We start from the raw sequence: 70,498 nt of genomic DNA, 5'->3' as shown, positions 1-70,498 counted from the left end.
AAAATGCCCAGAGGCTCCCACCTTCCACAAACCTTAACAGGTCCAGTCTTTTTCCTGATCCACACAACAGTGTAAAGCCTGATCCAAAGACCTATCACTAGCTTCAGCAAAGCTCTATGTTGTTTTAAAGCAGCTCAGGCCTAGAAAAGCTTTTTGCCCTGTGCACATTTAATTCCTGCCTCTTATTGGTTTGACAGAATGCACAATTTATCCCTCAACTATTCCATTGATTAAGCCATTGGAAGGCTACAGCTACGAAGCAGTGTAGAACCCTGTATTTCATGGTGGATTCAGCTCCTGTTTTCATGGCAGAGAGATTCAATGAGTACAGAGACAACATGCACCAGTCCATTTTCCTTCCGTTTCATGGAATGAGAGTCAGCACTATGGAACAAAAGAACTAGTGCCCAGAGAACAGACTTTACATCCTAGGGTTACCCATTACTAATGATTTCTGGTTCTGTTGTTGTAGTCTCCAGTGCTAAGTGGTACTGAGGAAGGGGAAACCAGTTTAAGCTCCAGGTTTTTGAAGGATATTGCCAGAGGAACAACCGAAGCAGGCAGTATTTAAAATATGTGGGCAAGAGCTCTACAGCAAGCTGGCTCTGGAACCAACAGTTGCAGCGTGATAGTTTTGAAACATGTTAATTTTTCATCCACATACTTCAATGCACCATAGCAAGATGCCAAGTGTATACCAGGGTCAATCTAAATTATTATTGCCTTTTGGTACCACCCTTGAAAGCTTTTAGATCAAGTTTTCAGATATGCTGATTATCTGCATCCAGAAGAGTCCTGGCACTGACTGGAAAGCCTTTTTCTTCCTTTTCACCTTCACTGCTTTTCCATTTGGAGATGAGTTTTTTGACTGGACCACTTATACCTGCCTGTCAGCAGCACTACCCAAACGCACAGGATACCTGTTCTTTGCCAGGCGAGACATAGTCTGTCCCGATTAAGATCCACATCCAGCATGGCAGTCATCACCATTACCTCAGCAGAGGTCTAGCCTAGGATTCAGGGGACTGGGTCAGTTTTTACTTCTTTATACCTGTTGCATAAGATACCATACTCGATTCTTCCCGTTTTACAACACCGCAGAAGAGCACAGAGAGACAAAGCTGGGTATTCAGCTTTGCATTTATAGTTAGTTGTGCCTTGCCACCAGCATTGCACTGCTGCAGCTACCGCATGGCAGTTCGCATTAACAGGCAGGATATTCTCCGCATAAGAAAGCCCACTACCTCTGCAGGCCTCCAGTGACACCTGAAGGTAGGCTAAAACCAGCAGCACCCAGAGACTCCCCTGAATGTCAAAATGTTTCACTGACATTTTATACAACTTTGCCAAGGCTTTGAAAATGTGGCTTTACTGAAGTGTTTCACAATACTTCAAGGCTACTCACTCTACAAAGCAGAAACACATAGTTAATCTGTAGTAGGTAAGATGAGAAAAAGCACTGCTTTAATAAAACAAAGCTGCAGTGTACAGCCTGTATGCAATATGCCAGGGGATGCACCGAACAACACATACCATCCCAAACTCTGCACCAATTTCCTGCTGCAACACAGTCCATTAATAGTAACGTGGTTATGCATTTTGGTGCGTTTCACTTTGTTACAGGAGAACAAATACATTACGATGAAGGATGTTGTTTTTAAACTCTATCAATCAGTCTAATCTTAATGTGGCATTGAGATAAGGGCAGGGGGATATCTTTTCAACTTGGCTTTCCCATTCAGCTGTCAGATGCTCAGAGAAAACCTTTGAGTTTCCTCAGCTGTAGTCATGCAGTTCAGCTATTCCAGAGTGCAGCAGTCCTGGGCTGATCAGCGTTCTGACATGAAGTGCAACACAGTTCTGCTGCAGTATTATGCCATCAGATACTGCCTAGGCCACTATTTATATTAGAACATAAAGGTGGTTGGAAGATAGTGGTTTTGATTTTATTAGTTTCCAAAACTTCTTGGATAGAAGAAATAACCCTACTGCAGTGGTTAAACCTGTATCACTCAGTAAGAACTCACTATAAAGGTGGACACTAGCATCCACTGTTGCACTGTCCACTCAGAATTCTAAAACCCTAGGACTGAAGATGTGAAAGTCAAAGCAAGAGCTAAGATATTCCTAGACTGTGAAAACTCCATGTATTTGAAGGTTTCTTCTCACAGGTGTGCTATTTATATACTATTAATTTTTTGTTGTTTTTTTATCTAGGACAATATGTCCAACACTAATTAGTCAGGAAACTGATTACTAGCACAACAATATCCCTTATTAATTTCAGAAGTTCAGTGTGTCAGTCTTCATCAATCAACATTTACCTAAGATACAGTAACTATTAAACCCCAATCCAGTACATTTTGGGGAACTTCAGGTAGCTCAGTGACTACATGCCTGTCTTGTGTCCACCTTTTACATCACAAGCCAAGAAAAGTCATTTCTTACTTACCCAGCCCCAAAGAGTTTGGAGAAAGCCAGCATTGTTCAGCGGACAAAGTACCGCCACAGTATAGCTAAGCCTTCAAAGGCTTGCAGTTTCAACTCCCGAGCACTCCAGAAGCTGTCAGAGACAGACAGCAACACAACTTACCTGCCTTGTGCTTCTTTCTGAAGTAAATTAACCAATTATGATACAGACTCAAAACTGCTGAAGCTCTGAATCAGTTCGGATCACACTGAGAACAGCTCACATTAGAGAACGACCAAGGAAAGATGATTACTCTTAACACCAAGGGCAGAGAGGAGGCAATTGCTTCATCTGTGAACTGCCTTGGCTTATCTTGAGCAGACAGATTTTAGTCCATCTCCACGTATTATGTCTACAACAATGGGAATCAGTAGTTGCTTTATGATTTTTTTTCCTCAGATAGGATAGGTACAACTTACTCTTTTAGTTAACGCACTAAGAGGTCCTCAGGAGCCAAAAGTAATATCTTCAGCTACTGAAAGCTAAGCAAAGCTGCCTAGCTTCCTTTGTCCTCATGCACAAGAAGATGTTGTTTCCCTACATTACAATAAAGAAACAGCATGTTTAGACTGTAACTTCCATGTCCATCCTCATGTAGCCCAAGACTGAGCAGGGGACTGAAGGCAGCTTGTCCTAGTGCAGGAATTCCTGGGGAAGATGCCAGCTCTTCATCTTTAATCTGCTGATCAAGCTGATGAGAGCATCACTTTGTTAGAACTAACAGGAGAAAGTAGGCACAGCTTACTTGATTGATCAGTTCTGTTTTGATTCAGGTGAAGATTAGCTGTCCTCCTGCCCACCCCCCAACTCCTTGCCCCTTGTCACTGCTTTTGTGGAGTATTTGTGTTGCAGCTGCATCCCGGTTGCTGAGGGATGGCAGACTGCATCATTACTGCAGCAATGCTGCTGAAAGACTCATCTAGTCTTGGTGACAGAACTTTACAGTGGGGCATTAAGTCATGCTTTAGTCCCATGACTGGCTGGGGATAGCAGCAGAGAGGTAATTGAATTAGTTAGTAATGCCATTTGCTCAAGCTTCACAGCAAGTCAGCTGTGTTAAGACACTTCCCTGCCCCACTCAAGTTACACACCTGTGAGGCATTCACTGGACATGATTTCCACAGCTTAAAGCTACAGTTTAAAAAGAAAAGCCGACAAACAATAGAAACAGAAGCTCTTAAGAGGCAGCATTACTCTAGTACTTTCTCACCTTGGAGTGTCTCAGCTTCGCTTTGATGCTAAGCTCTTTGAGAGCCAAGCTATCCAGACAGAACACCAGAGCAGTTGGGTCTTGGGAACATCACCGGCCACCGCTGCAACACATCTCCTATGTAGATCAGCTTTTCAGCCTTTAAACATAGATCATCTGGATGCACCAAGACAGCATTGTTTAATACCAAACAGGCATAAGTATTTAAATCTAAACTTCTTAAATTGGGTTGGAGATTTCCCTCTGTCAGGCCCATTCAAAGCTCTAAGTGCACATGCTTAACCACAAACCAACTTCAAGCACAACTGCAGCTCCAGAACTCATTAAGTAGCTAAGTCATTGACTTGGCCCAGTAGCCATAACAAAGCCCCTTTTTCTTACTCTCTCCCACACCAGTTTAAGAACTACTGTTAAGATTTTTACAGTCTGGTTTTCCCCAAGCCACAAGACAGTCATTTTATTTTTTAAGAACCCCAGATGCTGTACAGCTGTTCTTTATTGCTTCACAGCAGAAGTTAACAGCCTTACTCAAAACCATGTGAACATGATAATCTAGAACATCAGAGCTTTCCTGGAAGCTTGGCCGCCCAGCACAGTGACTGACCAGCTCCACCAGCCTCTGCAGCAGCATGACCAAGCAAGGCTCCCAGCTCATGAAACAACACACAAGAACTGAGGAATGATAAAGCATCCACAGAAGTTACTCAGTCATTTACAGCCACATCTATAGATCATTGGCAGTAGATGCCTTTGCAGAGGCTAATATATTTGGCAGATACCAGGCAAGTTCCTTCTAAGATTACTTCATCAAAAGCTTGCTATGCTGAGGCACACCTTACCTCTTCAGAGCAGCGCAAACCCCATCCTGGCTCAGTTTCACCCCTCCAAGCTTTGAAACTAGTGTGTGAACGCAACACCAAAGGACCAAAAACTCCCGCTGCATCAAGCTCACATTTTATATTGTTTTTCCCACTCCTAATTGAAGAGCCACTTGCTATGGAACAGCTTTCAGTCACTATGCCAAAACACAGCCTTTGCCCAGGGTTTATAGGCTAGAGTCTCTCAACTGATAAGCTGCTCTCTTCAGCTTAATACTTCCTCCTCTGAAACACCATCTTTAAACACCACCCTGAACAGTTCTTTTTCCTACAGAGGTTTTATATGCCTGTAGAAGAGCTGGCTCCTTAATGCCCCTTCCCTTGCTAACTACCTTTTATTCCTTCATCAGCATCACATGTCTTATCTGTCACTCTGGACCTATTTCCCTTAAAGGAGCATGCAACTGAGTAAGTCTGAAAAGGCGCTGGCAAAACCACACTTCTTCTGACAAAAGCACATTCTGATCCAAACCATCATCCTGATAAAATCTTACTTGCCCCAAATTATGAGATGTTAGAGCTCCTTAATGAAACAGCTGAGATATTTTTAACATGGTCAAAAAACCTATTTTATCTTCTGACCTTCAGCTCAGAAATAGCGGCACCATTTTTTTCAGAGACTTCCGAAAAATGACTGCATAGAGCAAACCCCCCCTACAATTTCAGCCTCAATATTTAAAGTTTGGCATCATATAACTAGCTGAAAACATGGTCTCTCAACAGAAGATGTTAAACAACTGCCGCTGCTCCCAACTTCCAGCTCTATCTATAATAATAACAGGCTCAAGTGACCGGGCACTCAGCTGTTCGTCTCGTTCAATGTGCCAGAAATATGCAGCAGGGAGATTTGCACTTTAACGATTTCTGCTAAAGTAGATGGCAACCCCCCTTTTTCTTCAAGAACAGAAAACAGACTGTGAAAGGGGACTCCCATTTACCTCTTCTCACAGGTGCTATACCCAAACAGACCCAGATTAGCTTCTGCGAGCTAAGCAAGCTTTGTCATCAGGTCATTAATGGGTTAAATACATAGCTATGGGATATGGCACTGACTCCCCTAAGCTTCTCGCTAAATGTGCTGTGTAGTAATATCACACAGAGTGGTAAGGGGAGATCTCTGGGGCTGGATTATTTGTCCAGCTGTCTCTTTCAGATCAGTTATTTACCCCCTCACCAAGTTTAATTTGTTAAATTTCATCACTTGAGTTACATTTGTGATCCACCCTCTGTTGGGGTTCAGAAATAGAGCCACTGCTAGCAGCATTCAGCCTTTATCCAGTCCAAAGCTGCAGTAGCAACACGGTCGGAATCATCAGGCAATGTGTAATGCGAAGCAGGGTAGACTGCAGTCTCCCTCATCCCTGATTTGGACCCGTATCTTGCAGCCAGACCTAGGTGCTACCACTCCGTGTCACTCTGACACCTTTGCAATACCATGAAGGGTCTTTCTGAGGCCAGGCACGCACACTGATGGAATAACCTCCAGAACAGGTTGGTGAAGAAGGTTATGGCATCAAATAATTATACTGTAAACAGAATTCAAAGTTATATCACAAATATAATGCAAGGCTTGTCTAATATATAATGTCATTGCTAGATTTCCGACCTGAGCAGCAAGGTACCCCAATTCTGTTCTCAGTTCTGCCAATGTGACTCAGTTTCGCCATCTGTAAAGTAGTTGTGGTAAACTGCCTCTACTTGCGTAAAATAATTTGAGACCTTTGAGTGAAAAAGACAATAGGAATGGTGTTTAGTCTTGCCGTATAATGCGATGCCATTTATTATGGGGTGCAGTTACAGCTATTTAACTAAGTCTGCTTTACAACTCCTTGCTATTGCCATACAAGTCATGGTTTGCAAAACCACAGCATTTTCTGAAGTCTAGGATGGTATCTGTGAAGTCTGGCTGGCCAGGGCTCTTAACAAAGGAGTTTTTAATATTCATGTTAATTTTATGTGTCGCTGTATGGGGAGCTGGTGGAATCCATAATCAGAGCCCTGATGTAGCAGTGAGCCCCATGCTAGCGGAGCCCCTGACTACAGCCTGCTTAGATCTTAGAGCCCGCGACTGTAAAGATTTCCGTATATTAATGTCCTTAGTGGAGCCAGCTATGGAAATGATACCTATTACATTGCTCACCCCAGTGAATTTGAAGACAACAGCTGAGCTCCAGTGAAAGTTTTACATTGTACCAGGACATTTTATAAGAGCGCTCTGCTGCGGGCATTCTTGGGCGAAGGGGCAGAGGGGGCATTTGTAGAGCTTTGTTTCCCTTCTGTCTGCCTCTCGTGACTTTGCCCACCTTCCCAAAACTTGATGGGTCTAAAAGCACTGTCAAGCTGAACCGAAATGCGCTCCAGGAGGTTCACAAGGTACTTTCTTTGTTTAGAAAACATAGGACTGGAGTTGTGGACGCACATGTGTGGTCGGAAGGTAGTACGCTAGGGTCACAGTAATTCCAGGACACAAAGCAATGCCAGTTCTGTAGGCGAGTATGCTCAGACACACACATATAAATGTATAAAAATTAGACCAGCCAATGCAACGGGGGAGAATAGAGACTTTTGCTTTTGGTTACTGAAACTCCTGCCCCCCGTAAAGGTTTTGGTCTAACGGCGCATTACGAACCTCTGCAGCCCAAATGCGCTACAGAATGCACCGCGCGCCCATCCACATGGAGACGCCTGATTCCGGGTGTGGAAAGGGCGCAGTGGCCAGTGCTCAGCTGGGCTGGGCAAGGGTGTCCCCCCCGGGGCCCCCTCAGCCCTGCCGTTTTGGCCCCTTCCGACCGCCGCTGCCCGGCGAGAGCCGACGCCAACCGCAGACTCTCTCGGCGGTGGGAGGAGCGCCCCGGCGGGCGGGGCGCTGTGTCGGGCCCGCCCGCAGCCGCCGCCGCCGCCGCCGCCCCACTCGCGGGCCCGGGGTGGGAGGGAGGTGAGTGAGGGGCGGTGGCGGGGACGGGTCGGGGGGCGGAAGATGGAGGCGGCCATTTAGGCGGCTTCCCCCGCCGCGGCTGCGTGCGGCAGCCCGGAGAAGAGCCTTCTCCCGTGCGGTGCCTTGCCGTGCATCGCGCTGTCGTGCAGCGGCCTCCCGGAGGAAGGCTCCCCGGAGGGAGGGTCCCCGCCGCCCCGTCCCCCGGCAGGGCAGCGCCGAGCAGCCCGGGGCGGGCGGGCGGTGTTCTCCGCGGTGCGCGGGGACGCGCAGGGCAGAGGCGCTTGCCGGGAGCGGGGTGCGCGGCCGCTGCGGGGCCGGCGCGGCCCCGCTGGCTCGTGGCAAGGCGCGCTGCGCTGCCGCCCCGCTCCGCCGGAGCGCGCTTTCCCCGCCCGCCCCGCCGAGCCTCCCGGCGCGGCCTCTCGCCCCTCCCACGCGTGCCGCGGCCGCTGGCCTCTGTCCGCGGGGAGGGACGTGCCCCGAGCCCCGTGTGCGCCCCCCGCGCTCGGGAGCCGGGGGGACTGGCCAGCGGAGGAGCGTGGGGAAGGTGACGGTGAGAGCCGGTCTCTTCTGGCGGGGGCAGGCGGGGGCAGCAAGGTACGCGCACCTCGGAGAGCTCAGCGCTGGGGTTTGATGTCTGCGTGGCCGAGACGGTGCCTACGCGCTGTAGTCGTTTTCCTCACTGTAACCCTCTCCTGTTTTTCCAAGGCTTTGGAAACTGAGCTACTGTCCCCGTGCTGGGGCCAGAGCTTGCTTTCTTTTGGGCGAGAGACACTGTATCAGTGCTGCGTTGGATGGTCGAGAAGAAAAGCCAACCACTAGTTCATGCATCTCTCAGCTTGCTTTTAATATGAGTCTCCCCACTAAGCCTCCGACTTCTGCAAGAGCTGATGGTGGGCTCGTTCCTGCTCTAATGTTTGCATATGCAGGAGGCCAATATGTTTTTCCTGATTCTCAAAGAATCTCAGTAGTTGTTCCCTTCATGCGTTACATGTGCGTAGCCTTGCAGGAGCCCCAGGCCACGCTGCATTTGGGAATACATCTGAAGCGTTAGTTTTCAGTGGGGATGCAGCAGTAACAAAAAAGATCTTTTCCATTTTTTCAATACAGCAGGGGAACTTGCAAGACCTGAAATGAGCTCCTGCGAAACTGGAACTCCGGTGACTGTGCAGGGGAATGCACAGTCTTACACTTACTGCTGGGTGAAGCTCTTGCAGTGTTTTATATGGATTGGGCCCAGGAGTCTTTTCCTGAAGCCTGACTCAGTAACTTTGTTCTGCCTGTCTGGGGCATTTGGCAAGTTTTATTTTTTAATGTGAACAGTGGTGATAATCTGATACAAAAGCAGTAAACAAACATTCCTGGGTTTACTGTGCTTATTCTGGGCAGTGTAGCACAGAATTTTGCAATTGGGGGTGTTGTGAAACTGGTTTTCAGTTGGCTTAAAAATACATGTGACTCTGTAGCTGAATCTGCCAGGAAACTACTTGGCTAATTCACTCCTTTCCTTGGGTACGTGGAAAAGATGACCCACTGAAACAAACCCTTCCTGTTCCGTAGTAGGTACCTGCTCTTCAGCTGCGGTCTCTGTACAGCATCGCAGTAACTGCAGCCTGCCAAGGTGCAACGGGCAGGATGTCAAACGTCTCTAGGTTCCTGGAATAAAGGTTGCTCAAGCAAATGTAAATATTGCTTTATTGCACTGAGAAACTTTGTCATCTGCGTTATAACCCCACAGTGGGGGGAGGAAAAACAAACCTCTGCTTAAAATGGTAATTATTTATACTGCAGGCAAAATCTTAGGAGCCACACTTCTGTCACTCTGCAATTGCCAGCACTATTTGCTGGATTCCTTAAGTGGGTATGTGGAGCCTAAATAGCACAGCGGGAAGGGAAGGGAGGCAGTCACAACAGAAGGCTGGGGAGAGGTGATACGAGTTAGATTTACAAACTACAATATACCTTGTTGAAGCTCTCTGGAGAAGAGCAAATGATACCGGACCATCTCTTGAGGGAGCGACGTGCCCTGTAGGGAGCATGGAAGTTGTCTCTTTGCACAATGGCAGAGCAGAGCGGGCTGCAGTTGTGGTTGGCTCACTGATGCTCAGCTGCTGTGTGATTTCCGTGCAGGAAACGGGGAAGGAAAAGCCAAGGAGTCTCTATGCAAACTGACCGTTGAGAAGGAAGCCCGGGGGCACAGCAGCATCGCACAAGTGCTGTCCTGCTGCCTTAGGGGGGCTCACTAAAACTGCCCCCTTCTCACTGCATCGGGGTCTTGGGAAGCCGAGTGGGGGACTGCTCCAGGGAGGCTCTCTAGGGTCTCAGTTGGAGACCCTCAGCATGGATCTGAGCTCACATGCAAAGCAGAGGAGTTAGTCAGGAGGACGCTCTGGAGCCAGAGTTGCCACATATGCCTGTATTTTGCCGGCTCACAAACGGTTTAGCATAGCCAACATGTATGGGCTGAGAGCTGGGATGTGCTGGGATGCTGCTGGCACAGGCACATTCATTTTTTCTCTGCTGTAACTTGGTCTTTCCTTCCATTTACCAGAAAGGGAACAACCTGCCTTATCTTATTTGCTTGCTGGACACTCAGTCACAGGAGAAGAGAGAGCTGCACTCTGGAGGGGCTGTGAAGACGACAAGTTTCCAGCTACTTTTGCCACTGCAGTCTCTGTAAAGCTCCTGTATTATTCAGGTAAGTCTGCTGGGGAGAGAAACACAAGATTTATAAAGACCAGTTCAAGGTGCAGATAGGGAGAGCTATTGAGAAATTCCTTGTTTTGATTTAGTTACCTTCATCCTTTAGCTGACTTAGATCCTGTGCTGATTTAGTGATGGCACAGTGACTTTTCTGGGAGCTTTCCAGGGGGAGGACGAGTCAAGAGGTAGGACAACATCTGTGTTTCATCCCTCTGCCATTCAAGGGGAGCAAGGACCAGGCCTTTTGCTCCAGGATAGGAAAAACAATCCTGAGTTAAGTCTGGGCAGGTAAAAGCTAACAGCTTTTGGTCCTAGGGCATATGTACAGCTGTAACTGGAGCAATGGAGCCAGGGGTATGTTTTCTAGCTGGCTGTGAAGGTATAAATCTGATGAGACACTTTTCTGTCTTGTCTCTGCCTGCAAAAGGTTTAGATGATCATGTTCATTCTCATACCCAAGATCCATGTCTCAGTTGTATGGTCATGAAACTGCCATTTTAAAATGGTGTGATCATGCCAGTGCAAAGCGTAGTGAGACTGCAACTGCACCAGTATAAAAAAGCCATGTACTTTTTCCTCTTACTGTCAAAAAATGGCTGGTTTTCCTACACAGGTAAAATGAAAAGATATAAATTTATTGACCTGAACCAAAAGTTTTTAAAGGAGTTAATTATCTTGTGTGTTGTGAAGGCTATGTTCCAACTAAACACAACTTAAGAAAATGAAATTAAGAGAATGAGATAGCCAGCGTAAGAGCTTCTGAGATAATACTTGATGTAATGATAACGGCACAATGGTTTATTAACTTGTTCCGGATTATCTCTCTTGAGTTGTAAAGTCATTGCTGTGTTTCTAGGTATAAGAACTAAATGTGTCAAACAACTTTATTTTGGATTAGAGAAACAAGAATAAAAAAGAATGAGCAAAGGGGCTTTTTGGTCAGGGAGACCAGCTGTTACTGGCTGCAGTGGTTTGAATGGGTACTGGGTGGAGAAGGCCAGAACGGGTGCTGACATGCACTCTTCACTGACGGAAAGTTGCAGTAGGCAGAACACAAACCCCACATTGTCTCCTGGCTGCATACACAACCATGAGGCAGCATCTAGACTGGCTCATGTCTAGACTCAACTTTAAGGGCTAAACTTCTTCTTCCCCTGTGTTGTTTTATCAGACCGTTTGTCTCCCAGTAGCTCATTAGACCCTAATTTAACTCTGTTCATGAGAGTGGTGGTGCACATGAGTCATTTAAGTGCAGCGTATTAAAGAAGAGCCTGTGTACTGGAACTGCCAGTGGTCATACTTGTCTCTTGAGCTGCTGTGACAATATTGACATGAAGCAATGCCAAGACAGCATACTGCCATTTGAGCAAAGTCCCAAACAGGAGGCTGTTGAAGGCAGTACTTAATTTGCAGGCACATGTGTTCGTTTGTAGCCAGCACTGAAATTTGTATTAAAATGGATTTCAGTTTCACAGTCTAAAGGCATCGACACCCCCTCATTAACTCAACTGTGGGAGCAATGCTTATGTTACTGAAAGACCTTGGGCACACACTGTCTTCCACTTCTTGATTTGCATAAGGAGGCTGTAGTCTTTTCAAGAACCCCAGTTACTACCATATTCAAATCATGGAGGGGAGGAGAGACTGTTTGGTGCAGGATCCAGGCAGAAGTCCCTGGCTCTTCCGCCATGGGAGAGCAGGTACCTGGCATTGTGTTTTGCAGTGTTATAACATGGATTGACAGATTTTCTTTTTTAATCCTGTCCTCTAGTGTTCCTGGGTCTACCTCTTCTCTCCCAAGATGCTGAGGAGAGTGCTGTGTACAGTGTTGTTCATGGGAGCCTTCCCATCACTGGCTGAAGTGTCCCAGGGTCACATCTCAGTGGTCTTGCTGGGAGCCACAGGTGATTTGGCCAAGAAGTATTTGTGGCAGGGTCTATTCCAACTCTACATGGACCAAGTGAGCAGTGGCCACAGCTTCACTTTCCATGGGGCTGCACTGACGGCTCTGGAGCCAGGGCAGAGGCTGATGTTTGATGTGCTGAAGAAGCTGGCCTGTCCCCCCGATGAATCTCCCAACAGGTGTGCTGTGCTCAAGGACCAGTTCCTGAAGCTGAGCCAATACCACCAGCTGAAGACTGCCGAAAACTACACTGTGCTGAACCGAGAGATTGAGACGCTGCTTCGCCAGGAGGGGCTGAAGGAGGCTGGAAGGATCTTCTACTTCTCAGTACCACCATTTGCCTACACAGAGATTGCCCGCCACATCAACAGCAGCTGCAGACCGCCTTCAGGAGCCTGGCTGCGTGTGGTGTTGGAGAAACCTTTTGGCCATGACCTGGAGTCAGCCCAGCAGCTGGCTGCAGAGCTGAGAAGCTTCTTCAGGGAAGAGGAGATGTACCGGGTGGACCACTACCTTGGCAAACAGGTGAGCAGCTCGCAATGCACAGCCCCCTGCCAGGTTGAGGGACTTAGTGGCTGGGAGAGTGCTGGATGTCAGCTCTGCATCTGAGTGTTGTTCCCCTCTCAGATTTAGGCAGAGCCACTGAGTGTGCTCCCAAGCCTCCATTTGCCTATGGAGTCCTGTACTGTTATTCTTGTCTTGTGCTGTGCTGCTGTCCATCCTCTTACAGAGAAGAACTGTGCAGACCAAAGCAGGGCTTTCTCCCGTTAGAGCGATGAGGGTCCCCTCTCCAGAGGGAAGCCAGGGTGCAGGGATGAACTGTGTGTGTGCATGAAGGAGAGATGCAAAATTCATCTGGTCTTTTCACCAAGGTCAGGGCTTTGATTTCGCTGAGTAAGCAACGCCCTTTCCCTCTCAAAGTTCTCCGGTCTTATTACCCGCAGGCCTCTCTGCTTAGCCGTGGCTTCTAGAAGCAGTTTTTAATTTGATATGATATGGAGCTGATGGGATGTTAGTTTTGCTGGGATGCTTAGGAGAACGTTTCTTCCTGCCCTGTGCTCCACTCGGGACATGGAGGACTGGCTGCTGCAGGGACAGCTCAGGATGTGTAGCTGCATTGTCCCAGAGGGAATGTGTTCAAGGACATGCCATCCTTGTTTTAGAGGAATGTGATGCCACATTTTGAAAGTAGCCTGTTCCAGCTGTGACACTGTGGCCAGATTTTACTCAGAAGGTTGCATGTCCAGCTGCAAGAAAAGCATCTCTACTAAGAGGGGGGATTTCTTCTCTTTTTTTTGTTTTTGTTGTTTTTTTTCCTCCCAAAAAGAGCAGATGGCTTTGGTGATAGAAGCATCTGATCTAATGTATTTCAGCACTTTGGAACTGTATGTTAGTCCCAGGAAGGTCTGACTCAGCCCTTTGTCCTTTGACTGATATAACCTGAGTGCCTTGCAGTTTGTAGTTCAGCCTTTTTCACATGAAACCTCAAAATGCCTCAGAAAGACCTTTAATGTCTGCTCTGTGCAGTCATTGGAGACCCCATTGTGCATCACTGCAGGCTCTCTTGCTGATTTTCTCTTCTCTGACCCACTCTGCTCTCTGCTGTGTGCCAGGTCTGCTGGCACTCCAGAGCTGGCTATATCCCAGTGCTGGATGGGGCAGTGAGGCAGAGATACTGTGGAAATCTGGTGAGATTTTGTTGGGTCTTTGATTTTTCCCTTCACAGGCTGTAGCCCATATCCTGCCTTTTCGAGATCAGAACCGACAGTTTCTGGATCCAATTTGGAACCGACATCATGTGGAAAGAGTGGAGATTGTCTTGAAAGAGACTGTGGATGCTAAAGGTTGGTGAGGCGAGTGTGCAGAGCTGGGGTGAATGAGTGAGAAGGAGAACTGGCAGGTTCATTAATTATGTGAAAGTGGCCCTTGAGGCAGTGCTGGTGCAGAAACAAAAAAGAGCAGATGTTGCTCCCTGGAAATAGAGAGGGACTGTTTTACGCTTCCTATGCTAGGGACTGTCTCACTTCCAGGTGGTGTTGCTGCTTCCAAGAGAAGATTCCCATTGCAGTTCAGCTGGGAGCAGAGGCAGAATCCCCCGCCTTTTTCTGCTGCAGAGCTTTGGAGGCATTGCACCTAGCTTTCTATCCCAAATCTTGGTAAAAGGCACTGGATTTGGAACTGATGCAATCTAAGGCCACTTCAGTTCAGTGCTGCAATAATCTGGCCTTTTGTATTCCTGTCCTGTTAGCTATCAAGCTCACACTGAGTATACATTTGTGCCATTCTTTAGAAGATGCTCTTGCATCTTTTGCCTGGATGTTATTCATATCAGCTAGTTGGTGTTAGTCCAGGTACCTAGGTCAGTCTGTGTTTGTCTGCCTGTTTCTTTCGCTTCCTCTCTGTAGTAAGAAAGAGCATTGCAGAGAGAAAATCCAAGGCCAGAGTTGCTAGCATGGGTCTCCTGCTGAAGGACACGGCTGCAATCTCTCCCTGCAATGCTGCAGCATCCGCTCTGCAGTGCTCAGCATAAAGCACTCTGAGCTGGACTGCCACCCGCAGCACTTCTCGGGATGTCAGGCGCCCTCAGTTCTGCAAAATCAGGATTGCTTCTCCACTCACTTTACCTCCTCTTCTGTCTTCTTCCTCCCTCCCCCCTTCCTCCCTCCCTTCCTTCCTCAGCCACCACAAACTCAATTAATGCAACTTTATCAAACTTGGAGTAATCTTTGGTTTGGCAGCCCAGATCTCACCTGGGCCTGTTTGTGGGAGAGGGATGCACTGCAGAGAGATTTAGGGAGAACAGTGTTGTCTGTGCATAGCCCCAGCTACACCCTGAACCCTCCCCGCTCTGAACAACTTCGTAATTTTTCATTTGACGTCTTTTTTCCCCTGTGTGGCTTCAGCTGGCAGCCTGGCTCCCAGCAAGTCTGCAGCATTGATTACATTAATGAATGTGCCTTTGGATTAGAGCAAGGGAGATAAATGTATCAATCAATAGGGGAAGCCTATGGCCGTGATGTAGACTGCAGTGTGCAGCCTGCTGCTGCTGGACTACAGAAAGGCATCTGTTTGAGTCACTTTATAAGTGCATTGTCCTTCTCCCCCTGTTCCCACCTGTGTGATAAGTCAGGCAGGGAAGGAGAAGCAGGGCTTTGTGCATGAAATTTGGTCTCTCAAGGGCATGGCTCAGCCAGAGCCTTCTGAGGACATGAAAACCAGGGGAAAAGAGGCAGTGAAGAGCACTGCTCATTGCCAGGGCCCAGCTTCAGCTGTTCTGTGGGCCTGGTGTGGAGCTATAGAGCTGCTGGGGTCCCTGCTCTGACCCTGCTTTCCAGCTACTCTGTCAAAGCTTTTTGCATAGAACTGCACGTTGTGTGGAGTCCCAGGTCAAGGTGCTGTGACCTGTGGGACAGGAGTATACAGGGGCCCTGCATTGTGCTGTATGTGGGAGGTTTGAGCTGATATTGTTGCCGGTCACTGACCACAGCTTCTGAAAGCACAAGCAGTCCCAGAAAGCAAAGCTGCCTTCTGCTCTGTGCACTCAGGAAGTATGAGGCGAGAGCATTATTCCCCACTGGGTTTAGGCTCTGTATGCACCCAAAAGGAGGATTATGTATGGCTCTGTGGAGGACAAGCAGTCCTGTGGGAACCTTTTATCCTTATTTTAGTAGCAGAGACATTTTGGAAGCCCCTCTGGAGGGAGAGGAAAGGCTTAGAATCATAAAATGGTTTGGGTCGAAAGGGATCTTTGAAGATCATCTAGTTCAACCCCCCTGTCATGGGCAGGGACACCTTTCATTAGGTCAGGTCGCTCAAAGCCCTGTCCAACCAGACCTTGAACACATCCAGTGATGGGACATCCACAACTTCTTTGAGCTTGATAGCTTCAAACTAATTGTTGGGCCAGGAGAAGAGGAGCTTGGTGCAAACCAATTAGGGCTCGTGCTCTTTGTTCTCCTTGGCACCCACGTTACACATGCAGAGGGCAAGGCTGCAAGAAACCCACACGAGTTTACCAGCATCTTACCTCCTCTTTGTCCTCAGGCCGCATCAGCTTCTATGAGCAGTATGGAGTCATCCGGGACGTGCTGCAGAACCACCTCACGGAGGCCCTGATGTTCCTGACCATGGAGCTCCCAGCCAATGTGAGCAGGGCCGAAGAGGTTTTGCAGTGCAAGTTGCAGGTCTTCCAGTCCTTGCGGGGCCTGGAGAAAAACAGTGCCGTGTTGGGTCAGTATCAGGCATATGCCAGCCAAGTGCAGGAGGAATTGCAGAAGGCACAAGACTACATCAGCACAACACCAACCTTTGCAGGTGAGAGTTTGGTCTGGAGCCTGGGGAGGGGAGTAGTCTAGAGCTGAGGAGAGCAGGAGATGCGAGTCCTTGCATGCTGATACCAGGTCCATGACTTTGGACCTCACTGCTGATTCAGGGGTGTCTTCAGGAATCCACCGGCATGGTAACTGGGAGCTGTAACAAGATAATACTGTTGTCATGTTAGTTAACTCATGATCCAATGAATGGGAAGCATTGCGTAAGAGCTAAGTCCCGTTATTCTTGATAAGATCTCTACGTTATTTTTAGAAGTGGCCTACAAACTCCTTTGCATTTTCATAAAGTCCAGCTGCTCTCTGCATCTGAGGGGTAAAGCATTGGCAGTTCTCTGTGATTAGTAGACCACAAGGCCATCTCTGGCTACAGTGTGTCTTCTGAACATTAAAGATTTTGTCTGAATGATATTCATGCTCAGAAACTGGTTTCCTGGAAGGTGAGGCTAATCAGGTAGGATACCTGGGAGGAAGCTCAGCAGGGTAGCTGGAGAGCAGTTAGTCCAGTCATGTCATGAAAGGACTGAATGTGGAGCAAGAGACACAGTGGATGCCAAGATTTCTGGGAACTAAGGAAGGAGAATAATGGGTAGGTGATAGAGAACCCCTTAAATCTGCTTGCTGTTCAGGTTTAATTTGGTAGCTGAGATCACTGTCATTTCAGGTGTGCTGATTCACAGTGACAACCTGCGTTGGGAAGGGGTCCCTTTCCTGCTCACTTCTGGGAAAGCTCTGGATGAACGGGTAGGTTATGTCCGTGTTCTCTTCAAGAACCGGGCCTACTGCACTCAGAGCGAGACTCTGAGGGATGCAGGGCACAGCCAATGTAAAGCCAAGCAGATCATCTTCTACATCGGGCACGGCGCACTCAACACCCCTGCGGTGCTTGTGAGCAGGAACCTTTTCAGGCCTGTCATGCCAGAAGGCAGTTGGAGAGAAGCAGTGGGTCAGTCAGACCTGCACATTTTTGGACAACCATTGTCTGATTACTATGTGTACAGCCCTGTGAAAGAGAGAGATGCCTATTCTGTCCTCATCTCCAACATCTACCATGGCAGGAAGGACTTCTTCATTACCACGGAGAACCTGCTGGCCTCCTGGGGATTCTGGACACCGCTGCTGGATAGCATTTCGCACCAGCCCCTGCGCCTCTACCCTGGGGGCATGGAGAACCAGCACCTCTTAGACTTTGAAATGGTGGGTGGGGAAGTGGCGTTCACGCTGGCAGAGCCAGTGGAACTGCTGAACCCCAACAGGCTGACACCAAGTGATTACAAGACAATCCAGTCCAAATTCCGGCAAAGTCCCCTGGTCTCAGCATGGTCTGAGGACCTGATTTCCCAGCTGGCTTCTGACATCGAGAAGATAGCAAGCAGGACTGTGGCACACTCTGGGCAGTTCCACCTGGCCCTCTCAGGTGGCTCAAGCCCAGTGGTCCTATTCCAGCGGCTGGCAAGACACCATTACGCCTTCCCGTGGAAGCACACCCACATCTGGCTGGTAGATGAACGCTGTGTCCCTCTCACCGACGCTGAGTCCAACTTCTTCAGCTTGCACAACCACCTCCTCCAGAGTGTCAGGGTGCCTTACTTCAACGTCCACCCTATGCCTGTGCACCTGAACCAGCGGCTCTGTGTGGAAGAGGACAGAGGCACGGAGCTGTATGCCAAGGAGATCATGGCCCTGGTGGCCAATGCCAGCTTTGACCTGCTGCTGCTGGGGGTGGGCACTGATGGGCACACTGCCTCGCTCTTCCCCCGATCTGAAAATGGCTTGGAAGGGGCTCAGGCTGTGGTGCTGACTGAAAGCCCTGTCAAACCTCACCAAAGGATGAGCCTTAGCCTGCCCCTCATCAACAAGGCCAGGCAGGTGTTTGTCCTGGTTTTGGGGAAGGGTAAGCACGACATCACCACCCTGCTCAGCAGAGTGGGCCATGAGCCAAGGAAATGGCCTATCTCGGGTGTCAGCCCCAGCTCTGGCCAGCTGGTGTGGTATGTGGATTATGAAGCTCTGCTTGGGTGATGCTTTCACAGTGTCCCTCCTCCCTTACAGCCTCGATTTTCGTACACAATGTCCATGTTTTTCTGTTGCCAGCAGCAGCTTCATCTCTGATGGACTCCTCTAACCTTCTGGGAAATCCGTGGCCTGCGGTGCCTCTGACATTTGAGCCCAGAAGGGAGCTCGGCTCAGTGTTCAGAGCTAAGTAGGAGCCAAGAGCCCAGTGCAGCGTTTCTGGCTCTGCTAGGGATTCTCACTGTGACATTGGACAAATTACCTCACTTTGAAGTGCCTCAGTTTTCCTTGTCAGGCCTTTGTGGTTATTAGCCTTTAACTACCTCGCAGGCACTACGGGAGACTTGTTAAATTAAGTATGTGCCAAATTTTTTTTCTTTGTTAATTCTCAGGCTAGAAGATGGTAATAACGTGTTCATCCTGTGCCCCGCTCAGTCTGGCTGCGACAGAGTTGTCGCCTCGGTGAAATGATGGTTCTGTGCACATGGGTCTGTAGTCTCGTACGTGCAGCCACCGACTATGGCTCTGCTCTCCTGGAAGCAGACACACCTATTTGCTTTTGTGGCATGTGGCCCCGAAATGCTGACGCTGATTTGTGAGCTCACTGCAGTCCCGAGTCTTTGCAAATTGCCCAGCAGCAGAGGCTGAGTTTATCAGCAGTAATTTGGTGCTTTGATTAAGTGGATAGCTGATACCATGGGGGATGGAGAAGGAAGACACATTGCTTTTTAGGCTGTTAGAATAATGGGGACAGGGTGAGGAATATGGCAGTTCACAGAGCTGCTATTTGCCTGCAGTGCAATAGTTATTGAGGGAAAAGCTTGGTGTTCAGAGTTGTTGTTTGGGTTTAGCCAGCAAAGAAATGTTTTCTTTAACTGTCTTTCTCTGTCTTTGTCTCTTTCTCTGAAATGAACTTTTTTCTGTCCTCAGAATTGAAGCTCGCAGTGTCATTCAGAGGCTTATAAAATTTCTACGGGAGGCAGCTTTGTAAGCTACCACGTATCCGTCATTACAGCACACATTACGGTGGTTACAGTGTTTGCGGATGGTGGTGGTTGGGTTTGAACTGAAGGACACTGACTGATAAGGGGAGGGAATTTTCTCTGTACATATCTCTTGGGCACACGGAACTAGCAAATTGCATTTCTGTGTTGACAGGACAATGTTAAGTGGTTATAGAAATGTATAGTGCCATTGCTCACAGGAAGGGTTGGAGACATCTCGTCCTACCTAGAGACCCCACTCTCCCCTTCCTAATTTTCACCTTCCCAGAATGCTGCCACACGCAACGGGTGTCTCGCTGCCTTCATGATATCCCCAAATACTCCGTTATCTTCTCTAATGGGTAATTTACCACAACACACCAGAGTGCAGCTTTTGGTAAGGAAACCAAGACAGTGCAAGATGGGAGAATCTGGGCTGATGGTCCATGCAGAGGCTAGAGGCAAACCGCTCGCCCGGGGTGGCACCAGGATGGGACAGAGCCCCTGCGGGAAGCTGGAACATGGATGTGGCACTGGCTGCCAGGAGAGAGGATTCTGCATAGGAGCGGAGGCCCCTTTCAAGGGGATTTCTCTCTCCTTGCGTATGCTGGCCCTGTTTTGGCAGAGAAGTAGCTGTGTGGGGGTGACCGGGCGGGAATGGCGGGGCCTGAGGTGACCTGGGGTGGGGGGCTCGGCAGGGGCCGTGATGCTGACGGGAGATGGCGCCCCGAGCCCGAGCAGCAGCAGCAAGTTGGGTGCTGTTCTTTCAGCAGGGCTGCTCAGAGGCCGTGCCAGGCTTGGCCACCCTTTGCAGCTCTGGAGCCTCACAAAGGGAAAAACAGGATCCTCAAGAGTTGGACCTGGGAGTCTGGTCACCCCTTAGGGACCTGAAAGCCTGCAGGGCTTCCTTAGGGAAGGAAGGAGACTTTGCTTTAGAAAGCTGGGCGATAGGCATTGGCTTCAAATCCTTCCCTGCGCGGGGATCTGCTGAATCCTAGGGATGAAGATGCAAATCCGGGTGCAAATAGGGGCTGCAGTATGATAGCACATGAAGCAAGGTGGGCAGGTCTATGCAGCCTGTGCTCCCAGGAGTTGTTGCCTTTCAGCATAATGCTTAATGCAGAAATCAAAATTGTTGTCCTCTGCTAATCGCACTCGATTAAAGTGCACTGAGCAAGCTCTTGAGAGCCTGTTACTCATCAGCAGTCCCTAGGCAAACAGAGCCGGGGAGAACATAACCTGGCAGAAGCTATGTGTAGTGGAAAAGGCCAAATTCTCAGGGACTGGCTGCGATTTCTGGCAGACACCCTCCCCCACTTTGCAGAAGGTCCAGAAAAGCTGCATTTTACATACTGTATTTGACTCAGCTGAGCTGAGCTGCACTGATGCGCATCACTTTGCTTTTGCATGGGAAAGGAGGGGAGTTGCGGTGGTGCAGCTTGCTCAAAAGCTCAAACACAGAAAAGACACAAGTGCCTTAACTGGTCTGGTTTGACAACCGGGGTGGCTGGTTATCCGTCTTCTGTGGGTGTTTGAATAAGTTTGCTCCTGCCTGTTTCATGGTTACAGGCAGGCTTAACCACCAGCACAAACACCAAAAGGTGAAAATACATCACGGGGGAAGAGAGTAGCATAGGAAAGTGGGAGGAAGGCGAGCACTGCAGGTTCCTTGCTGCAGGACTTGCTTGTCAAGTGGATATGCTGACAGTGGAGTCTGGAATAAGAGCATACGCCTAGGAGTTAACTGGAACAACTCTTCTGGAATAACTGTAGATTAGTGCTAGCAAACACTGGCTCCAAAATATACCACAGTGGCTGAAACAGCTGTGCAGAGGAAGATGTTTTAGGTCTGGTATGTCCATAAATTCAAACATCATTTTTCGGTTTTAAACAAAAATAGCCCTGTTAACTTCATTCCAGTTCTTGTGTATTTGGTGTGAGGGAGCAAGTTTTAATGAAAAATTGACCTATGTGAGAATAAATATATTATGAATGACAGAATTTATTACTACTTTATGGATGACTGTGGCATTGGTGTTTTCTTCTTTCTCCACACTTTATTTTTAATATTTGGCTGGCACCTTTTGAAATAAACCCTGATTTTTAGAGAGGTTTATTTGCACTTTTACATAAGCCTGTGTTTTTTTCCCAGAGAGCAGCAGCTGTTCTTTCCAGCTGAAAATAGGATTCATTTGTGAAGTCTCTGATGGGTCACCCCAAAATTCATCCTAGATTTTATTAAAATCCAGTAAAAGCTTACACACATTTTCCTTGGTGAACGTAGCTGTCTGGGTTGTTTGGGGTTTTTTGTAGAACTGTATTTTCTTTTTACACAGACATTCCTGTTAAACTCGTTAATACTTAGCATTTGTCAAATGAAACCCAAATATTTTTAAATACATAAAATTTGTGACTGGCAAGAGAGAGACTGCAGATGGGAAGAAGGGTTAAACGAGCAAGAACTCTGATGAGGAAGAATGGTAGAAATCCACTGGGCTATAGGCCAAGGAAGCAGTGCTATTTTTATTTTGTGAAAGCTATTAATAGGAGGTGTGCACCTTCTTGAGAGCTTGTATTAACCTTCCTTTGCAAAAGCAACTCCATGGAGTAACTTCTTATAGTCTGTTTCTCCCATAAGTGATTATTGATACCAATTTTATTTTTTTAAATGGCAAGTGCATTCCTAGAATTCAATGGTATGATTATATGTTTTACAGAAAACTAACACTGGAAGTAATTCATTTTTCACTTCAACTTTTATATATCAAGTTGTAAAATCTTGTTTTCCCATGAGTAAAGTTTTGTGATTCCTTTCATGTTGTGTAATGAATAGAGAATTATATTTATAAAAAATAAATAGTTTTTAACAAAAGTGTCTTTTAATTTCTTTCAAAGATTGGTGGTCTTTCTGGTTTTTTCCTGTCGTCTTGGTGAGTACAAAGAGGACAATGTTGAATTTTCTGTAGTGTGAAGCCAGCAGTCTTAAATGTTCACTCTGACCTTTTTTTGTGTATCATCCAAACAAGGCCAGGACTTTTCAAAACAGAGGAACAGCCAAAGCCCTTTTAAGGTGAGAAGATGGAATCACCCAGTGCTATGCAAGGTCCTGAAATCGCCAAGCCTTAGGGGAAAGTCTCCGCTGATCCACATTTACTCCCCGAGTTGCATTTCCATAGATACTATTGCCATAGTACAGAGTTGCTTAATAACATAGACTTTATAATACGGCTGTATTTTTAACTATAATCTGCTCAAGATCTGTGAGCTGAGATTATGCAGTTGGACTTCAAGAACGAGCTGTGCCATGACTCTGGCTAGGAAGGCACTACGCACGGTGCCAGCGCGGAGGCCCAGCCTCTGTTGAGCTGATACCCAAGTGTTCCTGTCCAGAACCAGCCACCTCCTCCTCCATGAAAGGAAGGTCTCACCTGGCACCTCCACTACATAGAAAGAAAAGGTGCAGTGGCCCCCAGAAAGGGGAGGAGAAGCACGGCAATTTCATCCCGTTGCCCTGGGGAAGGCTTCATTTTCCCGGCAAGAGGAGGATGGGAGGATTTAAATCAGATGTTTTCTTGCTGCAATCTTGCTGATTCACAAATACTAGTTCCCCTGAATGCAGTTAAAAGGGCACTGTCATTCACAGGCTCTTGTGGGTTTTCAGTGGATTCCCTGTGCCGCTAATGTAGCGGAGCATTTCTGTAGTACTAAGTGATGTGGGTCTTTTTCTTCTTCAGTGTCCAAACCCTCTCCGGTGCTCCCTTGGGCATGCGGGTACGTTGCTATGACGTGTGTGTGATACTTTCTGATGGCGATGCTGAGTTATCTAAGCGACCCATACATTTGAAGATGGCTGTGCAAGTGAGGAGATATAACAGTCATGTCATAGGGCTGGGACAGTATTTTCCCATCCAGGTCAGAAGTGGTTTAATTCTAGTTTAGAGAGAGTTTTGTTCTACTTCAGAGACCAGTGCACATCACTGAAGAGAGATGCTCCAAGCAGTTACAGAGTTAGTGAATCCTCCTCGAACACAGGGAGCAGAGGCAATAGTGGTAAAAGCAGCAAAACTTTCAGTATCTTAACGCTTTTCAAAATGCATTTTCTGGTGCTGTGCTTGACTTCTCCTTTGGCCACAGCTAAGGGCAGTCCTTAGTAGGATTTGTGCCTCCAGATTCATTGCCTGTCTTCTTAGTAGGGATTTTGTTTATTGCCTTCCTTTCCCCAAACAGATGACTGAAAATGTGGTTGTTGCCTAAAAAGGGGCAAGAAAGGAGATGGGGGGGGAGAGGGTGAAAACCAGTACATTTCAGGAGCCGGAGCGATTCTGAAACAAGCCGCCTTGTGAAATGTCTGTGGGTAATGTGAATCGATCCAGTTCATTCCAGCTGCTCCCCCTGCAGAGAGCTGGCATGCCGGCCTGTAGCAATGCAGCACCAAGTTCCCCTGCAAGCACCGCTGCAGACTGTGCCAGGCCTGTGCCCTCAAGCTGCTCCCCACGGCGGGACGTGTTGGCTCTCCTTTGACAGATTGCTCTACGGAGAGGAATTTCCCGCAGAAACTATGTCCTGGTGGCGCTCTGACCAGACATCGCCTCATTTTTTCCTTAAACAGGGCTCCCTTTTTGTAGGCATCTCCTTATCCACAAAACAATCTGGGTCTTGTGTGAATGATGTTCGGCTCTGAGCAGTGTTGCTGTTGCTGAAATGAGACCTGCGCACAGACACAAACTGTTAAGCAGGTTCTTTTCTGTAGATCCCAGCCTATTTTTAACAGGATTCAGACATTTTTTTCATGCTTTGCTTTTCTTACGTGGGCATATTTTATGGGCTGGCACAGTACTCTGTGTGTTTGAAGATTTGGGGAGGTTCTCCCCTGCTGCTGGCAAGAGAGGAGGAGGGAGATCGTGAGATGGGGGGGTGGAATGGGAGCTCAAGTATATGTCTCTGTCTGAGCTGTGCGGGACGGGAGCTGCAGCCGGTACCAAGTTTAGCTTATTTCCCCACATGAAGAAGGGAAACCTGGGGTCAGATGCTAGGGAAAAGCGCAGCCTGCATTCAGGGAGCAGGAGGAAATAGGAGGAAGAAACCAAGTACTCTGTCTGAGGTGTGCATATCCCATTTGGGAATGTGCTTATGGGATAGACCTGATTGATGTTAAACAGCTGAATTTGGGAAAAGCAAAAAGTCCTCAGCAAAAGGGAGGGGAAAAAACATGGGTGACTAGGATTCATCTGACTGCGTCGATCCTGCATCACCCCACAGCTTTCTAGGGAGCCAGGTTGGTGATGATACAGCATCATGGCTGTGTGCCCCATGGTAGGATTGCTTAGGCGTGGGAGGAGTTGGGACTCCTTCCTTGTGTTCCCAGCCCCGTGGGAATCGCTGGTCCATGGTTAGCAGGAGAGAGCTGAAGGGGCCCCGCTCACTGTGGGTGAGTCACGTTGCTTGCCTGAGTTCCCCTTTCCTCTGTGCAGCAGTAGTAAATTAGCTGCCCCATGGGGATATGAAGTGTTTGGAAGAGGCCGGAGGAAGGCTGCTGGAGGAATGGAGAGCTTTATCCTACAGCGTTCCTGTTGTGTGTATCGAGTCATGTTCATCAAACAGTATCAGCCAAAGTACTTGCTGGGAACAGCAGCAGTCAAAATCTTTTCAGCACAAAGCCAGGGCCTGTTCTTATTCCTATTATCTGCTGCGAGCAGATGCCGCCTGGCATCTCCTTTCCCAACAGCAGTATTTTGACATCACCAAACTGTCTGACAAACAAACCACCCACATGCTGCAGTGTTTTGACTCGCAGAGGGACAGTGCTGCAGATGTTTTCCCCCAGCTTCTCTCTGGAAGTACTTAGGTGTCTGTAACTAAAAAGGTGCTGTGGAGGCAGGCGCGCCAGCAGCAGAGGGTGCTGCTTCCTCGTGCTGCAGCGCTGGTGGGAACCTCTTTCCCAGCCCCGTCCTGCAAAGGGAGCCTTCCCTAGGGACACAGCCTGGGCCTCTGTCACCAGCTCTTGTGCTGCTGTTCCTGGAGCCACACACAGCGCAGAGACGAGCACTGATCTGCTGTGGCACAGTGAGCCCTCTGGTCAGCCTGCTCTCCCGGGAGCTACTCCACAGCTGCTCTTCCTGTATTATCCTGGTTGCTACCATTTTCCATTCACGGCCCCCCATCAAAAAGGCAAGGAACTCATTTTTCTGCTTCCCCACTCCCAATGGCTTCTCATGCACAGACTGCGACCATGTGCTTAGCCCCCTACATATCAGCTTGCGACATACAGTGCAATACGGAAAAGGAGTGTTATGATGTGTCCTTTTTACTGCAGACAGTTGTGTCAATCAGTAAAGTTACTGTGATTTTAAGGGGGTGCTCCTGGCATGCCCTCTCATTAAGAGGAAGTCATGTCTGTAGTACCTGTACCTCAGAGGTAGCTGAGCAACCAGCTGGTGTTGTAAGGGTCGCTCCAAATAGAATTGGAAGTTTGTAGAGTATCTTCTGCATCCAAGTGCTCCAGAGTTACATATATCCCATTCTTTAAGGCAGGCCACTTCTCATCCAGCGCCCTATGCTGAAGCAGAAAGGCAAAGGAACAGTGACAGGAGACATCACAGCAAGGCCCTGCTTTCCAGGTGAATGTAAAGCAAAATACCTGGATTCCACTTTGTTTCTGATAAAGGATTCTGATAAACAGCCTCATTTATTTGTGTTGCAGGGTGCAAAGTTTTGTGTTGACTGTGCTGAGATCTGAATTCACAAGAAGAGACTAAAAGGAAGATTACTTTTTTTTTTCTTCCCCTGCAAAGGGCCCCTTGGGGATGCCTCTTTTTTCCTCCTCCATCCCACTCTCTTTTACTCCCTTTTCCACCACTTTGAGCCATCTTCCAGCTGAGGAGGGCTTGTTGATTGTCCTCTAAGCAGGCTTGGCAGGATTTCTACCTCATGAGGCTGCTGTTTTAACAGTCTCTTTCTCTGTTCTGCGGCACACTGGGTTACTTTGGCTTTGTTGCTGTACATTACAGACGCTCATTGTTCACTATCTGTTGCATTGTCTCCCTTAATTCCCACAGGCACAGCCTGCATGCAGCACGTACATGTTTCCGGGCAGAGTGTTTACTCTCTCTCCCCCCCTCTCCCCAGGGCATAGAAAGCTGCATGTTTGCTGCCTGCCTGTCTTTATACACCCTACCACCACCAAATGCAAAGCAATAGGATCCCCTTTTATGCTACAGTCTATCAATCAGCCTATTGCTGCAAGGTTAGTATTAGTCAGCCATGAAGCACATCTACAAAGTCTGTACCAGCCTGAGAGTCCATGCTTTTAAGAAGGATTTAGATGCTTAACTTCAGACATTCAAAAGGGACCCATTTTTCAGAAGGTGGGTGCTCATCCACTTCCAGACCCCACAGATAATCTACAGTACTGAGTGCTGAGCACAGAAAAGGAGGCATGCCAAGCCATTCCCCCTCCCACCTCCCTTTTAATAATCTTAGCATAAACTCACAAGGATGAGAGCTGGAAAAGTCTCTTCTAATCCAGGCTCTATCCTCAGTCAGTTTTCCAAACAGGCTTAGAGGGATTCCATTGCAGGCCATAAACACTGGCATTTGTCAGCCACCCCCCTCTGCCACTGTTTGCGCTATTGTTTGAGATGTAGACAGTATTCAAAGCAAGTGATTGAAGATTAGCAATTCCTGCTTCTTAAGGAAGCAAGAAAGTCAAACATTAAGGAAATAAAAGGAGACAAGATTCCGTAGGAGCTGTGATCTCATCTGGCGAGAAGCCACCACAAAGCTGAAAATTTCTGCTTCAGCACTTGTCACGTCTGGTTTCCTCCAACTTCCCTGCTGCTCTTATACCTCCTCCACCCCATTTCTCCCTCTCCCTGTAAAGAACAGGGATATCTGTTAGAGCAGGAAACCCTTGCACACCTGGAACTAGTGCACAAGAAAATGCAAGACTGTGAGTAGCCCTCAGACAAAGAAGCTCACATCTAGCAATGGCAATGTGCTGCAGGGTGCTCAGGGAGAGATACTAGGTCGTAGTGCTGAGCAGTGCTGGGAGGCAGGTAACAGACTGTGGTGGAGTTAGCCGAGCAGCTGAATTCACAGGCAGACTAAAGCCTGCTGAGTTTCCTGTACAGTTCTCAGACATCGTTCACAGCTTTCTTGGATTCAGTGATGACATGTCTCTGCTGCTGCAGAAGGTGCTCATGCTGTGCTGACCATTTAATACACCCTGGGGAGCTGTGGCTAGGCAGGCCAAGGAGAACCTGCTTTTGAGTTGCCACAAGCAAGATCTTGGGCTTCCCTCAGGACCCTGGCCCTGGCCATTGCTCTGTTACTCCCCTGGCTCACAGCAGATGGGCAGGAAAAGGTCTCAGGGTAAGAGGGAAGTCCCCAATCCACATCTCTAAGCATCAAGAGCTACTGTCAGCCAACTAATTAACAGCTGCCTCCCCTCTGTCTTTCTAGATTATGAATCCCTGCTAGCCTTTGTCCTGCTCCTACTAGTCAGGTTACAGCAGTCTCCCACCTCGGCGGTAATGAAACAAAGCATTTGAAGTAGGTGTACTATAGTAGGTGGAGTAGGTGGATTTACCGTAAAGGAGCATCTGGTCCACAGAGGTCCGATTCTAAGCAGTTTTGGTCTCCCTAGACAACACTTCCATCTGTCTTGCTAACGTGTGCCTGGCACATTCCTCTCACATCTTTGGCATTGGCAGAAGAGACAGGAGTGGATCTTCTGAATGGTGGAGATCAACTGGGAGAACGCTCCACAGAGATGGATTCACACAACAAGCTGCACGTGTGCCGACAGAAATCACTGGAGCCAGTCTGCAATGTCAGAATCCTTCCGCAGCTCCCTCAGAGCAGTATTTACAGGGTCTCTGGGTGAGTATGGGCCCCCAAGGTCTGGCTAACTGATCAAGAACTGAACAGTAATCTGCAGGAAAAGCTTAAAGGGGGAGATTTTCACAACACGCTTGGGGGACTTGAAGAACTTCTGCTGAAATTAGTGAGGAAAATTGACTTCAATGGGAGCAGGACCAGGTCAAAGCAAAGCAGTTTTGGAAAAGCTACCCAAACATGTACCTATTTAACATAAAACTTCTCCTATTTCTATCTTGTAGGGTGTGAAAGAACATGTTTGTGCTGTATCTGCAAACTCCCTGGTGTTTCTGGTCAGCTAGAGTAATAAATTTAATCTGACGTGAATTGTGTTTTTTTAATGAACTACAATGGCTGGCATAGAGCAATTATTCCCCAAGGACTTCAAAATATGCTTAACAAATCATTGTCCCAGTCCTACAAAGATATGAACGCACAGAAGAACAACTTCACATGCATGCATTGTCCCCTGGAGTTCAACAGCATTTCTTTCCCTGCATTGGCTGAAGTCCTCTTTGGGGATTTTTTTGACTGCATGGCCTGAAAGGGGTGAGGAGGAGGGGAGTAGTTATCAGGCTAGCTACCCCACCTTGGCCTTCGCATGACATTCGTTTCTTCTGACTTCTTCTGACGGTTCAGTGGGTTCAGCACTGGACCCTGCCCCATTATATGTCTCTGAATGTCCTGCTGTGACCACCTCATTGAAGGAATAACCTAGCAGCGGGGAGCTTATGGTCCCTGGGGACTGTGCAATTTTATTTCATCCTGTGTGCAGCTGCAGGAGTTTTTTCCGTGTAAGCACTGGTATAACTAAGTTGTACATTAATGCATGGCCCATGAAACGTGACAAAAAGCCTGTTCAGCTCTCAGCAGAGCATACCTTCTTCTGCCAGCCTCCCCAGAGATCCAGCACACGTATACAGCCGGGAATCGCCTTCCTCGCTACCCACCTCCCCACTCCCTAAGAGGAGCACAGCCAGGAAAAAAACGGCCGAGTGTCCTGTCTAATTAAAAGGTAGGTAAGGAGAATACACTTGCGCATTTATGGTTGAGCCTTGTTTGAATGAAGGCCCTATGCTGGAAATGAGGTTCAGCTGATGTGAAAGCGAAGTCCTCTGGAAGTAGGGACATAAAAACGAGGACACACAAATTAACCCTGCTCTTTTTTTTTTCACATGTGCCCCAAGACCATTAGTGATGAGAACTTTTCAAGGCCCGATGTCAGTGTCCAACCCCAAAAAACAATAACTTCAGCAGCGTGCAGGGGCATTCGTTCCGTACTGACTCAGGTGGCAGGCTGCCACCTCCTGAATCATCCATACCACTTCCTGCAGCTCTTAGGTGGTCCTTGGAGGTATCCCATGCAATTGGGCTTGCTTCATTTATGACAATCCACTGGTTTATAGCTCCAAGCACTATTGCTACAAACAGACTCTTTTTGTCCGGGAATGCTGAGAAATGAATCATCTCAAGGAGACGTTACTGGGTCAAATTTGTCCAAAAAGTTGCTTTTTGAAAAAAGACTGAAATGAACAGAGTTGTATTTCCGCGGTTTGTTTTGGTAAACAAATCAGCGTTAAAAAAGCAAACACAGGATCCCCCGCGTGTCTGCAATGCACATATTGCAACATTGTGTCACTGTACACGGACGCGGAGGGTGCAATTCATTAAAAAGTGACTCGATTGTCCGCAAAGAAAGAAACAGCCTTACGCCTGAAACTCGCTGCTGTTTTTGGCCTTTCTTTGAGCCCGCAGGGCAGGGAAGAATCAAAGCAGCCCGATTTCACCCAGAAGCGCTGCCGGCTGCCGAGCGCGTGAAGGAGCGTGTGAAGGAGCCAGAAGCTGCCGCGCTTCCTCCCCTACACGGACGGCTTTCCCCGCCGCCGGCTGCGCCTCGGGCCCCGCGGGCCGCGGCCGCTCCTCCGGGGCCGCCCCGCGGCGGCGCCCCCCCGGCCCCGCCGCTTCCTCCGCGCCCCCGGCCCCGCCCCGCTTCCCGCCCCCTTCCCGGCCGCGGCGGGCTGCCCGCAGCGGGGCGGGGCGGGGCGCGGGCCCGGGCGGAGCGGGCCGCGCCCCGGGCCAGGCCGGGGGCGGAGCGGGGCCGCCGCCGGGCGCTATTTGGGCCATGTGACGGGCCGGGCCGCGCTTGCCGCGCCTGGCGCCGGGAGGAGCCGGGGCGCTGCGGCTCCAGCCTCCCCGCCGCGGCGGAGGAGAGGCGGGCGCTGCGCTCCGCTCCGCTGCGCACCGCGGCCCCGGGAGCAGCCTCCGGCGGGGCCCGGCCGCTGCCATGGTCCGGCCGGCGGCCTGGGAACGGTAGGAGCCGGCGGGGGCGGGCGCGGTGCGAGGCGAGCGGCGGGTGCCCGCGGGCCGGGGCGGCTCCGCGGCGGCCCTTCCCCGGGGTGGCGGCGGCGAGCGGCCCGGTCCCCGCCTCGGGCTCCGGGCTGCCGCGGCCTCCGCCTCCCTCCCTCCTCCCTCCGCGGAGGCGCCTCCGTTCCCAGGGGGCGCGGAGCGGGTCTCTCCTCCCGGCCCCCCTCCCGCCCGTGCGAGCTGCCCGCGGTCGGTGCCAGCTGGAAAGCCCCCAGACGCCAGGCTGGGCTGAGGCCAGGCTCTCTGACCCGCCTCAGCAGCTCGAGGGCACTTGCGGACCCCGGGTGCCTCGCGTTGGCCGTGGGGCCGCACGTGAGCGTGGAAGGCCCCGTCCCTGGGGAGCACTGGTGTCCGTGGGGCACGGCCCGGGGCTAACGGGGCAGCCGGTGCTCAAGGCGGCATCAGGGCCTGAGGATCTCCCGGCCGTCGCAAGGCTCCTGGGGCTGCGGTTGGGATGCCGTGCGATGGGTGGCTGCCAGAGGCCAGCTGGCGTAGCTGCGCGTGGATTTGCAAAGCAAACACTGATAATGTCAGTTCGGAGATCTTCAACTCATTAAGGAAGTCGGGTTGTTTGCTCAGGGTCTGTGGTTACAGTGGTGGTCTCTGGAGCGCACCTTACAAGGCCTAATTAATGTGTCTGGCTTTTACTACACAAACCTATGCTAATACAATGGGAGCTTATATAATCCTATATCTGAAATACCTGGGCTGTTGTAATGAGACGAGATTAATCTTGCTGTAGCCTTGTGCTGAAGTATGCCGTTTGTTCTCCCTATTACCTGACTGAGAAGTGGGCGGTCAGTGTGGCTGGCAACTGATGGTGGCCATGCCTGATTAGAAACCTATGAATTGTCTGAGCCATTGCTCAAGATAAGGAAGTTTACAAAATGATTGTCAAAATGGGAGTTGCTACCTTGGAAGAAGATCCGTTCTTTTTTTCCTGATAGTGATGCAGGATGAATTTATGAACCTTTTGTCCTAGAAGCAATCTTCGCTTTTCCCACCCCTCTAATGGCTCGTTTCTACACCAGATTTGGCATTGCAAAGCACAGTAGTACAGGCAGCTTAGTCTTGCTGGGTGCAAGTTGACTGCTAAATTACCAGGACCAAACTATGTGGAGTTTCCAGTGGCTTGCCGTAAAAGAGATCCGGCTGTAGGATGGATGGGGTCAAAGTGGCTATCCCAGCCTATGAGGAAGGATATTTCTGTGGTGAGTCGATAAGGGAACTACTGGGAATGTGATGGAGCCGTGCTACTGTTTAGAGTGAATGGCGATGCCGAGAAGCACTGAACTGGCTTGTTGAGGAGTGTCTTCCCTGACCAGCCAGTGGCTACTGCGCCTGTCTCCTCCCTGCTCTGTCAGTTTGCCTGGCCACTGGCCCTGGCATGGCTCTTAGTGGTTGTGATGATGGACGCATAAAGCAGCAATTTATTCTTCTCCCCCCTTGAAGACAAGGGATGAACTTCAGCAGTGTATTCCTCTGGGGGGCATCGTGTTGTTGCAGTACATCAGCAGCAGGCTTTTGTAGCCTCTGCTTTAGAGGTTACTGAAGTGCACTATAATGTGGTTGGAGTTTGTTTGTAAACTTATGTTAGATACTTTTGAGATGTGGGTTTGTGTTCCAGGAACTGGCTAGCTGATATGTGCTGCATTTGTGTGGAGTCAGTTCCCTGTTCCTAGACCTTGGGTGTGGAAAATGTGCTCTGCTCGTTGCTCTCCTGTGTCTTTTTTTTTTTCCCTGGCCCCCTATGTTTCCTTTCCTCAGAAAAAGTGAAAGCTGTCTGCAAGGGCTGCTTGTTGTAGAGTCTGTCTTGCAAGGGTAATTAAGAATTCATGAAGTTACTGGAATTAAAAATCTGTAGCTAGTGAGCCAGTCAGGACACTGTATGCCAGGCTTTGTGAATGAGTGCAAACCGTGCTGATCTTCCAAGTCACAATGTAGTTTTTGAAGAATGTAAGATGTGGAAGGGAGTATGCTCTGTGGCTGGCTGAGGTTTTTCTCAGTCAAATTTTGTGGCTGGTGCCACTAAATACACTGGAATTGGCACCTGATAGGCCAATGCAAGTTCAGCTTATAGTTTTGGGCTGTAATATACATGTACTGAGTCTGGAGTCACTGAGGGCTTGTGTTGACAAGGGGAGTGAGGATTAACTGGTGTTGGCAGGGAGTATCAATGAGATGACCTCAGCTGGGCTGTGCTTATCTTCATGTCCTGTGGAAGGAGGCTTGTACATGTATTAACTAGTAGAGTGATGTAGCGTTATAGCAGTGGAGAAACAGCTTACTAGACCTGCACGGATTATACTGACAAGCTCTGTTTCGGTATGAGTTTCCCTAACCTTGACTCTACCAAAGGCTAGTTATGTGGCTGGCTGTGAAACTGCTGCCCTGCTCTTTTATATTTGCAGGTAAGTTAAGTTGCTGGTACAAGATATAAGTTAGACACTAGTTGCTTCCAGACAAAGCTGTGCAATGCCTGCAGAATAGAAGTGATTAAGTGTCTGAGAACCAAGGTTACCAAACTGCAGTCACTGGACTGCTTTGCTGGTGGTCACTGCAGAATGGGTTGACTCACTTCCAGTTACTACACTGCTCTGAACAACAACAAAAAAATCTTCCCTTAAGTTACTCCATGTGAGTAACTGCTACAGCTGCCACTGTTTCAATAAATAATTGCTGGGGGGGGGATGAGTACTGTTGTCCTTGGCAAAGATGGGATATGTGCTACAGGAGATGGCCAAACACACTCTGAGTGTGAGAGCCTAGCTTAAAAGTACTAGTTTCCAAGCACATGGTAGGGAAAAAGTGCCACTGTTAACTGTGTTTCCCCAGGGACTACTGAAGCAGTGTCACCTCTTTTAAAGAAGTACGGAAGGGGTTGTTCATAGATTCCCTTCTAACTCTGTAGTGCTTTGCCCTCATACGTAATGCTTTGGAAGCTCCTGGGCTAAACTAAATTGGTCTGTGATGTCTATTAGGAAATTCTCTTCCAGGTGATCATACTTTGGGTGAAGTAGTATCAAGCCTAGAAGGAATATATAATGGATCTGTCTTGGAAAGATCCAGCAGTCTTGTTGGGCAACTGAGTATGATAGGAGGCTGAAGGAAACTCACTCTTGTGCATGGCAGGATGTCTTCCTGGAGGAATTACAGTGAGTTGTTGAAATTAATGTATAAATGTAGTGATGAGTGTGACTGAGATGCAGCCTTGTCTTACACATGGGAGGAGACAAGTGCAAACCAAGTTGCTGGAGGGATATCAGTGTGCTACTGGAAACCAGGATGTCTGGTTTGGTGCATGCCATTGGGAGAAATCGTATGTTGTTCTTGTATGTTTGCTTCTGCTTGCCTCACAGCTGAGAGGTCAAGAGCAATCTGCTGTCTACACTGATCCTTCCACCGAAGGACAGACTGAAACACTTGGCTTCTGCCCTGTCTCTGCACAAAGCTTCACATAAATGTCACGAGGAAAAAGTTTGAGAGCAAGAGAATGGATGTCTGTCAGTCTAGCTCTTTCACTGACTTTGTTTTGTCATAGTTATCTTCCCTGATAAACTTGCAACTCTGTAGTAAACACTCAAACATGTGTGTTGCCAGTGTTGTTAGGTATATGTTTGTTTGGCAATTCTTCCCTGGCTTAGTTGCAGGAATTGACATTCTTGGTGGCAGTGAAATCTTCCTCCTCTTCAGTGATTGAATAACTGACCAAGTGCCAAAGTTAAGGGAAGGAAATACAGCAGACTTTCCCTAGTAAAATAGATATGGTGTGAGCTGGATGCTGTATTGAGGTCCACCCCCAGCATGTAAAGGCGGTGAGTAAGGGTACTGACAACAGTCAGCTGAACCATGAATAATGTCCTACTGTTGAGCTGAAATTGAGTAAAACTTCAACTGTCCCAGCTCAATGGACTGACTACTTCGGTACTGCGGGCTGCCTTTGTAGAGGCCCCTTCTTTGGCAAGAGTACAGAGGGAAGGACAATTTCTTAACATGCTAACTATACTTTTGAGCTCTGGGCCTGGACTACTGGGATAAGCGGATGCAAGTGCTGGCTAGTGAGATGAGTGCTTGGTGCTGTCTCATGACTGCTGGGGACAGTTCTTTTTGTCACATGTTGCCATGCTTGGGATTGGGCTTAAGGTCCAGAGCTTTCCAGGCCAGCTGGTGCTTGTGGCAGTCTGATAGTACTGTGTGTGCCCCAGGGAGTGTGGTTTAGAGGGATGAGCGTAGGGCTGCAAGCCAGGGACAGCTGTGGGCTAATCCTTTCTGTACATCTGATTTGATGTGTGGCCTTTCTTCAATCACTCAACATCTTGCTTTAGGGTTTTTAGAAAGGGAGAAAATGAAGATAACTCTTTTCTTGTCTGACCACCTTTGGCAGGGATGGACACTAATACCAGGTTTTATTTAATGGGCTCTACCCTGTGGCTCATCAAAGCAGTTGGAATAGAAAATACTTATGGCGCAGGGATTTCTGGCAGTGGGGTGGAAAAGGTGGGAAATGTATTTTCTGTCCACAGTGTGGAAGAGCCACAGCTAGGAGTGGGGGGCTTAGCATGCCATTGACTTTCTAGCATTCTGTTCATGTGGTAGATGTCTTGCCATCCTCCCTTCTAGTTTGATGTCTTGTGCTTAAGCAGCATTGAACTTCAGCTTCAAAGATTTTTTTTGGATTAACATCTTTTTCTGATCTTAATAGAGAAACAGCCACCTGCCCTTGCCTTATCTTTTTTCCTTAACCGTGGAGAGTCTTGTCCACTAACAAGTCTTGTCTTATGGCTCTAGTAGTTTTTCCTCTTCTAGAACATGGGAAGACAGACTTCAAACTGAAGCAGCACTGCTACTGTATAATAGTAAGGCTTTCAACCTGCAAAACTTTCTCTGGGAGGAGAAAGCTTTTTACTTAAAAAAAAACCAAAAACCACCACCATCTGCTTGATTTCAAAGTGAGAGCAACAGCTTTTGACTTGAGAGCTTTGGGGCAGAAAGTGGTAATGTCTGAATGGAGTTACCAAACATGGGCTTTTTCTTTTAGCCTGGGAGGGGAATTTGATGAAGCTTGTAAGTCAGAGCAGCTGTGTAGATGTTAGTTTCAAACTGCTTTCTTTGGATAGCTGGTATGTTATCAAGTCAGGAATCTGTCCTGAGGAGATCCCAGATGGGGCCTTGACACCATAAATGTACAAAGGCATGTACATGGTTGCACAAAAACTGCAGCAACAACTTAGTTCTAAAGAACGTGAGCCACAGATGGTAAACAGCCAAGAAAAGCAAGCAAGGGGTAAGGCCAAGATGTTCTCTACATGAGAAGGCTACATTGGTCTCAGATGTTTAGAATTTCTTAGTTTAAATGTTTGATAAGTTTACTGTGGATAACTTCTGGTTTTAATGGCCTTTTGGAAGTTAAACTCTACATTAAGTAGAGATATGAAAAAATGCCTGGATTCCAACTACAGCATCTGGAGGCTTGAAGGAAGTCCTGGAGTTTGCCCAAGTGCAGTTCTTACCTAGATACCCTAATTCATTGTCATATGGTGCTTCAGCATCCCTGGGTCTGTAGTGGTGTAGCCTAGTGAGCTGTGCTGCAGGGGAAGAAGCATTGCTTCTCAGTGTGAAGAGAATAATGACCCTTGAAATGCTTTCAAACAGTAGTCTTTGGTCCACACTACAGAGGATTTGGGATACTGGGTATGTGGAATGGATGGGATTGGTGCTGTGTTGTCAGCAGTTCTACATGGGTCCTATCTCTTTGATAGACAGTGTCCCCATGCTATTTAAAGGCTAAACTGGTCATGTTATCGAGCTTGGACAATGAGGGAGGGATTGCTTTGTTCCATACTAATCCCAGGGCACTAGTACATCTGGGACTTGAAGTTTCAAGTGGTGCCCATGTACAGAAATACCTAAAATGTTGTGGACCAGCTGGTAAGGGATAAGCTGAACTGGGAGATTTACCGTTTATGTCCTAGTTCCTATGAACTGTTGAACAACTGCAGAAGAAACCTGTTGGCACTTTTGCTGAAAAGAGGTTTGGGGCCTGCGTGAATCCAGAAAGTACCTGGCTTGACTCCTATGGGCAGGAAATGGATCTGCTTGGACTTTGTTCTGGGGTTATATGATAGGCATGAGCTGCTGCAGGCTGGGCTGTGTTGTGACCCTACAGCTTGCTGTCAAGGTTCTGCACTACTGGCTTGAACACTTGGCTTCCTTGCCTGGTGTCCCACACAGTTTCACTACTAATGTTCTGGGGTTTTCCATGTGGCATGTTGGGCGCTTCCAGCTGGAACAAAATGGAGCTGGGGGTGGGAGTGAAGCAATCTAATGAATATGGGTTTTTTGTGAGCCAGGGCACTGCTTTCCTCCCTGTTACCTCACAGCTTTTTTGGAGTGCTGTGTGTCCCTCTTGCAACAAGGATCAGACAGGCAGTTATAAGTGGTTTCAGCCTCGGACTTGACTCTGGTATTGATTCGGGCACATGCATCTCTCCTTCTTGCTAGCATAGCTTAGTTTGCAGCCTAAGAGGAAAAGGGCAGAAGGGCTACACACATGGCACTGATTCCAGCAGGATATTGCTGTAAGGTTAGGTATGTGGCACACTGTCTTGCCAATGCACAGCTGCTGTGTAGAAGTTAAAAAGGGGCAGCTAATCTGCTGTCAAGTAGCTGTGAGCTTGAGTAATGGTGAAAATCCAGGGAGTGAAGGCAGACCAGCATGGTAATATGCTACTGGTTTTCCAAGTTGTGGGATTGACTTGCTGTATGTTGGGATGTGGAGAAAAAGAAAGGGCAAAATGTGTATCTCATGTTTATTAATATGGGTTCATTTCAGTGGCTGAGTTTATCCTGGAGTTTTGGTACTGTAGTTAGTTCTTGATATCTGCCTTAGTTAATTGATGTTGAGATGATCTACTCAAGGACCAACAACTGCTAAATAATTTAATTTTCTGAACTTGGAGTTTGTAAGAAGCAGCTTTTGAAGGAACTAAGAGCTTTCCTGGAATGTTCACTAAGTGTTCCCCAGCTGAATCTTTTTTCTGTTTTATTGAGGTGCTGGTGTTCCTCGTGTGCTTCTGATCCTCTGGGTGTGAGGCATGCCAAGTGGCTGTAAGATGTTGCCTTCCAGTGAGATTGCTGAAGGGGCAGGTCATATGTGCCCATACAGGCCCAAATCTGCACTTTTGGCACGAATAACATTAAATCCTGAGGCTTTATCTGAGTAATCAGATAAAGCCTGGTGTGTGGACACTGAACTGGATTTGCAAGAGGCACAGCTTTGTGTGTCAACACTTTAAGTGGGAGGGGACACCTGACTAGAGAGAGGCTGCAAGGAGAAATAACCCACATCTGCAGTCAGGCTGTGATTGTGCAACTACCCTCCTGCTTGCTCCAGAGCAGTGCACTGTTTTATCTAGGGGGAACTTGCCAAGTATGCTGTGTCACTCCAGGGTGGCAGATATAGATAGATGTTTGTCCACAAGGAACTCTAGTGAATCTCCTGCTTTGATGAGCTTATTAGTCTCAGAAGAGGAGAATGTTTGCTGCTAGGTGTACTTGCATACGTACTTGGTGGTATTTTTTCTACAAGGACTTTCTGCTGTATATGTTTTCTCCAAAAAGGAATTTGGCTGTGACTCATGAGGTGCCTTCAAGCTTTGTCCCTTGATGTAGGGATATGGTTGTAAGTGCATGCTGGTGTTCCCTTCCCAGCCAGATCTCTCTAGGTAGAACAGCTCAGCTTGCTGCTGTGGGCACAAATGTATGACAGCATATTAACAGTGGAGGTAAAGAGAATTTCCATTGACTGCCCATGTGATGGGACATGTGCAGTGTCCCCTGAATAAGCTTAGTAGGCAGAAGCAGGTTTGGGCTTTAGGCCAGAGGGGTGGCATGACTTTCAGTATGCATCTAGGAACATACAAGAGCAAGATAAGATATGTATGATATAAGATATGGCTTATCCTCAGCTGGACTGTGTTTTATGGGTTAAGTGTAGCGATACCTTTCTGTGAAAATGGAGAAGGATGGCTCTTATTGGTTTCACTATTTCTGATAAGAAACAAGAATTGAATAGCTCTTAGAGCTTTAAGTGGGAAGAGATTTCTTGATACCAGTAAGACCTTAGTGGGCATTGGGGAGCAGTGTGCTGTAGACCATATATTAAGACTGGTGACAAATCTCCTGTGTATTTGAGATAGGAGAATGGGTTTCAAGCTTATGGTCATTAAGGTGAAGAGAAAGGAGAGGGTATTATAACCAGCACTTGTTTGGAGGCATGTGCTCTTATGTTATGTGGATTAGGCTGTCTTCAAACCTTCCAAAAAATGCTAGTCAATCCCCAGCCTAGACTGTTCTTGAAAGAACACTTGGCCTTGTGGGAATCTGCATTTCAAGGTGCAAAACAGTGCAGCAGAAGGCTCATCAGTGATTTTACTGTTGAGATGGCTTTTGTGCTAATGCAGTGTTGAATATACTTTTAAATCTTGTTTTGGCATCTCTAAGGCACCCACAACACAAGTTTGTTGTGGCAATCGTGTCTGACCCAGGGTTGTGGTGCTGCATGGGTATCAAATGGAAGGCCTGGGTGGACACAGCAGGTGGCCCAGGAGGTGGCAGGCTGGCAGCAGTGGGAGGGGTGGCTTGGCAGGCTGCTGGACCTGACCCTTTTTGGCCTGCAAGTCTGACAGAAAAGCTGGGCAGTCCAATTAATGCACACCTAGATGCATTTATCTAGGGTGAATATCTCTGTAGCCAGCTTTTTCAAGTCCTCGTATGGTACCACCAAAGCATTGGGATTATCTGTAGGGGATGGCTGTGTAGGGTGACTTCAGCTTATACTTTCATTGAGTATTAGAAGTAGTAGTGTAACGAATTGACTGTGGAAATAGAACTGCAAGGTAAGTTTCTTTCCTGGTGTGAAGTTTTTGAGGGAGGAAAATAATGTTGGATGTGGTGGCTTTGTTTGATATTCCAGGCATTAAATATTCTAGACAGTTTACATCTATGTTTGGGAGGTTGTGGTGCACTGGATGGTGGGTGGCAGTGGCCTTCTCATTACTTTCAAATCGATGCTTGTACACAGCAAATCTTGGCAAAGCCATCCAGCCTCCTCAAAAGGAGGAATAAGGACTTCAGTAGCAGCCAAAAAACAGTTGAACATAATTTGGCTGAGACTGACCAGCCTTAGAAAAGACAGAAACTTAGATACTGAAGGGGGCAGCTAACATAGCTGTGCTTGTATCTCTACAATTCTTACTAACTCAACTCTGAAAAATCAAGGCAGCTTATCTTTTCTGCTTGTTCCTAAGTATGTTGAGTGCGTCCTTCTTGGGAACAGATCTTTTGACTGTTTCTGCAAGGTTTCTTTCTCCCTATTTCTTAAGTTCTATTAATGTGTTTCAAACTTGGTTTCCTAATTGGAAACTTTCCATTGATGTCATGGGAGCTTTCTGTGGCCCACATCAAATAGCTTGGTTCACCAGGAATTAAGTGACTGTACAAATGTTTATGTTAAACACTTATTTAGAAGGCATGTTGACTTATGAGGACCTATGATGACTGTGGTATGTTGGGAGGATAGGTTGGCTGTACAGCTTTTGTCTTGCCTTTGAACTGTAAAAGTACTGGCAGCTGTTTAATGCCTAGATAAGACAACTCAGGCTTGCTTACATCTAATGAACTTGTCCTATCACTGATTATGCGCTGTTTCTTGTCTTTTACATTGGAGAGGTTTTTGTATGGGTAACCTCAATGGAAAGGACTCAGATGGCAATGTCTGGAATAGTCACAGCAGAAAGCTGTTGGCTTAATTACAGGTACTGGAATTTTGCTGTTTTAGAGAGGAAACCCACAGTTTAGTCTGCTGAGAAGCCCTAGGAAGGGAAGGAACAGATGGTGAACATGCATGTTCTTTAAACTCTGCTTACTCAGGCTTCTGTGGTGGTGTCAGGGCATTTGGAAGGTGGAAACAGAAGGGATAAACAACATCTTAGCATCTCCTCTCACCCCCAGTAGACCTCAGACACTGACCAGTGGCTGTCTCTTTCCTTCCCTGCAGGAGACTGTGTTTCTTCCTAATTTAAAGGAAAGATCTTTTCAAAGCTATTATGGAACCTTCTTATGAACATCATGTGCTAGTGGCTACCATCTTTGCAGTGGACTGTCTTAGCAGGTAGCTAATCAAAACCTTTCCATCAGTCAGCTTTGCAGGACTTACTGACTTCTGCATTAAATTTCATAATCACATGTGGCTGTGTACTCTGTATGCAAGACAAATCTGTTTCACAGTTATGGGGAGCAGAGGGAAGTCTTGTGTAGAGCTGCAAACTGCGTTCAGTTACTTCACTTTGGAGAGGGCAAAATACCTTTGAGAACTTACTGTTTGAACCTAAATTACAAGACGGCTTTAGGTATGACTTTGATACCTGAAATTAAGCTTATTGGTGGGCAGAATCTTTTCAGGCAAAGAATGTTTAAGTACTTTTTCACTGCTTTTTACAAAAGTTACAATATTGGACTGCTGTCAGACTAAACTGCCTAGAGAACCAAAAGTGTCCCTACACAAAGTTAAACTGAGATTTCTGGTATGGTGCTCTGCCTTGGAAACAGGGGAGATACCCAAAGAAGGAGATTCCATTTTCTTTACACAAACTTTCCTTCCAGTATCCTTCTTCAAACTGATGTTGAAGTTGTCATGGATACTTTGAATTGCAGTCTTTCCTTGTTCCAGCACCATGCCTATTGATGTCACTGCTGATGCTGAGCTGGGAGGCTTTTTAGAAGTGGATGATTTGGGAGAAATATTCTTGTGACTGGGGGTGAAGATGGACAGCTCCATACAAGACTTGATCTTGTGAGTCTGGATGATTATGCTAAAGTGGCCCAGAGTAAAAATTTTTGTGCTTTCAGATGCTATCTGAAGAGATGATGCTTAAAGCTGTTTACCATCAAAAAGCCTGTACAAATGTCTCTTCAGCAATATATCCCCTCTGCGTGGTTCAGAGCATGACTATCTCCTAACTAGTTGTTCTAGTTGCCTGTGCTGAAGCAACTGATGTGAACTGTTACTTCATACTCACTCTTTTCCAATGGAGAGGTACTACCACTATGTAAATTAGCAGTGTTGGGCCTAATCATACAGATTTGCTTTGCTCAAACTAAATGACTGAGGTGCAGCTTAGTGTTGGCACACGGGAGGTGATGAGGAGGCTACTTAAAATATCACTTGACTTACAGAGCTGAAGCTAGTGAAACTGTTGCTTAGGATTGCATTTCTGAGTGTGTCCCGGTTAAGACTAAGGGACAAGTTCCACTCCTTGCCACTTGAACCAGCCACTCTGGACACTAACCAGTAGTGAAGCAACTGTGAACAGTGCTGTAGGTGAGTGTCTTGGTCATGCTTTTTGGCAAAAACATTTGTTCTGTATTACCACAACTGTTATTTCCAGGAAAAAGTTGCTCTTGGATATCTGGCCACCTTACAGTGCAGATGTCCTCTGAAGGCAGCATGTGTATTCCTGCAGCCACAGTTTGTATAATGTGCTTTAATCTATTTCGTTTTGGCGTGCTCTGTACTTTAAAATCTGATTTGTCTAGCTGCACTTTTATAGGGATAAAACTTGAAGCAGTCAGGCTAGAAGGCCCTTCTAAAATTGTGCTGTTACGTGAAGCCTTTTGCTGGATGATATAAGAACCCAGCTGAAGCTTTTGGTCACCCTGCCTATCTGAACTGACCATAGCAATTTCCAAGGACCCTTTTAGGTCATGGTGAAAGCAAAACATTGCATCATGCTGAGACTCTTCGCAGCTGTAGGCTTCATTGAGATGTAAAATATCTCTCTTCCTAATTATGGTATGTCCCAGGTCAATTATATTTAAACACAGAGTCCAACCATGTCATTAAACTTTTTTGGCTAATGACAAGTCAGAAATCTAGTGAGGCACCATCCCACAATGCTCTGCTTTGGGGAGTTGCTGTGTATGTTCCAGTAAAGCTGGCAATGTGAGTTGTCTCTTGTGTAATCTGTCTGCCAGGAATATCCTCTTAGTTCAGCACTTTATTGAGAGCTGCTGTGAGATGGCTTGTTGCTTGTGTGTATTCCTGGATGTGGAGGGCTTACCTTACTAAGCATGCTGATGGAGTGGTTTGCTGAATGTTGACAAATGTCTCGGCACTAGTCTCTTTGCATGTTTATCTGGCTCTTTCTTTGGGTTTTTGCTCATATAACCAAGGTTTGAGTTGCATAGCTTCTGGCAGCTGCCTCAGAAATGAGAGGTGAACACATCTTTCTGGAGACTGGCAATGGGTTGGGTCAGGCAGAATGCATTATGTTGGCTTCTCTTTGCTTGATAGTTTAAAGGTTAGATAGAAGGAGCTTTCCATATTAACTGCTAATCAGGGGAAGGATGGGGATCCATGTGTCCATTGCAGAAATCCTGGGCTGAAGTAAAACAACAAATGTGTGCATGGTAATCAACGTAGCATTTAAAGTCTGCAAATCTTATATTGGATCCATGTTTCATAGTAGTTTTCATGTGAGCTGCTTGTACCTTTTATTTTAGTGCTAGCTATCTTGTTCTCTCTGCTTGCCCCAAGCTCTAGCAGGTGAAGCTTGATGCTACTAAAAAGCATGGGGAAAGGGCAGAAAACAGTCCTTCCCCACCCAAAACATCAGGATGGCAGATCAAGGTGACCCTCAGTAAAGCTAATGAGTTGGCATAGTGAAGATACTTAGAGGGACTTGTCAGCCCCTGTGCCAGTACCTCTGAGACAAGAGCAAGGTGCTTATATATTCTTCTCCCTGGTTAGATGGTGTGAGTGGTATTGCAGAACAGGGATTTTCTGTTTGGTTTGTTTCCAGTGGAAGCCCATTGTACACCACAGCAAGGCTGCTGTTGCTAATGTTATCAGTGCTGGAAAAGCTACCATCTCTTGCCCTAATGTGTGAAGTGCTAGTAAATCCACTTAAAACAGAGCACAGTTGACCTACCCTTGATACACTCTTGTGACCAACTTCAGTGCCTCTGTTACTGTTAAAGGCCTGGACTTGAGCATGTCTAAAAACTTGTGTTATATAACAAAGTCATGATGATCCTGACTTGACTGTCTGAAAAAAACCAGGCTGTACTAGGCAGACAAGAGATGCCAATGCTTTTTCTTTTCTCTACTGGCTGGATTGCAAGCCATTTATGCCCAAACATTCTGGAGGTGTTCTCCCATGGTGTTACTCTGCTTCCTTTTTGCTAAGGGAGATCCCTAGGAAACTGCTTTCCCTCTGGAGACTTGGAGGGGAAGAGGGAATTGGAAGCTGAAGGGGGGATATTGTGGCCTTGAACAAGCCTAGGTGCTTGATTACCCTGGGATAGCAAGTCTGGGCTCCTCACCTCAACTGGCTGTTGCAGCAGTTGGAGAAGAGAAATTGCATCTTCCGGCTATGTTGCTGGATTTAGAAAGGGTTTTTCCACGACATTTGTTATGTTTTAAGGGTCGTTGTTGTTCCAGATCAAGCTTAAATAGAAAACATAAGGCTGCTGCCAGCTTTCTGTCACAGACACCTTTTATCTTGCATTCATCTCTTCCAAGCAGATGCTGCTTTCATTTCTTGTACTTCTTTGCTACAAGACTAAAATTAACAGCCCTTTGATGCAGGGGAAGAAATTACATTTCAAAGCCAAGTACCTAGTTAACTTCGATAATAAAACTGTTGTTTTTATCTTGAAGGTAATTCTGTGTTCCTTTGAAACAAATCTGAGGGTTGGGAGCTCCTGAACCCTGCTTGCTCTAAGTTAACATGCAGATCCCTCCTTGCCTGGGAACATCAGTGACTGTTCTTTTCGGGTGGGAGGTATAGATGAAGCTGAGCTTCTCAAGGTGAGGTACATGGGGAAGAGGGTGGCAGGCATTGAAGTTGATGCACAGTGTTCCTGCAGATTGTTTTCCTTCCAGCTGATTATAAGCTGCAGCGAGTGGCTAATGCTATCACAAGAGTGCCAACCACATAGCTCAAGGTGGAGCACAGCAGGGGGAGGGAGCTGAGGAGGACACAAGTCTTCAGACACTTCATTGTGGTAGTGAAGCAATCTGTATCCTCTAGCCAGACAGTATTGTTTTTGCCAGTCCACCCTGCCCTCCCTAGCCTTCCTGCCTTCAAAGACTTGTACTGAGCACGGCGTCTGTATGAACAGCCAGCTTCTGGCTTTCATCTTTTCCACTTTAAAAGATAAGCCCTGTTTCTGTAAGGTGCAATACTTCCTAACGGGTAATGTGGCTAAGCTGCATGCATTGGGAGGATTGTTTCCAAGGGGGATGCTGAAGCGTGCCTGTCCTCACAGGGAGGGCAGCTGGTGGATGAGGCTGAGCCACAGCATTGCTCATGTAGCAGGTGACTTTAGGGAACAAAGAATTCCTAAACTTGGGCCGTGGCTGGCTTGGCTAGGAGTCGGGACATGGAAGAAAAGATGGTGTGGTCATCATTTAGCATGTTACAAGAACTATCTGATGCAGCAGAGGCACATCTGATGTGCAGGTTATGGGTCAAGATCGCATTTGAGAGTAGGGGCTAGGGGAAATATCTCCTAGAAAATGGTAGAAGCCAGATGCTTTTGGAGATTAATTGCAAAAGACTTTTTTTTGATAGTGGCAATGTCGTTTTATGTCTGCCTGGTCCTACTGAAACTAGCAGACTTATTGCGGGAGGCCACAGAAGGCTTTTTTGCATATAGGCAGGTGCTGGAGGCATTGAAGAATCTGACAGACTTTCAGATTAGGACGCCTAAACTTGATTTAAAGAGCCTGTCATGATTGTGTGATGAGCTCCTGCTTTGGATGCATGTGCAGGGGTGTTGACTTCTGAAAACATCCTTTTGCTAAGTGAACAGAATGGTTTCCTAAACAGTATGAAAAAAAAAATCACTTCCTCAGTGACTCAACTGTCTCCTCTTCTGAGGTTTTTGTCTTCAGTGGTGACACCCTCAGTCTCCACAGACCTCAGGACAGGAAAGACCTGAATCTGTAGTTTAAGCTGTGAAAGATCCACTGGGTCTTTATACACTTTATGCTCTTTTTCAACACTTAACAAGCCCAGGATGAAGAGGTCTGGGTAAACATCAGAGAGGAATGCTGGGTTTTTCCATGTGGCAAGGTAAGACAAAGACCTGTGATCTAAATCTATGTTTATATTGCTTAGAGTAGTTGACTGTCCAGTAAGAAGGTACTAACAGCTAGTACAAGAGGCTGAACTACATTGACTTGTTTAGGATTTATTTGACCTGAGGACTAACACTAAATTCAACCTGAAACAGGCTGATGAAAAAACTGGAGTGACTTGAACGGGGAGGAAGATGCATAACCCTAAGCATAAGGAGAAGTTTTGTCACAGTGAGGCTTGTCAAGCATTGGAACGGGTTGCGCAGAGGTTGTACAGTCTCTGTTTTTGAAGATTAACAAGAGTAAACTGGATAAAGCTCTGAGTAACCTAGTCTGACCCTGTTTTGAGTAGGAGATTGGACTGGAGACCTCCTGAGGTCCTTTCCAGCCTGAATTAGTTTATGATTCTATGAAATAAGCTTGTATAGTAATCTTGCTGTGATACTATCGGAAGAGTTAAATTCTGGAAGTGGGTAGGCTGCTTTATTAATGGATAGACAGGGAGACTTATCTCCTACATAGCCAGCTAGAATCTGGGGTTTTTGGTTGTTTGTTTCCCAGCTTGTCTAAGAAACTCTTAGAACCAATTTCTGTCCTACAAATCACCCTGAAACACAGAGGAGATGAATTACTTGTTTCAAGTCTCAGCATCACTACTAAAACTTCTTTACTTGAAATAAACATTTGTATAAAAAAAGCTTTCTTCCAGTCTTGTCTCAATGTCAAAGGTGAGCTACAAAACAAAATTTGACTCTCATTTAACTTCGCAACTACCCCCTATCCTGCAGGGTTGCCGAGTACTTAGTAGTGGCAAGTCCTCTTGCTTTGACAATAGCGTTGTTCCTTTTAGAGCGGGCTGTCCTTGGAAGGACACCAGTGTTTCTAGGCTCTCAAAGGAGCCAGATAAGCTTGCTTTATCTTCTTCCTGTGAGTCCATCCATATGTCAGGAGGTTTTCTACAGTCATCATATAGGGGTTTATTTTGTCATAGCAATTGGCAGGACTTGGTACAATGCTATGCATCTGAATCCTTTGAAAACTTGCAGTGCTGTGGGCTGGACAATGGAGCTAGCTCTTGCTAGTTGTTTGTCCCTTTTGGGATGCTGGAATAATGTGATAGGATAGGTAAAACAGGGATCCTTTCTCAGAGAGCAGTGAGGGACTAAGATTTAAGAAAGCAGACAGTACACTAACCAAGCAGCTCCTCTCTGCTTTCTGGATTTACAGGAAGGAGCAGCATCCTGAATTGTGTCTTTAAAAGGTGTTTGGGATGTGGGGGAGTGATTAACAAGGCAAACTATCTTTCTGCTCAGTATTGTAGGATAAAGTTCATATCCCTCAAATCAACAGATGACAGATCTGACTTGCAAGGTATAACTAAGATGAGTCAAATGTAGTTTTGGAAGATGTTTACCCAAGGCCTTAGAAGCCATGCTGTCTACCTTCCAGGCTAGTTACATGATGTTCAATGAGACAAGATACAAAAAAACAGTTATTGAACTGCAGTACATCTAGGCTTGGCACTTAGTTTGACTGTTTGATGTCAGCCCCTCTCTAAAGAGGGACAATTACTATCATGATAGGTCAAAGGAGCACAATTAACTTACTCTCTTGACCTGGTGGTGAAAGGGTGGAGGGAAAGCTACTGTACAGGCTGAGGCAGGCTGCTGGTGACAAGGTACTGCTAGCAGCAGTTTTTGAGCTGGTGGAAGGGAAGAGCTTGGGGACAAGTTGTCCTTGTTGTACTGCATCCTTTTCTGCCCTTTCTTTTACGTAAAGCTCTGCATAGAATGTGTTATGCTATAGCACATGTTATGCTATAGCACTGGTTACCTACAGAAAGACACAGTAGCTATGCAGAGGTCCTTAACTGCATTAAGCTCCAAGGTTATAGAATTAATTTTCTTATGTCTCATGATTTGATTGTCATAGTATCTCATCAGGTGGAAAAGACTCAGTCAGGAAACTCATTAGCTCCTGACTAAGGGGCTTGTTTATTTCCTCCCTGAAAAATAGCAGCAAGCATGCATAGTTGGATGGGAGTCTTTGTGCATCCATCCTCCTGACTCTGGTGGGATTGCTGTGACAGCAGAGGTCAACCCAGTGACTAAATGCAGACTGTAAAAGGGAGGATGAAAGGGATGAACTTGGAAGTGGAGCATGATTGTTGAATGTGAAGAAAAGGATGCCAGCTGAGTTGCTGAGGATGCAGATGTAAATAAATTGTAAAACTGGAGGAGAAAGAAAAGCGAACTTTTGCTTCCTTAAATGTCAGGGACAAAGCAGCTTTTCGTGAGGAGGAACTGAATACTGTCCTGCTGGGTATCAAGTGTGCCGGGCCTTGGAATTTCTTTCTCAGTAGCAGGCAGTTTGTGGGGCATCCTCTGCGGTCCTGCTATTCGCCTTCACCTTTTGCCCCAAATATCATCTTGTGATGCAACAATGCGAAGTGTGCAATGCTTTCATTGACCACCTACTCGTACAAAAAGCATTTTCTCCTACCCTGCATGGTAGGTTGGTGGTGGTATTGCTGCCCATCTCAATGGGGGAAATGCAGATCCAAGGAAGTGATGTGCTGAAGTTTCCCAAGCTGAGTCGCAATGAAGCAGGGATGGAACATAGCTTCAGTTCTGCACCGTAAGGCCCTGATTTTTTGCTGTGCTGTGCTTTTTTCTGTGCTGCTCTGCCTTCTCTTGCAGAGAGCAGTATTCTGTTTGTGGTGCTGTAAGATTCTAATCCTCTGCTTGGAGGGAGCGGAGAGACACTCTTGTAATGGACCAAGAATTACTTGTTTCTAGTACATGGCCCAGATTTCAACTGTGCTTTTTCCATAGTGCTGATGAGTGGTACCAGACACTTGCACAACTTCCCCTCTGGCATAGATGTATTTGATGTAGATACATGTACTGAAGCTTCAGACACAATAAACCTATTTGAGGGCAACAGGCTGAGTAATCTGGTGCTTGGCAGCTGCTCTGTTGTGGGGATTTTTGCTTTACTGTTAGCAGTGCTTGTGACATCTTTAAATGAAAAGAGGAAGGAGGAGGCAGTAGCTGGGCAACCTTAATATTAAAATAGCTCAAACTGCAAATGGTTTTCCTGAGAGAAGGAATCCTGCTGGATTCTACGTGTCTCCTGACAGACTATACTGTATTGCTTTTAGGAGCAGGGATTGAAATCCTCACAATCTGCTGTGTACCTTACATTTTCAAGCCATCTATTTGAGAAAATGCTGCTTTTCAGGTCTATAATACCTAAATCTATGTGACTCTAATACAGTAAGGGCTCAGTTCCTGTTCTCGTGCAGGTATTAGTACTTGGTGTGTACTAGGTGACTTCATTCAACTCTTGATGGGCTCGCTGTGTTCATGGAGGAGGTGTGCATTGCCTTATTCTGCCCACTGAAAGCAGCACAGCAGCTATCCTGGAAAAAAACTAGGACTTCCAAACTAGCACTTCCAGCAATTGGGATAGGATAGTTGTACTCTTAAGCCTATGAGAAGGCCAACCATGTTGCTTCCCCCATTCCTCCAAACACGTAGCATACGAGAAAGGCTTTCTAAAAATTTGCTTCTAGGCAAAGGATAGCTAAAATAGGAGGCTGACCTCCCATGAACTGGGAGAGGACAGCACAAGATGCAGCTGTACAAGTGTCTTTGCTCTGCCCTGCTGTCACCTAGGATGGAAACAGAAGGGGAGTTTTGGTAGGTGACTGCTGATAACTTTAACATGGTTTTCTTTTAATGCAGCTGCTGCTAGCATTAAACTGCAGTGATTCATTGTTAACTTTCAAGGGGAAAGCAGCACTTTGTTACCAAAACCTTTGTCCTGATCGTTGTTTTGTTGGCCAATCTTGCAGTCATAGTAAAAAAGCGCTTTTGATACAGGAATGGAAACTCTGGACAGAGGTAGAAACATCAAGCTTCATTCTTTCCACCCACTGCTCCCCTCCCCATCTACTGATTATCAGACAAAACTAATGAATCAAGATACTTAACTGGACATGAGGGATGGACAGTGGGCTGTGGAGGCTGCAAATTAGTAAGTGGGAAAATAACTAAAAGCAGGGAGCTCTTTTGCAAGAAGGTGGCTTATTATGGATTATGTGGGCTTCTTTAATGCAAATAGCTGTGAACATAAACATCTAGAAAATTTATGGTGGCTTAACTGTGGAGGAAATGCCTTTCTAAATGCAGCCTGGTTTTGGATGTTACGGCTCCTGTGCTGGAGGGAAGGAGGGGAAAACATCAGGCAGGCAGGGCAACTTGGCCAGGTGCTGACTTAATTTTTCAAACACCAATGCTGAACACAGTTTACTGCTCTACCTATTGAATGGCTTCTGGAGGGTAGTGGCTGTCAAAATAATTGCTGCTTGCTTCTGCTCCTCTTGTGAGCTGGGGCAAATGTCTGCAGCACAGGACAGTGAAACAGCTTGGGGAACAGTATCATCCTGGATTGGTTCCCCAATTCAATCTTCAGTGTGATTGCACTAATGCTTGAATTAGTACAGCAGTGTGAGGGAGTGGGGTGGGAAGGGCTGGAGGAAGAGAAAACAGTAACTACAAGACTGTTGGTCTGTGGTTTTCATTGCACTGGAACGAAGCCTGACCTGATGGTCATCCTCTGGTCCAGCCAATAACTATAGTGAAAGGGAAGACTGTCCTGCTTCCCCTGCTTCTCCCCACTTTCAGATCGGTTTTCACCAAAGCTTCTGAGTAGCTGACCAACCTAGTCACTGTGCTTGAAATACTTTTGAATGGGAAGCTAAAGCAGACCAGTGTTGTGGTTTAACTTGTCAGGGCAGGTACTACTTCAGTCCTTTGTCATTCCTGTTCATTTTCCTGACACTACTTGGACTGTCCTTGATAACTTTGCAGTTCTGGTTTTAAGGCATGGCTCAAAGGGAGACTTTCTAAACACTTGCTCTTCTCTTGACTTTTTGTGAGAATGGGCTATGTAGAGCCCTGGAAGACCCTGGGACTTCTTCCTGAGTAGCCATCTAACCTACAGGTCCTGAAGATAAGCTCATTTGAGACACTTCCATGCTGGCTGTGTTAGCACTTGGCTGTCTTGGAGTTGCTAAGCTCCTTGTACAGATAAAATGACAGCCCCATTCTCTGAAAGAGTTTTTATCTAAGGGGAATACTATACGGTATCTGAACAGAAGCCTCAGTGTAATCCTTGGTTATGGAAGAATTTTTAAAAACTGGGCTGTCCTTTCATTTTAAGAATGTGTGGCAGTAGAAAAGCAGCATGGTGTTAGCTGCTAAAGTACAGGGAAGTTGTATGACAAGTGCTGTTAGACAGTGTACTTGGTAGTTCAGTCCTGCAAACTAGTCTTTCAAGTGCAGCTTGTTTATAAAACTGGGGGTTTTTGTTTGCTATGTGCCAAGCATAGATTTCAACCCTACAGGGATGTGAGGCTTCTTCTGGAAGCAGTGCTTGTTCACATGCAAAGTCTCAATAACATAAAGAAAAATCAGTTGAAGATGGTTGGACATGTACAAAGGTGTAAGAAAGGTGATCCTCTGGACAAGTGAAAAAGGTTTGCGTGTCACCTTTCTTCTTGCTACCTATGTGACTTATTTCCCATAGCATTTAGTCCACAAGCAGATCATAGAGCCATCTTTTGAATGCATGTGAATAAATCAGAACTGTGAAAAGACTGTGCCTTTTGCAGGTGACTTCTGCAGTTGGTATATCTATGGTAGCCTAGTTTTTTCTCCTTGGAATAAGCTCTTCTGAGATGCTAGTGCCTTTTTCTTAAGGCAAAGACTGCACTGAAGCAACCTGGGAGCAGCCTTCCATAGGTGTATCAAACAGTCTTAACTTCAACACAAGCAAAGTCCATCCCCAGAAAATGGGTTATTGACACAAGCAATGAGGAAAAGCATCACTTGTCTGATGGATCTAGCCTGGAAAAGGTACCAGGAGCTAAAAAAAATGACTTTGACAAATGTGACCAGTGAGATAAGAACCTGGTGTGTGGGGAAGTATGTTTTGCCTGATCTGGAAGACACTTGATCTGGTGCTGCTGTGTTCTCCAAATGGGTATCCACATGCTGAAGCACGTGGAGAACTTGCTATGCTGGTGGAACATGTTGCAGCTGGAGTGCTATAGTCTGCCATAAGCTGCTCAAACCAGTGCATCAGCTGTAAACAGCTTGCACTGCAGAATGGCTGCACTGATGACTGTACAAAGCACTGTTGGTGGCAATAGGGCTGTACATTAAGGCATAGTAATTGCAACAGCTTACTAGTTTTTCTCCAGGCTTTTCGTCTGCAGTGGCTGCATTGCTTTGTGCCCCTGCTGTCACATGTCCCTATGCTTTCTCCCAGGAGGAAGGGAACTGTGTGGATCTTCCTGCTCCTATAACACCATGTACAGGGGCTGTCTTGGCTCAGACCTAACTGCCAAACCACAGCTGTTCTGCTGTTTCCTCCAGAAGAATCTATCTGGAGTGCAGATCTATGGCTCGAAGCTGAACTTGACACATGTGACACGTGATCTTCATCAGTGGTATGTCCCCACTATAGCCTGTCCACAACTTCTGCATTAAAAACAAGTGATGTCTGCAATTCATTTGTATGTATTGCTAACTTGAGAGCTACAGTCAAATGGTTAGGCTGCTAGCTGAGCTGACTCACATCTGAGCATGTGACAGTCTGTTTTGTGACACCAAGCATGATTCAGATGCTGATTTCTACCTGGAACCCAAGTTCATCAAGTCAGTCTTCTAGGTTTCTAACAGCTGCCTGTAAATGCTTGCTAGAATACAGAGTTTCAAGTTGCTTCTGGAAAATAGCACTTCACCAGTTGGCTACAAACAAATACTCTAGACCAGCAGGAAGTTAGAGAGTAGCAAAGGGGAGAGGTGTAAGGAAGGTCAGTGGTGCAGCTGCAGATGTGGGACATGGGAAGGGACTCTGGCTAAATTTCTCAGTGCTTAGCTAACATGCAGTACTGTCAGTTCAATGTGGGATAGTAAACGTAGGGCTTCATCCTGCCTTATGGCGGAAGAGCTTTAGTTGCTGGCTTTCCAGCCTGTTCAGTCAGCTCCTACTCATTGTGCGTACTTTACCATGGCTTCTCTCAGGCCTCATGGTCAACTTGGCAACCCTTCTTATGCCATGAAATACTGTTCACTCTGTAGCACAGGCACTTGTATGCCTGTGTGGCAGTGTTCTGCCATGTTAGGGTTGTGTGCGGAGTAAATTTCTGTTGTACAACTAGCATGCTGGGAAACCAGAGCAAATGGCTTAACTCCTTTTAACATCTGTATGTTACACTACCAATAAATCAACTATTTCTAGCCAGAGTCTCTTTGTCCTGACTTGAATGCAGTTTTTGCTCTGTAAAGGCCACAGACCATGAGTAAGGGTAGAAAGGAAATGGACGCATCAGACAAGGGGATAATGAGAAACTGTGCTGTTGGTAATGCTGAGGTCTGAAGCCAGCAGTAGCAGTTGCTTAACCTACATAGCTTTCTAATGCTGCTGTCCTCAGAATACCGAGGACAAAGCATCTTCAAGGTAGTTTTGGAAAAGGTACAAAAGAATTTCTTTAGACTACTGGTCTAAGTAGACTGACCATAGGAGGATGGACTAACAGTGCCTCATGCCAAGAACATAATCGTTTGCAATGGCTGAGTCTTCTAAAAAAAACTGATCCCAGCTTCTTTACGGATGCAGATTACTACCACTTAGGCTGGCTTCCTCTGCTTCTCGAGGGAGGCAAGGAAGCAGAGGTCCTGATGAGGTACTCCACTACCATTAGTCCTTTAAGGAAGGAAAGTCTCCAGCCCAACATCTCTGTTATGAAGCAATCCTTTCTGCAATACACTACAAAGTATGCTCAGGCATGTGGAATAGATAAGAAGTCATGGATTGTGCTGGTGGATAGAGCGTTACGCCAGTATGGCATGCTGATCTTAATGCTGTGCCTGCGAGTACATGGTAGTCCTAAGTGGGAGAGGCTGTGGAAGAATACATGTTCCACTGTGGTTCTGAAGGCTTATTAGGGAAGAGAGTCTGTCACTAACTACAGGGTTTGAGTAAAAAGGAGAACTTGACTCCAAATAATTGACCATTTTAAGACTTGATGCCCACCAGAGATGGCATTGCCAGAGCAGGTGAATGGCTGGAATCTGCCTCTGAGAAGCTTATTTTAAAGAGATTTGAGGAAATGTTGTGCCTGGTCTTTAACGTGCGGTTGGCAGTCATAAGGTGCCTGGGAGCTACCTTATACAGAGCTGTGAAGAGTCTAATGACCTTTCTGAAACATCCACTAAACTTCCTCTGTGAGGAACGCCAGCCTGAGTTCACTTTTACCATTTAAAGAAATATCTTAGTTTCTCTGCAACCAAAATTGCCAATTGTAACTAGCCTTTAATAGGAGAGAAGATCTCTGGCAACAACTTGTGGAATTCCTTTTGTCTGAGTTGCTTCCATCATTACAAAAACTTTGCAGAGTAACCTCTCTTCTGTTGCTCAGTAGTATTTTCTGCTAGCTTATGCAGCACTGCAGTTAACAGGAATTGGCTGGGTAGGTGGACAGTGGAAACTTGCTTAAGTTTGTTTCTAGTAAGTGGCTTGGTTGAAGATAGGTGGTGGTTGTTACTACAGGTTTTAGTTTACTCAGATGTGCTGCTCTGAATAACTTCAGTGCTTTGCTTTGGAGGACAAGACACTCCATACATGGTGTAAGAGGGCATGCTGTCTTCATCACACCGCCTTTCAATGCTGCAAAAATAGCTAGAAAACTTCTGCAGAAACTGTCTGAATCATCCCAAGGAGAAGAACATTGGAGTGCTTTGTTCACACAGACAAGGTGATTCTTAGCAGTTAGAAGTCCTAGCAGCATTGCACAATGACATGCTCTTGGCTTCCTTGGACAGAAGCCTTTTCTGGTATTTCTCAGGGTGGGCATGCTTATGCTAGCTGCCTCATGTACAGAAGAGCAGAGCTCTTGGTGTCTGCTTTGTAGAGGAATGAGATGAATGCTGTTTGCTTAGCAAGGCAGCTTGTTAACTTTGTAGTATTTGGCAAGACTTGATTTACCTAGACTAAGTGTTTTGTTCTCCCCATCCCTGGCATATCTTGAGCACAGTTACTTGTCAGGGGCCTCTAACTCTGCTGGAGGATTTTCCTTTTTGCTGTGTGGGACATGTGCCATCTTAATTCTTTTTTGCCCAGCCTCTTGTGATCTCAGAGTGACTGCAGTTTCACTTTCTGTGGAGGCCACACAGCCCTGCCAACAGCTAAACCTGCTGAGCCAAACTGCTTCTGCTCTTAGTAGGTGGGGCTGAGGAAGTTGCCCCTGTGGCAACCTTCTCTGTGTAGAGCAAGATAGCAGTGAGGCTGACGGTGCTGCCAAAACCAATGCTATGCTATGAGGGTTGCCTGTCCAGCCCTGATCCAAGCAAAATTGCAACACTCTGAAACTAGCTCTAACCATGTTGTTCGTGCAGTTGTTCCTGTCGTGTTCTCTAGCTGCTTGGTTTCTGCTAACACAGCACTGGAAAACGTCTTCAACAGCATAGGTGAGCTTACTTTTTCCCCAAGGTTTGATCAATATTTAGTGGGGTGGAAAGGGTGCTGAAGCCAGAATGCTGGTGAAATGGTTGCATCAGTGCTGGATGGGGTGTCACAGCCTTCCTGTGACCAGTTTCTGCAGAAATACATAGTGCAAGTAAGGTGGTATATTTTTATGCTAAGAATTAACGCCAGAGACAATTGATTGTCCTGGTTCTTTGGGGCTAAAGTTTGAATGCTATTTGAGGCATGTGAGTTCTCTCTCCACTCCAGATAGGATGTTTTGTAGCATTGCTGATCCATCTTGGCTTTTAGCTTGATTTTGCAGAAGGACTACATGATCAAGAGGTCTGTTCTTCTCAGCACCACCAAGGGAGGAAGGGGAAAACCTCTGGTGTTGAAGCAGATTCTAGAGATTAATTAAAGAAGGGCTAGCACTGTGAAGGGTCTTTGTGGGCAGTTTCTGACATAATAATTGTGCACATACCTGAAGGATGTGAAAGGTGACCCTAGGTAAGCTGCAGCCAGCAGGTTAGTCAGCACATTAGGAGTAGTGTAGCTCCTTTGTCTATTGGCTTGTGGGCTGAACATTCAGCCCAAGAAAATGGACTAAGTTTACTTCATGTTTTTCTAGTGAAATCATGGAAACCTGAGCAAAAGTACAGTGGGTTTTTTAGTCTTCTTTATTAGTACTGTCTGGGATCCTTTAGTTCAGCTTTCCAAAGCAGTAAGCAAGTAAATGACCATGTGCAGAATGTGTATTTTTTTCCTTCTCCTGAGGTGTTTTCCAGGCTGGAGATCTTTAGGGTAGGGCTCTGGTCCATTGTCTGTAGAGCACCCAGAGTATATTAGGTGTTTGGAGGTCTGGCCTCTTCTCTGTAGAAGTACACTCAAATTGGGGGGGAATAGAGGCACAAGTAAACTGACTTGAAGTAGACTTCAAGTAAAACTGGATCAGGAATCAAGGAATTTCAGAGCCTTCATGTAGTCTTGTAACTTATGTTCCAGACAGGTGTCCTGTAGGTGTTGAGCTGCAGAGCAAGGGAGGGCCTATGGGGAGCCATGGGTTTTCTGAACTGAAGCTATCAAACTTTTTGTAACAGTCTGAAGTGTTTCTGGGTCTTCTGGTAAAGTTTGTAACTGAAGGAGAATGGTTTGCCAGTATTTAACCTCAAGAAAACAGATGTTTTTAGTGGCTGAGTGCCTCACAGGTGCTTAAACAACTGCAGGCATCTTCCAGTAAGTGTTAGTTTTGCTTCCCCTCATTTTGGAGAGGATGATTCTAGAACTCTGCTCTGGATTTTTTGAGTTGTGAACCATAGATGCTATACTAAGTCTCTGGCAGCGCTTCGGCAGCTCAGGATTTGAGTTTGTTAATGGAACCAGCAGTGACAGTGACTCCTGAATGGCTAGTGCTAATACTTTGCCTTGTGTGCAGATGTTGGACTGGGACTTTGAGGGCTCTTGCTGCTGTGCAGTTGCTTTCAAATGGAGCTGAATCTGCACAGCACCCTGTTAAAACTGCGATGTTGCTTTGAGATCTAGCTACCTGAAATAACCTCCCACTGTGTGATACAACTTGCATGGGAACAGCCTTTTGGCTTCAGATAAAACAATGAGGGCATCTTGGGTGAGTATTCTTTGGCTTAAGTTCACTGTATTGATAGCTTGGGTTGCATTTCTAGTGTGTGTTCAGACGAGGTGAATGGGTTTGAATACCAGCATAGGGAGAAATGAGGTGAATTGTCTGGGACCAATACGGACCCTTGTTTTGAACGTGGATGAACTTTTTAGTCTAGCTGTGTGAATTGTTTAAGGGGTACGGTTTAGCCTCATATTTGCAAGGTGTTCCTGTAGGTTTTGGGGGACACTAGGGAAGTAATTGAAATCAAGATTTACTTGTTTGATTCATACTGGGGGACAAAATATTCTGCTGTGGATAGTTGAGACTGCTACCTGCATGATATCTGCCTAGCTGGGTTCTTAGCTGCATTTTATGAGGATCACTGCTAGCTGAAGGGGGTAAATGTGGCCATGGGCACAGAGTATGGCTCTGCTCTGTTGTACATGGTATTTTGGTGAACAAAATCAAGATGTCTGCCTCAGCTGGAGAGGTCTATGGTAGGCAGTTATTTTGCCTGGTTCATGTCAATGCTTAAACAGAAGTTGGACGCCAACTCTGCCTTGCCATATACATTCTTTTCTTTGCAGAGCTGTGTTCTCCCCATTTGGCAGCAGAGGCTTCAACACCTTCCATTGAAATGTCTTTGTCTCCTGCCTTGATCTATTTGCAGCAAGCAGTTGTTTTGAAACCTGGTATGTCTTTCTCGTATGGCAAATTGCCTACTTGCTCTGAACAGCTAAACTGAGGGGAGATCTATTTCTCACCAAAAATAGCAGTGAACAATTTTGAGACACTCTTATAGTTTCGTTCCAAAGCTTTTAAGCCTAGAAGGTTAACAATAAAACTGAAAATAGCATTCATGGGGATGAGCTTATGTTTATAAAGCAGAGCAGAACTGCAGCAAGCCTGAGCTGTTGATATGACAGATAAAAGCACTTTCAGTGCTTACATTTGTATTTAAACCTGTAACAGTTCAAAGGTTCTGAGGTAGCTAATTCCCTAGCATATCTTTTCATTTATGGCTGGCTGTGTCTCGTATCAAGCTGCCCAGGCCATTAATCCATTAATTTAACAGAGTAAGCTTTTCTGTATCTATCTTGCCTGTATTGTCTTGTGCACGAAGAGGCTTTTCTTTTAAAAAATGAGGTCGTAATTGTGCTTACTGACTGTAGGGCAAGGTGCCACTCTAGTTCTAGAGCAGGGTAATGCCGGCAACAGCGGAGCCAGCTCTGAGCAGGAATCGTTGCCTTGCCCTAATAAGGAGCCATGTGGCACTTAAATCTTGGCATATAGTGCTCAGTATCTGACCTGCTCTCACTAATTGACCTCTTTGTTCCATTTTTTTTTTGTCTTCCCCCTTTCTCTTCTTTGTTCTGGCTATTGTCCTTCATCTAGTGTTAATAGTCTGCTTGGGAAAAGCGTTGTAACTAATGCAAGTGATGAGTGGTGCTTGTGTTCGGGAAAGGCTGCTTTCTCTGGAGCAGGCAGTGAGATGGTATCCTACCCCATGTGCTTCAGAAGTCCATCTTGTCTTTCACTGTGGTGATTCCCTTTCTGGTGCAGCAGGCTTGAGAGAAATATGATGAAGCTTATGTTGGCAAAAGGCAAAAAGGCATAATGAGCAAGGCATTTTTTTGCTAATGAAGAGCACAGAATTGTATTCTCTTACTTTTCTTGAGCGTTTTGTGCTTCAAAGCAGTCTGCAGCAATACTCCTGCAGTCTGGCAGTCTGCTTTGTTTTGGTTCTTGCTTCCTGTGCAGTGTTCTCACATGTACTGTACAGCTCTCAGGAAATGTCTGCCTCCTCTCCTTCTGCCAATGTTTTGTTCCTTTATCCTAACCAAAGTTCCAACAGCTGAATTTGCCTGTAGACTTCCAAGTGTGCTCTAGCTAGTGCCTTGCTGACAGTCTTTGTCCCTATGCCACAGGCCTTGGGAATGCCAGGTAGTTCATCTGGACTTTCTGTAGAACACTACATGATTCAGTTCTGCCTCAACAGCCTGATGGTCTTTATCCCAGCCTGAGCAAATGACTTACACTGGAACTTCTTAAAAATTGTTGCTTCTGGTCAGCATTAATGTGCCTTTTCCAGGGAAGACACCTGTTAGAGTGACTTCACAAATCTCTTCATAACAGAGTTGGTGTCAGCTTTGAGGTATGAAACTGAGGACTTGAATATGCACAGGCATGATGGCTTAAAGATGGGACAGTGGGATGATTAGGAGGAACTGCTGTTAACCCCTTGAATAACTGCACGGAATACATGTGCTGAGTTGAAAAAGTAGATCAAGCAACTTACTAGGTGGGGTTGTAGGATCCGTTGTGATGTTGTGACAAAGCCTCTGGAGGACAGTTACAACAGTGTACTTGAACTTTTACAGCAGCAGCTCAGCTCATGTCTGTATTGGCTTGTCCTTGGGATCCCTTGGTTTGAGATATTGATGTTCCTTAGGCTTACAGAGCAAGGGAGCCTGTGCCCTTAAAGGCTGGTAATGCCTGTGTGTCATGAAATCACTTGGGCCCAAGCACCTGAGCTGTGGGGTGGAACAACTAAATGTGTTGGGAGAGGGTGATGTGCTGGCACCCAGTGACTGTGCCATCCCTCAATTGGTTTTGCTGTTACTTATTTTCAGCTGTTGACCAGCTGGCTTACATAATTCAGGATTTGTTTTGATCTTATGGATGGTACTTATTTAACTTGCAAGATGTCTTGGTTACCTTACCAGCTGATAATGTGATTGGACCTTATTTAAATGGAACTTGTTTAATGAACTGTGTTCTGTCTGTCAGTGCCATGCATCTGAGGTCCCTGAATAGTTTGAAGTAGCTATACTGCTGCCTAGTAATGTGCATTGGGATGTGACTTTAAAAGAACCCCAGGCATTTTCCTCTCCATACGTGGAAAACGGGAGGGAAGGAAAGGGAAAGCAGTCTTTTCTCTTCTTAAGAACTACAAGATTTGAGGTCACTGTTCCAATGGCTACTCTGGACTACTAGTAAAAACCTGTAGGAAAGCTGGTGAATTGATCCCTAACCCAGTGCATACATGAGCCTTCCCTGTCACCTTCTAGCTGAAGCCTTGCTGCTGATGTCCAGTAACCTTATTTTTAAACCAGATCTGATTCATGTTCTATTTTCTATGCCAGATGAGGTCCTTGGTTGTAAGTGTTGTGACTGTAGCTGGCAGGAGCTCTGCGTGATTGCCTCACTTCAGGAAATGTTAAAATAACACTTTTTTTCTTAGAAAGCTAGTTCGCTCCCCTCCCACTTCTAATTCTCCTAATAGCTGCCCCCAGTTTGGCAGCTGTCTTACAGAGGGTTGTTTGTGTTGCTGAGGAGAGCAGAGACACTTCGGTGGATGCAGTGCTGGAGGAGAGGTACGCAAAGTGAGCTAGGATCTCTAGCCAAGCTGGCTTAAACTTTTTAGAGGTTTCTCTGAAGTTTGGAAGGAAAACTTCTAAACTGTGAGAAGAACCTTGCTCCTCCCCCTGGACTTGGTCTGAGGCTGGGGATTTTTTTTCCTCTTGGAGAAGAGAAGCTGCCCCAACTGAGGCTGCTTATTTGAGACAAACCATACAGCAGGTTTATCTGCTCTCTTGAGCTCTCTTCAGTGGGGCCAACAGTACCAATAGCTGCTGGAATGGGTGTCCCCCGAGGCTGGGCCCAGCAGGTTTTGTCTGCTGTCTTGGACTGGCAGTCAGGCCTCCAAGGTACTTAATTCTCTTTAACCCCACTAAAGCTTTGCTATCTCCTCAAACCTGTATCAGTGGCTGCTAGCTGCTTTGCCAGCTGATCTGTGGAAGGTTTGTAACTCTCCAGGTGGAGAAGCTTTCATTTTTATTGCCTGGCTCCTACCTTGTTTGATCATGGCAGTGGGGAGATGGTTTGTGTTCAATGCTTTATTTCTCTTTGGGAACCGTTTGTCCTGAGAAAAGAAAATTATTTATGGCTGGATGACAACAGGCAATGCTTGTGTGTCTTTGTAGCTTTTACTCTAGGGGATGCTTACATCCTAGAGGTTGCCCAAGAACTTTCATTTACAACTGTCAGCCAAAAAAGGAAGGCTGGAATTTGGTTGTCTTAATCTAATGTCTGTCAGATCTGGGAGCACTGCAAAGGAAGCACTGGAGTACCAGCTAGGAGAACACAAAGTGTTAATCTAGTGTGTTATATCAATAAGCTGTTTTGGACCCTGGAAAAACACTGCAGGTACTAGGCCTGTTTGTAGTGCCTGTTCTACTTGCCAGTCTGACTGTGATCCTCTTCTTGAGCTAGAACACAAATATATCCCTCCTGAAATGCAGCCTGATTTCCTTTCCCTATAGTGGAAGCTATACTTATGGATGTTTTGCATTCTGAAGGCTAGTTCCCACCTCTCTAGAGCAGCAGAGGGAGAAGTTTATTCAGTAATGCCACTCTTTTCCTGCTTTGCAGAGCAGTTATCCATATAAACCAATCCCTCACTACTAGTCAGCTGTAGCATGTTACTACAGGGTCCAAAGACAATCCAATTGTAAACTCAGGTCTATCTTTGAGAAATTGACTGAAGCTGTTTGGACTCCTTTTCTGAGTATTAAGTGCCTTGTGTGTTTTGGCTCCATTGTGGATAGCTATAGAGATGGCTTTGGAAGGGCAAGAAATTCTCCATGGTGGTTGGAAGGAGCAGGAGCCATGAATACCAGTGGGCAGCCTGGGCCTTTGCTGGGGGATGTCTTGGTCAGCCTGACCGTGTGGTATGAATTAGGGCTGGGAGACCAGGCAAAATTATGCTTATACAAGATGCTTCCTACCAACTGAAGACAATCAGGAAAAATTTAAGTCTCAAGCATTATTATGTACTGGGTTCTGAGTCTTCTGCATTGAATAAACTTTTCTCAGATTTTCCAGCCTGGACAACATATAGATGACCATGATGTAAAAGCAAGGCTTGGTGGAGGCAGCCTAAACACAGATGTGCTCTCTTACAGTCTAGTGATGCAGTAATAAGAAGCAGAGCATTAACTGTAAGGAGAAGATGAGCTCTGGTGGCTGAATCTATACCTTCCTTAAACAAAGAAGCAGAAATTCAAGTGCCATTCTGAAGGGGGCATTAGAAACTTGGCACCTATCTATTTGATCTATATGCCATCTCCGCTATGCAGCGTATACTGCATAAGTAGCGTGCATTACCCTTCTTCCTGGTGGAAAGGAGGGGCAAATTGTCAGGATAAACAGATTCAAACTGTGCTCTGCAAATGTTGCGTACAAGGCTGTATGTGCTAATGTTTAACTTGTCTCTTGTTTTTCTTTCCAACCATTAGGCAATACTGACTGGTGCACATCTTGACAAGGTCTCCTAGCAACCTTTTCTGTAGGGCTGAATGACACAAGAGCGGCTGGGGAAATCGATGAGCTTGCCTTGGGAGCCTATAAATAGGCAAAATCAGAACACACAATGGGTCAGAAGGTCACAGGTGGGATAAAAACTGTGGATATGAGGGACCCTGTATACAGGCCATTGAAACAGGAACTCCAAGGACTCGACTACAGCAAACCCACGCGTCTGGACTTGCTACTGGACATGCCTCCGGTATCATATGAAGTCCAGTTATTGCATTCATGGAACAACGATGATCGCTCGCTGAATGTATTTGTGAAAGAGGATGACAAACTCATATTTCACCGGCATCCGGTGGCTCAGAGTACAGATGCCATCAGAGGCAAAGTGGGATATACACGAGGACTGCATGTGTGGCAGATCACGTGGGCGATGAGGCAGCGAGGCACGCATGCTGTCGTAGGGGTGGCAACAGCAGATGCCCCTTTGCATTCAGTAGGGTACACAACGCTTGTAGGAAATAACCATGAATCTTGGGGGTGGGACCTTGGGCGCAACAGACTGTACCACGATGGCAAGAACCAGCCAAGTAAAACCTACCCTGCCTTCTTAGAACCAGATGAAACATTCATTGTGCCGGACTCCTTCCTGGTGGTTCTGGACATGGATGATGGGACACTGAGCTTCATTGTAGATGGGCAATACATGGGTGTCGCATTTCGGGGACTCAAAGGGAAAAAGCTATATCCAGTGGTAAGCGCAGTGTGGGGACACTGTGAAATACGGATGCGCTACTTGAATGGACTTGACCGTGAGTATAACTCCCTGTATTTGTTCTAGCAGTACAGATCTGTGTGCTACTTAAGTGCAGGCTTACTAGACCATCCTGGGGAGGGTTTTCTTTTTACTAGAAAGGTGAGGATTTCATGTCAGCAGTAGGATTGCTGGATACAGCTCTGAATCCTTAATGTCTAATTGAAAAAGCTTGGCTGGCTGTACACATGTACTGTTACGAAGGCACTTCAGGGAGCAAGCAGGGTTTGGGGAGGTAGTAAGGTGGGAGGTGGTGATGCCAGTTGTCTATTTAGAGATGACAAACCTTTCTATATTGCTACCAAAGTATCAGCATGAATGTCCTTCTGATAGTTGCATTATTGGCAATGCAATCCTGGTGTCTCTTTACAGGCAACAGTCTCTGAAGGACAATCACCTTCCTTAAATGTCTAATGAAGGGACTTTTAAAATCCCTTGCAGGCAAGAGTGGGAAGATCTGTCCTTATCTAAGGAAATGGGAATGTCTCATCTTTCAAAAAAGTAGCTCACTTCTCTGCTTCTTTCAGGGCAGGGTGTGCTCACTTCTAGTGTGGGGCTGGATATTGTAGCCAGCCCAACTTGCATGCCAGGCCTTTTACTAACAGGGACATCAATCTCTAGCTAAGCTTAGTAATAAATTTGGCTGTCCAAATGTGCTAAAGTCTGTTATCTCTCATAGTCAGAAGTTCCCATTGGGCCAGACTGTGACTCAGTCCTCTGGGTAGGGTGGAGGAGAGAGGTGAAGGAAGTGGATTAAAATCTGAATTTATGTTGTTAGTGAAATAAATTTGGCAGTATTGATATGAAAAGAGTAGTGTTTCCCCTGCATTCCAGAACAGTGTCTGCCCAAAGGCTGTAGCATACTGGGCTCTTTTATTTGTGCTTAAACATGTTCTAATGCTGGGCCAGCAATGGCAAACCCCTGGCACTGGTGACATGAGGTACAAAAAAGCTGACGCTGGGCACCTGAAAAGCTGAACTGTCAGAATAACCAGGAAAGCCTTGCAAAGGGATAGGAGTAAAATCCACAAGTGCTTTGAGAAATACGCTTCAACTCAGCAAGACCAAATACAGAGCTCTTGGTGGAGCACTTTCTCACCAAAAGAAAGGAACCTAGCTCATTCTGCCACAATAGCTTATAGAATGGCAGGAGCTCTAGTAACCAGGTTTTTCTGAAGGGTCAAAGCCAAAATCTGCAGCTCCCCTCAAAGCCAGCAAGTCTGTGGAATTGCTGACACAGAACTGCACTTAGCAAGGAAACGGCCACCTCCAGTATTGGATTTGGTTGTAATGTGCTCTCAGCATAGGAGTGAATTGTGGGCATAAGGCCAGGAATGACGGGACGCTATTTTGGCACAGATAGAAAGAAGGTGTCTGGCTGTAACCACTTCTGAGCGTTCAATAGCAACACTGTCCAGTGATTGTAGTGCTTGTGAATGGAAGGACGGCAGATATGTGTGCGCTTTCTCTTTTGGTCTCAAGGTCTCCTTGTCAGACTGGGTTATCAGTGCAAGCTACATGAGGACAAAGTTCTTCCTAATCTCTGTGGGAAGAAGATCCTCTCCTTTTAAGGCCGTTAAGCTGGAATGTATTTGTTATGTTATTGTCTATAGGCTTTGAAGGTCAGGGCCCCTTGTCCTCTGGGATGCTGGCTAGACAATGCCTCTGTCCCAGCTATCTCCATCTGGAGCAGGAGAAATTGGGACAGACTTTGAATACAGCGTATTTGTATGCCAGTGGTTTAAGAAAGCTACATCGGGAAGTGCCAAAGGAGGGCTGCCAGTAATAGGCTTTTCTGGCAGTATCACAGCCAGAGCTGAGACGTGCAGTCCAGCTGTAGAGACCTGTCCCTGCAAAAGAGGCAGCATGGGTCCTGAAGTCAGTCATGAGCAGGCAAGACCTTGGGCTGAGTGCAGCCATGTTTTCACTTGTGGCACAAACATGTATGACAAATGGTGGGGCTTGGAAAGCAACAGCACTGCCCTGACAGATCTGTTCTGCTCTCCACCCAGCTATCACTGTAAAAGAGCTGTGCATATAGAGGCATGATTCCTCAGGAATAATTAATGCTTGAAGCACTGGGAGAACTTTGGAGGACTGCTAGAAAAAACATTCCACTGCAGCTTCCCCTGGCGCAGGTAATAGTGTGTGATCCATAGCAGGGAAGGAGATAGGGGAAATAGGGCATTAGTTCAGCTCTGGCTGCTAACTTGAGGAGACAGACCAATTCAAGTGTGCATTTCCTGACTTTGTTACCAAGTTGCTCCTCAGCTAACAAACTCTCCTTCTCACAGACTTTTTGCCAAAAACTAGATAAAAATTAGCTTTCTCCACTTTTTATTGGAAGTGTTTCCTACATGGAGCAGTATGACTGTTTACTTTTTCCAAAGTAGAATCAGGAGTGGCCTGATTAGAGGCTACTGACAAGACTCTTCTGTTTGAACTTCTAATGTTAGCTATTACCTTTGAACCTGGAAGGAAGGAACTTGTATCCACCTTATTGATGGAATGAATTCTGCTTAAAAAAAAATGCGGTAATGTGACCATGCTCAGAAAAATTAAGTTTTCCCTGTCTCTCAGCTGTTCAAAACAGCTGTATGAACAGCCAGATTAATTTGGCTTGTAGTAGTGGAAGCTAGAGCTGTTGGCATCTATCAAGGTTCCTGAAAACTGCAGCTTCTCAGCCAAACTTTTCCATTCCTGTGGGTGTTTTTAGGTGTCTGTGTTCAGCCCAAGATGTCTGTAAAGGAAGCTTTTTAATGGTGCATGCTGAGCCCTCAGGTTATGGATGTCCAGTTATCTGCTTAATTTGGGATGTCTTTGTGTTAGCTCTCTCTAGAGGGAGGAGAAACCCCTTAGGCTTGAGCAGCAAGCTGTGTAAAGGTGAGCCTTGACAGTCTTAGCAACAGAAGCTGTGAGACATTAACCTGTATCTTCCTTCTGTGCAGCTGTGATGTGTTAACTCTGGCTTTGACCTTAGTCCCCTGTATGTTGTGAATGACTCTTCAGCATCAAAGGGCCCCATACACCATTCCTGGAAAAACTAGTATTATCTTGTTCAGTGTTGATAAGTACAGGATGCAAAAATGATACCCAAAGGCTTGTATCTTTCCCAGGTTTATGATACAGGAGGGAATCCTCTAATGGAAAATGTCACAATACAAGTAGTGACATGAAGCTTTGACAGATGGCTTTGTTTTTCATGGGTAGTATGTAGTACAAATGAAGAGGTTGACAGCTGTTATCCTACTGTATAAGAAACAAATCGGCGTACTTTCTGGGTACCCATACCACATGATGCTATCAGTCTGTTGGCTGCAGTCTCTTACTTCAGTGGATCTCAGGTTTTTGGATACTGCAGTAAGAGGCACAAGCTAGAAGGTGTGTTCTGACTTGAATGAATGGTATTGCAGAGGGGGAACTTCCATTAGGGGATTCTAGTATTTTCATTCACACACATGTATGGCTTAACCTCTACAGAAACATCACACTCTGCCTGTGTATTTGAGTAGCTGAAGTTGCTGATATGTGAATACTGAATGGCTTGGGTCCTGCAAACACACTAGGCATTCACTTTTCTTGCTCAATCTTTCCTGAGGGATTTTTAGAACTAGCAAAATGAATGTATAACTTGTGGGTTGGGATGTTAATGTCTTGGATCTCTTTTCCCAGCTGAACCACTGCCTTTGATGGACTTGTGTCGGCGAGCTGTGAGGCTTGCTCTGGGCAAGGAAAGACTGAATGAGATCCCTACGCTGCCACTGCCAGCCTCCCTCAAGAGTTACCTGCTCTACCAATGACCTTCATGTGCAAGGATGGAGAGTTGGAACCAAGGCTAAATATTGGAGCTGATCCACTGGGCAATGGGTTCTCCACCCTCGTGTCACCGCTACTGTTGGAACTCCTGGGCCAAAGTATTCCTGCCACTGCTTAAGTCTCCATGTGCTCTTATTGGCAAGCTCTCAAGTAATCCTTGTTTCACAACTGAGTTTTTTTCTTTGAAAGTCACTCCCAGCACACTTACAAAAGGAACATTTACAGAAGCTCTGTGCTTCCCTGCTGCTCCTGAGAAAAGGCTGTACTGCATCCTTTGGGTTGTAGAGCCTAGGAGTAGATGATTTTTCTGTACCAGCTAGAGGGAAGAACATAATTTGGGGGAAGGGAAGGCATTAGGAGTAGAAATGTTAAGACCAGGTCCTAAGAATAGAAAGGCACAGGGTGGCCAGCAGAGTTGGGAAGAGTCTGGAATACAAGAAGAATTAATTGCTGAGTTTATAAAAACCAAAAAAAACCCCACCCCAAAACCCTGAAACACCAAAATCAAGAACCACTCCACCAGGACACTTCTTGATTTGGAGAAGGTGGTTTTGTCACTGATGTCTGTATCTCTGCCAGGACTTCTCACCATTTTCTAATGTTACTTCATAGACAGTGAATCATGCTTTCTTGTTTATTGCCATTAATTTCTCAGTTCTCCTGCTCTGTTCTCTATTCTGCCTCTTTTTAGTGAGTTTGACTCAGTTGATTGAGCAGTCATACCATGCCTTCACCTGCCCTCTTCTTGACTTAAAACTGCAGGTTTTCATCTGGGATCAGGGGTTCCTTGTTGATGTGGGGACAGGGAAGGGACAAACTTCTCCTGCAATAGGGTGAGACAGGCTGTATGAGCTGAGATTTGTTACATAGCTATGGGTCCTGCCATCTTAGCTCTGCTTTCTGTATAGCCTGTTCCATGCTAAGACTCTAGAGAAACATACTGATTTGTTTCTCTAATGGCTCTGCCAGGGAATTCTCTTGTTAGATAAGCTGCTTAAAGTCATCCAAACCAGGCTTTGTTCTGTCATACTGTTGGCATAATCTCCACTTAACTATGCAGCAGGAATAGTTCTCTCTTTCTTGCTTGGGGGTGGGAAGTTGTCCCAGAGAAGGTGGTAGCAGTGTGACTGCACAAGTACCATCAGCAGATGAGAAATGCAGAAGGTGATTGCTGCAGAATGTAACTTGTGAGACTTTAACTGAGACTGGTGGGGTGCAGCAAAAAGAAACTGAACCTCTCCAGAGCTAGGGGTGGGGGGCAGGAGAGAACTGTAATAAACAGGACAAGCAATTCAGGCAAAATCAGCACATCCCAAATAGATCATCACCTCAGTAGCCAAGTAAAGAGGATGACACTCCTTTACTAGCAGGAGCTGCTCTCTTGACCTATCCACAGGTTACTATGCTGCCTTTCTGGGGTTATTTTGCACATTTCTTTGTCTTGAAAAATGTTTGTGTGGTTGGTTTTTTGCTCTTGAGTTATCCCTTCAGTTCTGTGTAGGTACAAATGAGTTTAGTTGTTGAAAATGTTAATATATATATTTGTGGTGTATGTATAAGAACATGTTTTAAACAGCTGCTGTAGGGTACCTTTTTTAAAATAAACTACTTGCATAGTATATTTTTTAAAGCACAGAATTGGTGCCAAGACTGGGTGGGGTGTGATGTGCCCCTTTTTTAATCTAATATTATATGATTTTTTTAACGTAGGGGTTTGTACTAGTTTCTCTTAGAGCGTGGGACACAAGAAAATTCAGTGTGTATGGAGCCCTACTTGGTTGCCTTCAACTTGAACCAGTGTCTTCCAGAACTCCAGGGAAGCAGCTGTGTTCTCCCTACTTCTAATGTTCTTTGTGCTCCCTTGTTTCCATCTCTTCTCACTTCACCAGTACGTTGCTTTGTACAGTTTTAAATTCTGACTTTCTATTTTATGACTGTAGATAATACTCAGTAACCTAATAAACTTTATTAAATATTACTTGATGCTGGTTTTTATTTGCATTAAAGGATCAGAGTTCTTTGTATCTAGTTTCTACATGAACGGTGACCTTATTCCCAAGAAGCCAGCCCAAACAGGTAAAGCAAGGGCTGTTGAGGCCTTATCTCTGCTTGGAAGAATATCCATTTGAAGATGGCATCTAAAAGGTGTGTGCATGTGGAAGGTAAGCTGCAACTATTGGTACAGGGTGGCAGGGTGTGGTAACCTGACAGTTAGTAGAGCTGCCACTAGTGCCTGAAAATGGCTACTCCAGATGGAGTTGAATAACATCTGTGATGAGACAGCAGCCTTGGTTTCCTAATTTAACTTGGTTTACAGCTGCCTTACTGCACCATACTCCTTCAAATAGATTCAAGTAGATTGAATCGATCAGGGCTCTGGTCATCTTAATCAACATAATGCATTGTGCAGGCTTGCAAATCTCACTCCTACATTGCAGCAAACAACGTTTCTTCCAGAAAAGCAGCTCATATAAAAACAAGTCGCTAACCTACTATTTCATGTTGATACCTGACTGTCCTTTTTCTTAGGAAGGGAGATGGCGATAGAAGAAAGCAAAATAAAATGGTGAGGGCTAAAGGGATCCCTAGCCAGTAGAACAGCACAGTTAATACAGAAGGTGCTGTGGCAGGTTAAGCTGAGTGTATTCATCCCTGTATGTGAAAAACAGCTGATTGATTTCAGTGTTCTGGGGAACTTCTTCAGGTCATGAACTTGATTTAGCTCAAGTCACTTGGTATTAGTTTTCAGTCCCTCCCTACCCACAACTGTAAGTTGCTGTGTTTTCATGTGTTTAGAGATGTATTTGCACAAAAGACCTTATTCCTGGGCTGTGAGAAGATATGGATTATATTATTTGTGGAGTACAAACTGTTTGTTGCTTGCTGGCAGTGCCTTCAGTCTCCTCCACTTCCAACCTGTGCAATACAGCGATGCTCTCGAATTCTGCCAGCAGATAGGTTAAGCCTCTCCAAACTGACTTGGTACTTCTGTCTGTTATGACAAAGGTTTTAATTCCCCCTCCTCTCCACATACTTTTCTGTCTTCCCTGTGGCTACCAACTTGTGTGTGGAAATAGAATTATTTAATCTAGTCACACAAACATTATAACATGTGAGGTTCAACTAAAGCTCAGAGGTATGATTACAAACTGCCTTATAATGGTACTGGGTGAGGAGAGCTTAAAAAGCAAGTTGTTTTTTGTCCTTGCCTCCAGTCAGGGCAAGAATCTTTTTGAATTTTGGATGTCTTAATATTGTTTGTTTTCCCACATGTAGAAGACAACTGTGTTTGGATCCTAAGTCTGAATATCCAATGTATTTGCTAATCATCACTTGTTTGGTTTTTCTGCAGGCAGTGGAAGACTTCAGTGAAACGCTTATTTTCTGCCTGTATGTGAACAAGGTCCACTTCCCCTTACCTTTCAGTAGAAGGCTGCCTCTGCTTTGGGGGAGTGTGGCTGGAGGGGTTCTGGGAGAGCAGCAGGCTGGGGAGGGTGCATAAGGTGGGGCGGGTGCAGAAGACTGAGAAATTAGTTCATGCTCAGCTCCAGACACCCAAACAGGCTTGTGTTCCAGCTGCATGGAATA

General features: G+C 46.3%; 2 protein-coding genes across 3 annotated transcripts; both read left to right on the top strand.

Moving 5' to 3' along the window:
• The first annotated feature begins 11,994 nt into the window (after positions 1-11,994).
• On the top strand, positions 11,995-18,511 carry H6PD (hexose-6-phosphate dehydrogenase/glucose 1-dehydrogenase). Its single transcript, XM_009808156.2, has 4 exons — positions 11,995-12,621; positions 13,823-13,940; positions 16,141-16,410; positions 17,089-18,511. Exons 1-4 carry the CDS (start codon positions 11,995-11,997, stop codon positions 18,444-18,446), a joined length of 2,373 nt encoding a protein of 790 aa, XP_009806458.2. The 3' UTR covers positions 18,447-18,511.
• Positions 18,512-30,576: 12,065 nt separating this feature from the next.
• SPSB1 (splA/ryanodine receptor domain and SOCS box containing 1) lies at positions 30,577-68,888 on the top strand. Of its 2 annotated transcripts, none has more exons than XM_059829992.1 (3): positions 30,577-30,607; positions 62,265-63,092; positions 66,767-68,888. In XM_059829992.1, exons 2-3 carry the CDS (start codon positions 62,399-62,401, stop codon positions 66,892-66,894), a joined length of 822 nt encoding a protein of 273 aa, XP_059685975.1. In that variant the 5' UTR covers positions 30,577-30,607; positions 62,265-62,398; the 3' UTR covers positions 66,895-68,888. The 2 variants fall into 2 exon arrangements, with proteins under 2 accessions (XP_059685975.1, XP_059685976.1); XM_059829993.1 differs by lacking the exon at positions 66,767-68,888 and adding an exon at positions 65,107-65,152.
• Positions 68,889-70,498: the final 1,610 nt, after the last annotated feature.

Source organism: Gavia stellata, chromosome 27, assembly GCF_030936135.1.
Source record: "Gavia stellata isolate bGavSte3 chromosome 27, bGavSte3.hap2, whole genome shotgun sequence".
Lineage (NCBI taxonomy): Eukaryota > Metazoa > Chordata > Aves > Gaviiformes > Gaviidae > Gavia > Gavia stellata.
The sequence above is the reverse complement of the archived record's forward strand: the minus strand, read 5'-3'. Positions and strand labels throughout refer to the sequence as shown.

Excerpts from the sequence above, each read along its gene's own strand:
- H6PD (XM_009808156.2), top strand. The coding sequence starts at position 11,995 with ATGCTGAGGAGAGTGCTGTGTACAGTGTTGTTCATGGGAGCCTTCCCA. Across the intron at positions 13,941-16,140 it reads AGAGACTGTGGATGCTAAAG|GCCGCATCAGCTTCTATGAG; the intron begins GTTGGTGAGGCG and ends CTTTGTCCTCAG. Across the intron at positions 16,411-17,088 it reads CACAACACCAACCTTTGCAG|GTGTGCTGATTCACAGTGAC; the intron begins GTGAGAGTTTGG and ends CTGTCATTTCAG.
- SPSB1 (XM_059829992.1), top strand. The coding sequence starts at position 62,399 with ATGGGTCAGAAGGTCACAGGTGGGATAAAAACTGTGGATATGAGGGAC. Across the intron at positions 63,093-66,766 it reads CTACTTGAATGGACTTGACC|CTGAACCACTGCCTTTGATG; the intron begins GTGAGTATAACT and ends CTCTTTTCCCAG.